At 41.6% G+C, this 72,089-nt stretch overlaps 2 protein-coding genes across 6 annotated transcripts; one reads left to right on the plus strand and one right to left on the minus strand.

Annotated features, from left to right (window-relative positions):
* Positions 1–20,634: 20,634 nt before the first annotated feature.
* ATP23 (ATP23 metallopeptidase and ATP synthase assembly factor homolog) lies at positions 20,635–26,464 on the minus strand (the record flags this gene model as incomplete). Its single annotated transcript, XM_081211835.1, has 6 exons — positions 20,635–21,100; positions 21,531–21,614; positions 22,633–22,770; positions 23,970–24,051; positions 24,158–24,203; positions 26,248–26,464. 6 exons carry the CDS (start codon positions 26,462–26,464, stop codon positions 20,897–20,899), a joined length of 771 nt encoding a protein of 256 aa, XP_081067961.1. The 3' UTR covers positions 20,635–20,896.
* A 199-nt stretch (positions 26,465–26,663) lies between these two features.
* On the plus strand, positions 26,664–45,590 carry RPAP3 (RNA polymerase II associated protein 3). Of its 5 annotated transcripts, none has more exons than XM_081211575.1 (17): positions 26,664–26,908; positions 28,856–29,008; positions 29,567–29,707; positions 31,531–31,653; positions 32,392–32,519; positions 33,003–33,124; positions 34,037–34,107; positions 34,195–34,320; positions 34,780–34,907; positions 35,967–36,088; positions 36,880–36,950; positions 37,067–37,183; positions 37,629–37,855; positions 39,991–40,195; positions 42,033–42,130; positions 43,603–43,703; positions 44,996–45,590. In XM_081211575.1, exons 1-17 carry the CDS (start codon positions 26,672–26,674, stop codon positions 45,079–45,081), a joined length of 2,256 nt encoding a protein of 751 aa, XP_081067701.1. In that variant the 5' UTR covers positions 26,664–26,671; the 3' UTR covers positions 45,082–45,590. The 5 variants fall into 5 exon arrangements, with proteins under 5 accessions (XP_081067701.1, XP_081067702.1, XP_081067704.1 ...); XM_081211576.1 differs by having other exon boundaries at positions 26,790–26,908; positions 28,801–29,008; XM_081211578.1 differs by having other exon boundaries at positions 26,846–26,940.
* Positions 45,591–72,089: the final 26,499 nt, after the last annotated feature.

Raw genomic sequence — 72,089 nt, forward strand, 5'->3', positions numbered from 1 at the left:
AATTATGCATGGAAGCTTAAGAAAATGCCATTTGCTACAAAAGTGCTTTATATTATTAAAGCCTTGTAGAATTATTACCGTACATCGTTTTATTATGTAGCTCATTTTAAATGGGGCAGAATATTTTAATGGCCTAAGAAAAGTAATAGTTTCTAGCTTAAAACTGGAGATACATCTGTAATTTTTCCCCATTAAATATGCATGCATGATTTTCAGGCCCATTTAACTAATGTGTGTTGGAAAGTCTTTATAATAGTAAACGCAACAAACCTCAGTCAAGATAGAAATATATAAAGTGTGATTAATGGCAGCTCCGGGTTTTTTCTTTCTCTTTTCCTATTCTGCCGAAAATTTGAATTTTGAAGTATGAATCACTTTAGGTAGGTAGGCTCAATATTACCATGCAGTTTTAACAAAGCTGCATCCATTAGAGACTAGGTACAGAATTGAAAATTATGCTGGAGAATTAAACTGTCAAAACATCATAAAATACTCACAATGTATTTACCAAAAGCGGAAAAAAGAAGAACGTAACAGCTCTTTGAATTGCCTGGAAAAGCAATCAGAAATTGGATATCAGCTGCTACGAAGCTGCATTTTAATGTATGCCTTTCTCAAGTTGAAGGGATGGATTTGAGAAGCCATGTTCCCAAAAGGAAAAAGTTTTCGTCCTTTAAGAACCAGCAACACAAAATTCCTCAGGGTGCAGTCCAGCCCCATCCGCACTGTACATTCAAAGCAGTATCACACCACTTTAAACAGGCATGGCTTCCCCCATTGAATCATGGGAACTGCAGTTTGTTCTTAGGAGAGCCCTATTCCCTTCCCAGAGCCACAATTCTCAGTGTGGTTTAACAATCAATCTATTTTCCCAGGGAACTCTGAGAGCTACAGTTTTCCCTACCAAAACAGGTGTTCTGCTGTCACTACATAATCACTCCAAATGGTCCAGATGGGTTGCATATTCAGAAGCTGGGTTGCTTGAGACTCTCTTGAATTCTGCATACAATGAATCTGCATGTATATGCCACTCATTTTAGGCTATATGAAGTGGTCCCTGATTCTTTTCTTTCTTTCTTTCTTTCTTGAAAAAAAAGGTTGACATAAATCTGTTCACATTAGAAGAGCACAGTTCATAGTAGAACAGGGATCCCTTTTGATTTTTGAATGGCTTGACAGCTTGTTATCACGTTTAAACAGTTGATATTTAAATTTTATTTCAGGAGTTCTGACATGTTGCCATTTTATTGTGCTGTTAGTAATCTGATCTTTATTTGTTGTTTATTTATTTATTGTTTTGTCTGCCACCCCACAAGAACTATGATAACTTTAGACTGGAAATAAATAATGAACTTAAAGGGATAAACTCAGGACAAACCTTTTCTTACACTGTGGAAAAATCATTTGTTTTATTTATGTTTTTCAAATTGGTAGTGCTTTGGAAATATTTGCTGGCTGAAATTTGTTAGGACAATCGTGAAAATAAAAAGGGCCATCACTTTGGCTGCAATCCTTAGAGGCACATGCTTTAAACCAGGAGTAGCCAACATGGAACTGTCCAAATGTTTCGGACTCTAACTTCTTTCAGACCCAGCCAGCATGGCCGATGGCCTGGGATGATGGGAATTGTGGCGTACAAGTCCACCATCTTGACTACCCCTTCCTTAAACAGTCATTGTTATTTTCTTACTAAAGTCTCCAAGTTACGGTACTTAGGGCACAAACATTTGTTTTATTATTTATTTAGGAGTCTTTTGTACCCCACCTATTAACCAAAGTTCTTGAGGTGCTTACCATGTGTTAAAAATACTGAAAAACAAGCAACAGTATTACCACAGGGCAAGGACTATATAGGTTTATCTCCAATTTTTCCAGTGTCTTAGCAACAACTTTGCAGCTGAATCTTCCCACCTAGAACTGAAGTTGAAGAGGTATTAGTTCTGGGCTGGGGAGCTGGATCCAGCCATTTTATCTTAAAATCCACTACCATAGGCCATGTTTGACAGGTGGGCAGTCACTTGACATCACACGTATGTCAAGTGATCAATTTCCAAAGCCCAGCTACATCTTGCATACCCTGGTTCACACCAGATATGTCTTTATCTGCCGCACACCTGACATTATATATGACATCATAAATATGGCATCTACATCACTATGTTAGTCCCTCACAGCCCAGGAATTCCTTACTTTCCTTAACCTGATTGCAGCAAGTCCTGTTTTTCTGTGTAACTATAAGCTAGATGTTATATTAAAAATATTCTGTCTGACACAACATGGAGCCAAGTCACATAGCTTTGGGTAGCTACTTTTTCCTCCAAGAGAGATGACTGGAGAATCGATGGCCTCAAGAGGTACTAAGGTGTTGAGGAAGGATTCTATGCCTGAAATACATTGGGCTTTAGCAGCTTCTTTCAACAAACTGTCTCTTAGCACCTAATGAGGCAAACTCCTCTATCGTTTCCTCAACTCAGTAGCTCTGTGCCACATTTTTATTCTTACACCATTCAACAGCCTACAGTAGCTTCCTGTTTGTGGTGCATGGGTCGTCTGCCATGTTCGTCATACAGCTGCCTTCACCAATAGAGCATAGCAGCCATTATCAATCCAGCACTCATCATCAATCCCAAAAGAAAGGATAGGGGTTGTTTTTGGCAGGGACACAGCAAATAACTACAATGGATCCCATTTTTTCAGCCAGCCAAGAACGGGTTAAAAAGAAGCAACTTTTCTAACGGCGGTTTCCAAATAATATTTGAGAGAATTGGGTTTTAAAAATAACAGTTCAGTTAAATTGTCATGGGAAAGTCGAGCCTCTGAAAAAGTACATTGATCAAATAATGCAACATTTCTTCCAGACAAACTTTATGACTTATTGCAATAGCAATAAATGTGTAGCAGAGTCTGTAGGAAGGATGGCTGAATGACATTGCAAGTTGGCATAGCTGGTTCTGGTGGAACAGCAAGTGTGCTGAAGAGGCCGGTTCAAAGACTGGCAGCAGTGTTATTACTGTCCGAAATGGCACTGTGACAATGCACAGAACTGTTACCTTACACAGAAATAGGAGGACAGCTGAAATGTCAGGAAAGTGACAAGGCTAAAAACAGGAAACAGCTCTCTTACACGTGCCATCATAAATGCCTTTTGGTTGCTAGACACATAGAGACAAGCCCTACATCAGGCTTCCTCAAACTTGGCCCTCCAGATGTTTTGAGACTACAATTCCCATCATCCCTGACTATTGGTCCTGCCAGCTAGGGATCATGGGAGTTGTAGGCCAAAAAACATCTGGAGGGCCAAGTTTGAGGAAACCTGTCCTACATGTCCAAATCACAGCATATTAAGATGATAAAAGCAACAGGCAGAAAAGAAAGACAGCATTGCTGGAGCTACAACAACACTCCAAACTCCTGGGCAGCCAAACGGACAGATGACAGGCCCATGTAGTCCCTGGATTACAGTCAAACATGTCAGGGGGCAGGCCCCTCTTCCTTTTTATTATCTGACTCAAGGCTTCTCTTCCTTGGTAGGTACTTTCTGCATTGAGCCACCTCAAGCTTCAGAAACAGATTTCCTGGCACTGCCTGCACCAAAATTTGCAGCTAACATGCACAGGTATCAAGAAATGCCTGAAAATGGTCACCCTGTACAGTGCGCCAGGTTGAGTTTGCTGTAAAGAAAAGCATTTCCAAAAGTTAGACGCCTCTCAACTCCACTAACCAATGACTATCTTGAAAACAGCCAAGGCACATATCCAATGGAGTCGTCCCCTTTCAAAAATGACTTCTACTTGCACAACAGAACTTCCCCTCCATCTCCATTCCCCTTGCTCCCCACTCCCTCCGCAAATCTGTTCTGGAGGGTTGTGGGGAAATCCAGAATGGATTTGGAAGCAGATATCCTTGCACAGATGAGATGACTTTGTTAGATACAATACGTTTCTTGAAAATGAAGAACATGAGTTGCATTGAGACAGTGGTACAGTTAGGTCATGTTAGAGTTTGGATCTAATGGACTTATGTGTGTATCTCATAACTATAATTATTGCCCTTTGAAGGCATCTATTGGCCAGTTCAAATTCAAATTCTTGGTGGGCTATCCCCCCATCCCCCGCAGCTGGCTAGGTCCAAGGACAACAAGCAGCAGCAAAGTATATGGGGGTCTGATCTCCCCTCGCACTGGACCACAATCGTCGCCCACCCAAAGAGGGTAAGCAATCTTTATGATGATACACTGACCAAAAGAGAGCCCAGAAAGAATATGCTGCTGGTGTTTTTGAGTCTACCAAGCACAATTTTCCTCTTTTTCTCTCTTCCTTAGATGCCTGGAACTAAAATAAATAGAGCATTTAAAATTCAAAAATAATATTTAAGTATCTGTTTTTATTGATAAATATTCAAATTAGGTTGGTGCTGGTAATTCAAAGTAGCTTCACAAAACTTGGCTCAATAAAGCTCAGAATAATTCATAACTCATGACTTAATAATTTGCAATTATGTCTTCATGGGGAAATCCCAGTGGCTTGAGCACAAAGCACAAAGGTTGGAGTGACACACCACAAATCTGAGCTTTGAATATTCAGTTACTTTGACAATTCATGGTCCACTGTGGCTTTTCAAATAATCTGGCACAATAATTTGCACAATGTTCCACTTCCCCCAACAATTTGTAATGAATGTCAACATTTGGTACTCACCATTCTGCAATAATAACTAGGGGAGGGTGGGGGAGAATCCGATCCTCTTTGTATGGGCAGGTTCTGCTGCAGTGAGATAGATGAAGTGGTGTAATGTTGAAGAAAGCCTACTTGACGTTCTTCTAATGTTGATTCCATTTGAGGTGAGAGGCAAATGGGAAAGAGTCCTCATCAGCTAACCCTGATAAAAGAAGAAGAAGAAGAAGAAGAAGAAGAAGAAGAAGAAGAAGAAGAAGAAGAAGAAGAAGAAGAAGAAGAAGAAGAAGAAGAAGAAGCAGCAGCAGCAGCAGCAGCAGCAGCTGACAGTTATTGAGCAGTATCAGTTCTGGAATACATGTCTACAAGTCTGTGTGGGACTCTGGTATATATTTCGGCTAGTTGTTGCAAGACTCCAGTGTTTTGGAACAGAAGGGAAGTAACAGATAGAGCTTTCTCCATTAACACATCTCAATGCTCAGTAAGGTTGTTTGAAAGGCACTAGAATACTGGGAGCCAGATGACAGCCATAATAATAATAATAATAATAATAATAATAATAATAATAATAATAGGGACGCGGGTGGCACTGTGGGTTAAACCACAGAGCTTAGGACTTGCTGATCAGAAGGTTGGCGGTTCGAATCCCCATGATGGGGTGAGCTCCCGTTGCTCGGTCCCTGCTCCTGCCAACCTAGCAGTTCGAAAGCACATCAAAGTGCAAGCAGATAAATAGGGACCGCTCTGGCGGGAAGGTAAACGGTGTTTCTGTGTGCTGCTATGGTTCGCCAGAAGCGGCTTAGTCATGCTGGCCACTTGACCTGGAAGCTGTACCGGCTCCCTTGGCCAATAAAGCGAGATGAGCACGCAACCCCAGAGTCGGTCACAGCTGGACCTAATGGTCAGGGGTCCCTTTACCTTTACCAATAATAATAATAATAATAATAATAATAATAATAATAATACATCCATCTGGCTGGGTTTCCCCAGCCACTCTGGGCAGCTTCCAGCACATATAAAAACATTATGAAATGTCAAACATTTTTTTAAAAAACTTCCCAACACAGGGCTGCCTTCAGATGTCTTCTAAAAGTTGCGTAGTTCTTTATCTCCTTGACATCGGATGGGAGGGCGCCCCACAGGGAGGGCTTACATAGGAACAGCAAAGGAAAAAATCTAGCAATGCACACATGGTTCTGCCCTATGGACACATAAATCTTTGGATTGTGGCTTTTATCTGTTTGTGAATCCACAAATTCCCATTTTACAGCTGGGGAACAGAGACTGAAAAACAGTGTTGTAGGCCATGCTTTTTTCAGCAGGAACTCCCTGGAATTCAGTTCCGGCACCTCTCAAGTAGACGCCATTGCCATTATAAGAGAACAAGGGAGGTGTTCCTGGTGAGTTCCAGCACCTCTTTTTCTAGCACTGGTTGTAGGCAGTATATCAGTTGCCCAAAACTATGGGAGAGAGGAGTGCTGTTCTGCTCAAATTCTGCTTGTAGGCTTCCTATTGGCATCTGGTTGGCCACTGTGAAGAAAAGGTGCTAAGCTAGGATGGACCTATTGGTCTGTTCCAGTAGGCTCTTCCTGTGTTCTTACAGCCATCATGTGAGGTGACACAAAATTTCCTTTTGCTTTCCAACAGATAATTCAGGCATTATTTTAGTCGTTTGTGCATGGCCACTGCTCTAGTAATGAAATGAAGTCATGTGTGTATGTCTGCATTTAGCATGTTTTGTTTTTGTTTTAACAATAACAGCCATAAGATGGAGGAGGATGATCAGTACCAGGACTGTGATGCCCTAGGAAAGGTAGGTTAATTTTTTATGCCTGCTTTGCAGGGATTATTTTCACTGGAGCCACAGCATAGGAGGAAAGTGTTCCAATGTGCGATGGATGGTCCTAGACATGATCATCCACACTTCAAAAACATACATCTAACATACTAAATAGTATGAAGGAGCATCTTCACCCCCATCATTCAGCCTGGACACTGAGGTCCAGCTCCGAGGGCCTTCTGGCGGTTCCCTCACTGCGAGAAGTGAGGTTACAGGGAACCAGGCAGAGGGCCTTCTTAGTAGTGGTGCCCGCCCTGTGGAACGCCCACCCCTCAGATGTCAAGGAAATAAACAACTATCTGACTTTTAGAAGACATCTGAAGGCAGCCCTGTTTAGGGGAAAAATAATGTTTAATGCTTTATCGTGTTTTTAATATTCTGTTGGGAGCCGCCCAGTGTGGCTTGGGAAACCCAGCCAGATGGGCGGCGTATAAATAAATTAGCCTGAGGAGTCTGGGGGTGGGGACTGGCTGAAACTATCTCTCTATCACAGGCATCTCCAAACTCGGCCCTTCATCTGTTTCAGGACTACAACTCCCATCATTTCTGACCACTGGTCCTGTTAGCTAGGGATGATGGGAGTTGTAGTCCCAAGACAGCTGGAGGGCCGAGTTTGGGGGTGCCTGCATTAAGGGTACGGAACATAACTGCAGAGCCATGGATTGAATGCACAGAAAAGTGTTTCCCATAGTGCTACTGCAATTGAGGTGGTAATCCTATACACAATTATCTGGGGATAATAGTCCTTGTACTCAAGGAAGCTTACTTCTGAGTAGACATCTATAGGATTGCACTGCACATAGCTACATATTTGAGAGATAAACCTGGGAAGGAACCCGAAAATATGAAGCCATCTCACATTTGCAATGCATGACAGGGCAAAATGCACCGTAATGGAAGTCAGGTGTTTAAACTAATTTCTAATTTAGCCACAAAAGAAGCAATGATAAATGTTAGTCTCCTGATCAAGTTTTTGCATGTGACACTACAGGATCCGTCAGTATGAAAGGGTTTGCCATACTTTGCAGAAAAGGTTAACTCTTCAAACAGTGTTGTACCAACATAAATGTTAATGAGTTTGTGTGTGGCAGCAGGTAAGCAAGAGATGGCAAAAGGAAGCTATTGTGATAGGCAGATAATTACAATGGAAGTCATGTCTTGGGTAATGAGTAGGATTCACATCACATATCTTTCCAGTCACAGTACAATTTCTCCAGCTCTGTTTATGGTAATCTATGGGATTATTTGACAGCAAGGTGACATTTTGACTTTGGAACAAATTTCTTTCATAGACAGTGCAATTACTCACTGGTATTGTGACATTCAATTAGGCACAGAACTGCTATGCAATTTAGATATTATTATATATATATTTTAAATGGGGAGAATATATAAATATTGGGTCTATTTTTCATTAACACACAGGGTCATTCGCTTCTTAATATTCTGTCCTTCTTATGCAAAGAGCCATGATCTACCTAATGCAATCGTGCCAATATGCAAGAGAAATTAAAATCCTTGCAATTTTTTTAACCAGCTGAACTGTGGTAGGTAGTGCCCCCCAAAAGGTAAGAAAATAGTAGAGTGTGCTTCAAAGTCTTAGCCATGCTGAGAGTTAATTTCATAGTTCAGAAGTAGGATTTCTCTGTGCTTCTAAACTATGCTAAGGATTAATAAATTATGTACGAAATTTCAAAGACCGCACAAAAGGAACACACACGACCTGAAAATTGGCAGGCCTGGCTGATGGCTCTGACCACACTGGTATATTTTAGCTGGGGAGCTGACATAGACATGCCTGAAAGGATTTGACCTGACAGGCACAAATCTTTTAAGTGGCACAGCAGGTCCGTGTCACTTGTTCTTGTGAGTGAGTGAATGAGAGAGGCATTCCATTACAGGAGACCCTTAACAAGGCCAGTTCCTCTAGAGCAACGGTAAGTGCAATTTAGAGCAGCCTTTAGAGATGCAGCTCCATACATCACCCAGCTTACACTTTGCATAGGCTCTCTGCAGACAGTCCATTTTTGTCCCAAGATTTAGCAGACAAAATGAGTTGGTGCCATATTCCAAATGGAAATTGCTACCAGTCGCCACAGATGGCAGTGAAGAAAGATGCTGCCTCGATACCATTCCAACATTGGCACGCTGCATCTCAACTCTGTTGGCATGATACGAAAGATGGTGTCTGTCAGGAGCGAGCCGGCGCTAAATCACAACATTCAAGTTGGAGTCAACTCTTAATTAGCAAGAAGAAGAAGAAGAAGAAGAAGAAGAAGAAGAAGAAGAAGAAGAGGAAGAAGAAGAAGAAGAAGAGGAGGAGGAGGAGGAGGAGTTTGGATTTGATATCCTGCCTTTCACTCCCCTTCAGGCGTGTCAAAGCGGCTAACATTCTCCTTTCCCTTCCTCCCCCACAACAAACACTCTGTGAGGTGAGTGGGGCTGAGAGACTTCAAAGAAGTGTGGCTGGCCCAAGGTCACCCAGCAGCTGCATGTGGAGGAGCAGAGACGCGAACCCGGTTCCCCAGATTACGAGACTACCGCTCTTAACCACTACACCACACTGGCTCTCAAGAACACGATCTGCACAGACGCCGTGGAGTGTCGGCCCTAATGAGGACAGCAGCTCACCCCCAGGAGATCTTGCCCCATGGATCAGTTGCTGAGACTCAAAGTCCCCGCTTCCCCATAGCTGTCTAAATTCCCTCCTCTCCAGAACTTTTTCTAAGCAGTTGGAGACTGCGCCTGTGTGAAGCCAACCCTCTGCCCTTTTCAGGCCTCTTCTAGTTCTGGGAGACAAGGCGAGAGATGGGAGGAGAGACCTGTGCCTCTGCACCAGCCTGATTCATCTCTGCCTCTTGGCCTCCCTCCTCTCCTGCTTCAGCTTCTGCCTCTGATTCTGGACTTCTCTCCACCACAGACTCTCCCAGCTCACTAAGCCCTGTCACCTCTTCAGCTTCCAACACCTCCTCTGCCGCTATGCTGTCTTTTGCTTGTGCCAGTGAAGCCTCTGACGTCAATTGGATGAGGGGCTACCATGGCACGGAACATTCCTACCTAAATGGAACAAAGTTGTGAGAAGTTTTGTTTGCATTTTTTGCAAGAGAAGCAAAAAGTGGCAGCTTAGAACGGTATCCAGAGACCCAAAAGACAATAGCAGCTGAATTGTAAGCCATGTGAGTAAAGGATCCTCCAATCATTCCAGGGTTAAGGAAACCTGCCCAGTAGCTCCTGGAACTGGAAAGAATCGAGAAGCTTATGCTCATGTCTAGCTCTCTAGATGGAGCTGCCGGCTCAAAGATTTTCAGTGCATTACTAAAACAAGGCTGGCCAGCCCATGAGACTTGGGGTGGCAGTTACTTCGGTTGATAAATTGGGAACAGCTGGCAGGGGCAGCAGTTCCATGCACCCAAGGAGTGTGCCTCCTGAGCTTGTTGCCTGCCTCTACCTCCTCCTAATCCTCCACTGCCTGCCAGCCAGCATGATGTAGTGGTTAAGAGCAGTGGAATCATAATCTGGTGAACCGGGTTTGCTTCCCCGCTCCTCCACATGCAGCTGCTGGGTGACCTTGGGCCAGTCACACTTCTCTGAAGTCTTTCAGCCTCACCTCACAGAGTGTTTGTTGTAGGGGAGGAAGGGAAAGGAGATTGTTAGCTGCTTTGAGACTCCTTAAGGGGAGTGAAAGGCGGGATATCAAGTCCAAACTACTACTACTACTACTACTACTACTCTTCTTCTTCTTCTTCTTCTTCTTCTTCTTCTTCTTCTTCTTCTTCTTCTTCCTCCTCCTCCTCCTCCTCCTCCTCCTCCTCCTCCTCCTCCTCCTCCTCCTCCTTTCCAGCCATGGTTTATTTCCCCCAACACCTTCAGCATGCTGGAGCTTCTCTATGCCATGTCCAGTCGCTTCAAGTGGTGTGGGTGGGTGGGTGCCATTTTCTCTTTTGCCTCAGGCAGTAAAATGTCTTAGGATTATATTTATTCATATGTGAGCCCCACTTTACTGATTAATAAGTTTTCTGAGGATTCCAGCGTTTGTCTTTTTCTCCAAGAGAGCAAAATTTCTGAGTAACTTCTTAAACTGCCTATCATTCATTGTAACAAATCCAATATTGGAATAAGTAAACAATTCTGTGGGATACAAATCACAATGAAAATAAAATTACAGGTGTGGAAATAAAAGTCGCACACTTATAAAAATAAATCCAGACTTATTACCTAATCATTGTATTTTTTTAATAAAAAAAAATCAGCAGGCATCCACCTGCAAAGATTTGTCCACAGAAATATGTCCAAAGTTCCAGATAAATACTTCTCCCTTAAAAATATTTATGCATGTTGTATATAATAAATAATCTGTATAAAAAAGATGGCAAAGCTTATTAATCATTTCCATATTATTCCTTCCATTGGCTCTTGATATAAATGACTAGACCGAAATCAGCTTCTGGAAAGTTGGCGTGGGTAACTTATTTATAGTCATGGTGTGGAAAAAGACAATTTTCTATCAGTATCCCATTATTTCCACTTCTGTTCAGTAATTTGTGACCTGAATGAATAAAGCCTAAGGCTTTAATAGGATGAGGATGCTGAAAAGATTTATGAAGGCTGGTTGAGAATATATCACGATTTTTCCTCCTGAGTACCAAGCTACAGTGATAATTATCTTACATTTATTTAGTAGCTTTCACACCAAGGGATCTCAAAATACTTTACAAATATAGCAAATCATATACAGAAATCTTTCCATCCAGTGCTAGAGGTCTGCTACAACCTTTGTTGCGAAACAATATTTAACAATCCCATACAAAATTGTGCACCTCTTCACAACTGGGAGTGAAAAACCATGACATTTTCCAAGGAGAAGGAAGCGGGAGCTCAGCTACAAAAAGCCCGTACATTATTTCCTATATAACATAACTCAAAGAGCACTCAAAGCTTTCTTTGGGGGGGGGGGCACTCTTATTTTTCATGAAATGAAGAAAATCGCTTGTGGAATAATTTTCTCTCAAATCATGTGGTACGGGTGGCTACTCCTTTAATGGCTGAGGGCTACATTCGTTGTTGGCGAACTCTGCTGGGGCTGCATGGTGTTTATAGAGGGTGAATCCTATACAGTGTGGCATATGCTGCTTGCCCTCTGCCTGTCTCAATGATAAGCTTATCCCTTATAGGATAGAACAATGCCCCAGGTTCCAACCTCCCTAGATGGTCCAAAAAGATCCCATGGTGGACAGGGTGCCAACTTGAATAAAATACTGCCCTGCCCCCACATAATCGACCACATGACGCAGCGCACACACACCATTTGAATGGGAATGCCCGTCAACTGGGGGAGGGCTCAAATATTTTATTGTGAGGGTGCCCGCAGCCCCTATGAGTTGGCTCCTATGATGGTGGATGGTATCAGAAGCTGCTGAGAGATCAGCAGAACCAGGAAACTGCTTTCACCTTTGTTTCTAGCTCTCCGGAGATCATCCAGCAGTGTGACCAAGGCAGTTTTGTGTCCCATGATGGGACACAGAAGAAATGTGTGCAACCTCATGGGTTTTTGCTTGTTTGTGTTGTGTAATCTCCTTGTAGTTGCAGGACATTGTTTTCAGCCAGAACTCACCGGAACTCAGTTCTGGCACCTCTCAGGTGGATGCCATTGCCATTATAGGAGAACAAGGGAGGCTTTCATGGTGAGTTACGGCACCTTTTTTCTAGGGGGGGGGGAATAGCAATGTTTGGATAGTGTGAGTTCGTTTGCCATGGCCTCAAACACATGAAATGTATTGCAGGCATCACCAAAGTGTGAGAAAAGACCATCATACAATTCATGACAGTGCACAATTTAGTGCCAGCCTCCTATAGAGCTTTATTTACAGTATCAAGTCTCTTGGTGTATTTCATTCCCATCAGCACTTGTCTTAGATTGACCAAACTTTTAAATCTCTCTCAAAGTGGCTAGCAGTTCCCTCCACAAAGTATATTCTTATCTTCTCGCCTACCCACACCATATGGTGGAAACTGCAGCTTGGCAGACTCGAGCAGCAGAAGCAGTCTCGGGTATATATGTTAACTTATGGGAGTTATACAATTCACATACTTATTTATAAATGTATCTTAAAAGGGTAAAGGTAAAGGACCCCTGACAGTTAAGTCCAGTGGCAGACGACTCTGGGTTGTGGCACTCATCTTGCTTTACAGGCTGAGGGAACCGGCGTTTGTCCACAGAGTTTTTCCAGGTCAAGTGGCCAGCATGACTAAGCAGCTTCTGGCAAAACCAGAGCAGCGCATGGAAATGCCATTTACCTTCCCGCCGGAGCAGTACCTGTTTATCTACTTGCACTTTTGGCATGCTTTCAATCTGCTAGGTTGGCAGGAGCTGGGACCGAGCAACGGGAGCTTACCCCGTCGAGGAGATTCGAACCGCCGACCTTCTGATTGGCAAGCCCTAGAGGCTCAGTGATTTAGACCACAGCGCCACCCACGTCCAAATACATCTTAGGGGCCTACAATTTTCTGAGTGCCTGGAGCCTGCAAGGTGGCACAAGGCTTCCTGATTTGTGTTCCAGTAGCCCAAAAAGAAAGAAAGATATTGTACAGGTACCATACCAAAGCACATGCTTTTCTCAACATACAGCTGGAAAGATGTAATGCACCACTAATTGGGTTGGAAAAAGTTGGCTGTGAAGTGACCACAATATATTCAGTATCTCCCATACCAATTCAAAAAACTAATGCCAAGATGCAAACCAGAAGGGATTAAGAGCTGATCACACTTTATATGGACTTAGTCCCACTGAATTCAGTAAATGTGTTTTGGATCATGTAGCATGCCCCACTGATTTAAGTTTCAAAACTTTTCACAGGTGCTTACATTGTCTTCAAGAGTATTCAGCTTGAAAGGTATTGTGTTTATTTTCTCACAGCAACCCCAGAATGCAGCCGCTATAAATTCCCCATTTACAAATGGGGAACTGGGCTGGAGGATCACATCCAATATCAGGAGACCTATTTGATGCCAAAGTTTTCAGCCTGCATGACTTTCTCCAGCACAGCAGGTTCCTAATCAAAACATCCTCACTGCAACTGCAACAGCAGCCAGCCAAATGTATTCCGCTTGCATTCTCCAGATCATTATTATGAGGAAGTAAATATTTCATTTTTGAACTCTCTGGGAGCTGAACAATGCAGTGGAAGTGTGTTTAATTTCTAATCTATTTTAACATTAGAGTTATGTAAATTTGATTAAAATGCAGATTTAAATAAAAATGGAAATGCATGCTGAAGTCGCTTCAGGCTTGCTTTGTTTTCACCGCAGAGCTCTTTCCAATGGTGCCGCAGCTCCCTCTGCTGTACTGATGGCAGGAATTCAGATTGTTCCTGGGCTTTTCACCTGTTAGCAATGGTGGGGGAGAGAAGCCGTTTAATGTTATGTGTTAAAATAATGCAATGACTCTATGAGCTAAGAAGCACTACAAGAAGTTGCTGGTTGCTGTCCTCTTGCCTTTTCAAGTTAAAGCAAAAAGGCCATCGGCAAAATCAGGCTTCTTCTCTGTGACTGAAATAACAACAAGACACTTGAAATACCAAAACATCATCATTTTTAGGGGATCTGGGTTCCAATGTGTTTTCAGGACTCCTGCCTTCCCTAGAGCTGACAGGTCTGCATGGCTACGTTTCCCACTTTTAGCAAAGCCTGAGGAATTAAGAGCTTGTTGCCTTTTCTAAAGAAACTTCCTTGTATCCAAAGAACCTCTAGTGCAAGAATTGGGGACTTGTGGTTCTCCAAGCATTGCTGGACTACAACTCCCATCATCTCTGACCACTGGGCAGTCTGATGGGAGTCGTAGTCCATCAACAACTGGAGAGTCACAGATTTTGTATCCCTGCTCTAGCACAACCATGTTGCCACGAACACGAAAGGATCACTGTCTCCCCCAGTTCCTCCCTATCTGCCATGCTGAATCATGCCCTCTACCTCCCACGTCACATTTCCTTTGACCATCAGAAATGGCCTTTCAGGTAGGTGCAAGGATTGCAGCAGGAAGGAGGCAGAAATGTACCTTTCTGTAACTGGAGTTTGTCTAATAAAGCCACTTTCTGCACTCACAGCCAAATTCTACATCACCAAACCAACAATACAGCATGATTCTATATATAGATAAGCTGAATTGTTTTCGTCCTAACCTTTTCCATAATTTTTCTGTGTGAATCTATAATCCATTCATCCTCATGGTAAATTTCTGTATACACCTGTCAAACCATTTTTGCTTTTCAACTTTTTTCATAATTCTTCTAAGTGAGTCTGTAATTCATTCAGCCTAGCATGTCTGTTGATCTGGAATGATTTTTGATAGCACTTTCTTTTGCATTTTGGGTCTTAAAAGAATATTTCCTTCCTTCCTTCCTTCCTTCCTTCCTTCCTTCCATAATACTTCCAAGAGCCAGATATTTTCAACCACTAATTCTGATAAAGCCTCTAGAATGGATTAATTATGGCAATATTCTTTGACTTGCTTCCTTGATCCTTTACTTCAACCTTTAGGCTAAAATCACATAGCCACTTACTGAAGTGCAACCCCTCTGGAACTCAGTGGGACTTGGTTCTCGGCAAACAAGTATAAGATTGCACAGTCAACATTTTTAAACGCCTTGTGGGTATTTCCTTTGTCATTCTGCATTTCTGGCTTTCTGTTTTACATATTTACTTGCATTGGGTTCCTCACCTTCACTGGATTGAGTTTAAACTTTTTAAATTCACTTTTGACCCTTCATTGCCTTGGTCTCTGCTATCTTTTGTCCGTGCTTTCTTTTGATGCAGCAGTTGACTTTGTGGAATAAGAATGTGATCCTATGCCTGTTTATTCAAAAGCGAATCCCACTGTGTCGAGTGGGATTTTCCCCTATGTGTGTTTAAGACTGCATCTTTCTTGGAAGTAAGCCTCATGGAGCATAGCAGGGCTGATTTCTAAATAAACATGCATAGGACTGGGCTGCAGACAGTGCCCTTCTCGTGCACTGTTTCTCAGCATCATTTTGTTGACATAGGAAACTGCCTTACAACACAGACCCCTGTGAGAACAGGATGCTCGACTAGATGGGCCATTGGTCTGATCCAGCAGTACTTGTCTTATGGTCTCCTTATGTAGACTATTGGTCCATTTAGCTCAGGGCTGTCTCAACTGACTGGCATTAGGTGTCCAGGGTTTCAGACAGGGGCTGTGTCAGGCTTTGGGAAAGCAGCTTCCTCCCTCCCTTTGGCCGTGGATGAGCAGAACAAAGCAAAAATAGTCTCTTACCGTTTAAAGAGATTTTAATGGTCACAGCTAAAGAACAAGGAGTCCGTCTCGGAGTAAAGGTGCTCCCAGTTAAGGTTTCCACCCACTTCCCCCCTAGTCACTTCTGCGTCTTGCAATTGTATCTCGCAACCACCGTGCTTTTTGTGTAGCCACCTTATCTGCTCTATATGACCTTGGAGTGATAGGCTGGACACTTTCCAGCGCGAGAGAGTCTGTTAGCTCTCTCTCTTCCAGTTCTTCTACACCTTGCTGTTCAGCCCCCAGTTTTTCCCAACTTTTGTCTTCAGAACTATGCCCCTCTGCAAACCACTGTTCCAAATCTATACTGCTCCACTGCTCCTGGGCAGCTTCAGGTTCCTGGTCAGGAGCAGGGGCAGGCTCCCACCATTCCTCATTAGAGCAGTACTCCTCAGCCTGGTCTTTGACAGGTTGACTCTTTCCTCACTCTACCAAGAGATGCTGGAGACTGTGGAGCTCACTCAGTGAACTGTGGACCTGTTTATTATGCTTCGAATGCTCTTCCGCCATCAAACTAGCTGGTTTTCTTCCTGTCTTTAGGACATCTCCCTCTCATAATATTAGAGCTCAAGACCATCCAATGAAGCTGACGAAAGGGAAGCCTGTTTGCATATTAAAATCAGTGTGCAATTCCACAAACATAGTATCATCGTTATTAGCGACAAAGCTGTAACACAATTGAGGGGTAGATGAAGGGCAAGATATTAAGACGTGTGACTTTTTTGTGTCTTCTGAAAATGCAGTGTCATGCAAAACATAATCTAAACTGGGGCCCTGGAAAAGAAGCAAAGAGCAAAGGAATATTAACAAGCAAGATTATGCTATTGCAAGGCTAAGCTGAGCCCCAGGGAATTTAGACAATGCAGAAGGTCGGCTAGATTACATCAAAGGAGGGGACTTTTAGAATTTAGTGTGCAATTTTCTCCATAGGTGTATAAAGTATTTTTCTAACTGCTTTTGTTCCGATATTCAGTCACTTTGCAGCCAGCAGCTATGCAACAGTAGGTTGCTGATAAAATTACCTCTTGAAAACAAGATTAGAAATTCTCCACATGAAATATAGGAGGGAAAGATGTGAAGCAGCGCTTGGCTAGATAACTAAGGCTGCCGCAACCTTATGCACACTTTCCTGAGAGTAATATCCATTGAACGCAGTGGGACTTACTTTTGGGCAAAAATGCAGAGGCTTCATACCAAAAGATACATGATTCCTAAAAGGTACTATCGGCCCCCAAAATCTAAAGTGCTGATTCACATCACATTTTTAAAAGGCAAAGCCAACCTCAATTGACTCTTTAGAACCATTTTATTGCAGACTGTATCAATGAGTTTGGGACTTGATCCGTGCTCTGACACCCATCCCGACTGCGATTCTATCAAATTGCTATTTTTAGAAGAATTTGCTACATAAGCCATGACATGTCACCCCCCCCTGGTGTGCTCTCCTCAAAGTACACCCCCCCATACACACTCCAAAACAATAGCAATGCAGTTATCATAGATCTGTTCATTAGCTGGAATTCTTTTTCTCTAAATCAATAATAGCATTACGGTGAAGAAATTGAAGAAGTGCAGCAACATCAAGCAATTACATTCCACCTACCTAAATTACCCCTGTAATGATAATTGACACAGTTTCTTACACTCTGCTTCAGCATTAGACTTTTGTGAGCACAGATCAACAGTAACCTTCCTTCTGCACACAGAGTAGTTATTCGGTGTTGTGAACCAGTAAATCATGATGATCAGGGTAAATTTATGTGGCTGTTCAAGGGCCCTCAAAATCCTAATTTAAGCATAGTAAAATGCAAGATTTTTTTAACTAATTTTTTTTTTTAAACTAAGTGTTTTTTTAAGAAACTTGGGGGGGGGGTTACATTCAAGATCTGCATACCCTCCAACATTTCTCCCATGGAAATAGGGACGTCCTATTCTGCATCAGGAAGCTTTTCCTGTATTTGATCTCGCCACACACAAGGCATATACACATATGCATCTGTCCCCTTGAGACAGTTACAACCTCTCAGTCTAACCTATCTCATAGGATTGTTGCAAAGAAAAATGTTCAAGGGAAGGGATCATGTACAACACCTTCCACAGATAAATGGAATGAAATAAAATTTTAGCTGTAAGCTGCCTTGAGTCCCTGTCAGGGGAAAAGGCAGGATATAACAACAACAGAAACTCTGAGAATGATCAGGAACATACCAGAAAGTAAATTCTATTAAACTCAGTGGGACTTAGTTCTGGCTAAAGGATTGCTTAGGAAAGCAGTGTAAGGCTGCACAGTCTTTACCCAAGAGCCAGTGTGGTGTAGTGGTTAAGAGCAGTGGACTCGTAATCTGGTGAACCGGGTTCGCTTCCCCGCTCCTTCACATGCAGCTGCTGGGTGACCCTGGGCCAGTCACACTTCTCTGAAGTCTCTCAGCCCCACTCACCTCACAGAGTGTTTGTTGTGAGGGAGGAAGGGAAAAGGAGAATGTTAGCCGCTTTGAGATTCCTTAGGGTAGTGATAAAGCAGGTTATCAAATCCAAACTCCTCTTCTTCTTCTTCTTCTTCTTCTTCTTCTTCTTCTTCTTCTTCTTCTTCTTCTTCTTCTTCTCTACCCAGTTATCAGGGAGTAAGCTCCATTGAATGCACTGGGACTTCCTTTTCAGTAAACAGTGTAAGGCTCCATTTACAATAACGGAATAAACACTCCACACATTTCCTTAAAACTGGCTGGCTGCTGAAGCATTGCAATTAAAGAATTTAAAGTAGATTGGTAACATTTTCTTTCAAAATTATAGGAAGGGCTTTGTATGCCAGCTTCACCATTTCCTTAATTTGGTGCAGGAATTTTATTTTTTGCACCTACACACACATCCAACTTTTAATTGTTCTCTGACACACAGAGGGGAGGAAAAAGGAAAACGGGGACATTCTGGGATCAAATCAGAATCTGGGATGGCTTCTTAATTCTGGGACTGTCCCTGGAAAATAGGGACACTTGGAGGGTATGGATCTAACTACAATTTGTTAGGGAGTATGTTTGAGTACAGGTGGTCTATAGCTGGGAAGACCTTACTGCAAGGCACTGCCAACCTTATTATGGTGTTTGAATAGATGTAAAGCCTGCAAGGCAAAATACAGTTGTGGGTCCTTCATTATTGTGGAGCATAGAATATCCCCCACCCGAATAAAAAAGTGGGCATCTCTGGCCTAAGGGACTTGGTGGAATAGTAAAAATGAATGGATTTAGTTGAGTGATAAGAATCAAACAAGGACTAACAAGGTACACAAATGTTTAACTATCACTGGCAAAGCTGCTCTGATCCTAAGGTCTCGGGCTGGGAAAATGAGGAAGAGGTTGACATCCTAATTTGAAATGGCCTCAGGCCTCTTGTAGAATTTCAATATTGCACCCCCTGCAATGCTTCCATTTATTATACCCTGGGAATCCCTAGAAGCCAAACTCCTCTAATAATTATGTTTGAGGTCTTCTCCTGCAAATATAAATAGCCACGAGTAATGGCACTGTATGATTTTCTCAGAAGGATTCCATAAATTCTATAATCATTTCACACTGTATGCTCAGTGCAGGCTTCTTAGGGGTGCTAGACAATCTGTAATTTAGACTGCAATTTCTTCTCTGCTTAAACCTCTTAGCATACACTATGCTCAGTGATGACAATGTATAAATAAACAATCCTCCCATTGTAGTCGACCCTGCATTTAATATGGAATGACTATGGAGGGCTGCAAGCCCTTGCAGCTGAAAGGGGAAGCTTCAGTTTCTCTGCGAAACCTCTGGCACCATCTCAGGATATCTGTGCAAAGATTGCTGTGTACATCAGATGGACTTTCATGAGCATTCGCCTCCAAGCTGCAATATTAACTGGACTACAGCACAGGCTTTCGATAAGGTACTCTCTTGCAGCACAGCCCTCCAATCTGCAACAAGGATATTACCATAAACAACACTACACTTTAATGTATCCTGCTCTCTAAGACTAACCTGAAATGTGGGTAACATCGCAGGCTTGCTTTCCTCTAATCAATGAACCTGTAGGATTTGATTTTCTTGAACAACACTGCAGGGTGGAGCCTTACACTACGTGAGTATTCAATGTGAACACTCATAAATCATTCTTTTGTGGCATTTTCCAACCTAAGTAAGAACAAAGTTAGAAAAAGCAAGGCCACTTTCCTTTGCTGCTACCTTTCAGGTTTTTAGGCAAATATAGTGCCCATTCGCAGCTATATTAAAATTTTGACTTTCTCCATTAGTTTCTATGGGCAGCTCTCACTTCTGTCCCTGGGAACATTTTAGATATGAAACAGGAAATGACCACCCTGGCCAATTAGGCGATTCCATATGCCTCTCTCCTTCCCTCTCCAACCATGCCATCCCCTTCCCCTTCCCAGCGTTTCAGCTCTTCATCTCTCAATATTCCATACCACTTAATTTATTTAAGGGTTATTTGGTGCCCTTCTCCATGCTGCTTCTGAAAACCTAGGGTTCCCCTCCCCCACAAGACTGTTGGTACCTCCCCATATTTTGGCTATGTAATGGTGGGCGCTCTCCTCCGAACTTCCATATCGTGTAGGTGTGGGTGTGTTTATAGATGAAGATATAATTTCATGTCAAATGAACATTCTCCATCCTCATAGACCTGGTTTTGGAGGTTCCCCCACCATCCCAATGCACCCCCCCAACTTTTTACATTTCATTGTTTCCTAAAGCTTGCCGATACCTGACTTTTTGTGCTGCTTTGGCTACATAAGCAACAGCTGTCACCTATGAGCAGTAGAAATAGAGGGACTGCCAAAACATTAACGAAACAGCATTTATTAAACCAAGGATGAGAACCAAAGCATTTGCAAAATTAATTTCCAGTAGAATACTCACATAAACATTTATGTGTACATTGGGGGGGACGGGACTGCTAGACCAATTTGTACGCCAAACAAAACACAGAACAGGAATTCGACAACATGAATATTCTTTGTTGTCCATGAACTTCCAGTTATCTTCACAATTAATCTTTTGAAAATTGTCCCAAAAATGTTGTAGCTGGAAATAAACAGTTTTTGGCTATATATTTGCATAGTACCGGTCACGGTTTTGGAAATCTCTATGTGCATATTTTGCATCTGATCTGCTGTGAGGCACTCTGTCAAACGGCTCGTGATCATTGAAACACGATTCAAAGACTTCATCCACAGCTTTCTCGGCCACCTCTTTGCTGATATTCCGAACAGCCAAGATGGAGCGAACAGCTCTGTCTTTTACGCAGGTCTGAGGAAGGTAAGAAAACCAAGGTCAGGACACAGACTGTGAAGTCTAGACAAGTGATACACTTAGTAAAATTGATTATTCCCAATGATAAAACACAGAAAGTGTTTCGAAAGGTATTGCTAACTAAAACAAAACGAACAACTGTCCATCTCCCATATTCTCCACAAACCCAGGAAGGCACCAAGATGCTCAACTCAAAAGCCAATGTCACATTGTTTGTTGTGGATGTCTATTAGCAATGTCACTCCTTGAAGAATAGCCATAGAAGGTTGCACCAAATCTGACCACCAGCAGATTCTCATACTTTGTTATACCTAACAGAACTCCTGTAACTTGACTATCGGATATCTGAATTTCCAAATTAAACAGGACCTCATCTGCAAACGGAAGCCTGGCCCTCGTCTTCATTTACGGGTCACCATCAACTTACCTGCTGATGCTGCTTCAATCCAAATTTAAACCGGGTCATTTCATTGAGGAGGGAGCAATCACCACTAAGATTAGCAGCTCGAATCTATTTAGGGAAACACACCAAAAACACCAAAACTAAATAAAGTACTCGGAGAACTGCAACAATTCCTAACATGGCTCCCAACAGTTCTCTGGCTAAGATGGCACTAGCTATATGCCAGTCAAGACAACAGGCCATAAGAACCTATGTGACACAAAGTAAGACTTTGAAAAAGTACCGTTTGTTTACTTATAATATTTCTGACCTTGTGACATGTCTGGTTTCCTTTTTCTCCTGTTCCCTGCTACTTCACACTGAGTAAAGTTTTAAAGGCAGGCTGGTTGTTTGAATTTTCTCATTCACAGTTATTAAAGCTGCAACAACTAAAATAGGAATACTGACAAAGGCTTTTCAGTCATGTCAGATACTGATCGTTGATTAGAATCTTACATTTATATTGCTTTATTATGTTTTAGCATTGTACACTAGTTAATTCTAATTTTAAATGGCTCATAAATCCTCCTTTTTAGAGTGTTAGTGGGAGTAAATTCTTACTAGCACATACACAAAAACCCACTGGGTCAATCAATATTTCTGAAATAGTGAAATCACAGAACTGTTATACAGACATACCTCGGAAGTTGAATGGAACCCGTTCCGGAAGTCCGTTCGACTTCTAAAACGATTAGAAACCAAGGCGCGGCTTCCAATTGGCTGCAGGAAGCTCCTGCAGCCAATCAGAACCTGCGGAACCTGCGTGAGATGTCCGGATTCCAAAGAAAGTTCACAAACCAGAACACTCACTTCCAGGTTTGCGGCATTCGGGAGCCAAAACGTTTGACTCGCAAGGCGTTTCTGAGATATGACTGTAATGACCCTGTGATCCACTACGTACTTCTATGGAATTTCTAGATGTGACCAGCATGAACAATCCCCATCTTGCCGCTTTTGACAAAAACAAACTTGGAATGAAGGGGAGGGGGGAAGCCAAGGAAAAAACTAAGAAGAATTGCACTGATAAGTGTATGTTTTGCTTAGATGTTAAATATGTTCTTAGCAGCACTATTAATTTACAACTTACCTCCGAGCAAGCTAAATGCCTGATATTATTGAACCAGTCCACATGTGCACGGCAGTGATCAAAAGCATGGATAAGCTCATGTGCAACCACTCTGTTCATATGAGACTGGTGATGAATATTGTTTTGGCACAGAACAATCTACAAAGGAAATAAGGGGGACATTCAGAAGATAATTTAATCTACAAGTCACGGGCTTTATCCTATTTTAAAGCAAGCCTCAAAAAAATACTGAAATTGACAAGTGCAGAACTTTGTGGATAGCCATCCTCTGGTATTTCTATGGTGGTCGATGGGAAGAGAGTCAAATCTCCTTTCTCACTTCCCTCCCCAAATATCTTTACTATTATATAATGCAAACGGGGAAGGGATGGTGCAGATTCATCCACACTTATCACGCTGCTGTATCAAGGCATGTCAAGAAAGGGAGGAGTATAATATAGCTTCTTTTTTCCACCTTTGCTTATAGCAAGAATGGGAAACATGCAGCCTGTGGGCCTTATTCGGCCCAACGCATATCTCAAATTGGCCTCTGAAGCTTTTTCTCAAGCCACTTGCCCTACAACTGATTTCATATATGACATCAAGTAAGAACACAGCTACAAAGGAACAATTAGGAGCTGAAAATGAGCTTTCATTTGCTACTTTGCAGGTGGGAAGTCACTGAAAGCATTGATTACATGACCAGCACTAACAGCAAGCACCAGATGGACACCAGAGTTCCCCAACAAGAACTTTCCCATGCAGCCAAGAGGGCTCGCTATCAGTGCTTATCAGCAAGCCCCTTTGAAGGTGTGCTTTCACTGACAGTGCACCTTCCCAGGGGCTCACTGCTCACTCCTGCTTCATGCATTTGAAGACTCATCATGAGCCCACGCAAATGCATTTTGAGGCCGTTCAAGCCACTAATCAGCTGTCAAGATTAAGTCCCAACTGTGGGCCAACAGTCTTCCCTTTTTGTAGAAGGCCTGTAGTTTACCAGGTGAGTCTGCTGCCTAGAACAAAAGAAGCCCTTCCACTCAAACAGGAATAACTTCTCTGGGAGCAGTGAGTGGGCCTGTGGATTTGTATTTCCAATTAAGAAGAGGCCTGACTGATTAAATACTATTTAATTAAATACTCCACTTGAACTGAACCCTTCTGGCTTGTGCAATCATTTTATTAAATTACTATAATACTATGGGGGAGAGGGGAGTAAGCATTGATTCCGAGAACTATGAACTCAAAATGTTCAACAATAAACATCTCATAACTTTCTGCAACTATTTTGTTTTGCTAACATGTCAAAGCATCAAGTTATCTGATGTTTCCAATGCTGCAACAGATTGCTGCGTACCTACCTGTGATGTTGAAGAATCGAATCCTCCACTGACACACCCATCACACTCTTCACATGAGAAGTGTCGATCTTTGAAAACAGTGCTAAAAGGCCCAAATACAGGTCAGCTTTTTAGTATTAAAGTCACCTTCAAGTAGGAACACAAATGCAGTAAACATGCAACAAGCTTGGGTCAAAAAAAATTCTTACCAGCCAGTATTCTTCATAGCATCAAGTAGCAGTTTAGCATATGGACCTAGACCAAGCAATGCAGTCATTTATTCTTAAGCACAAAACTTGGGCAGACAAAATGAGCTACTGGTCACATGCTTTAGACCACAAAGGGCAGCCTGTAGCCCACATGTGGGCCTTTCAGGTCTTCAGTGCGGACCATGTGGGTGCCCAGCTTTGTAAGATCAGAACTACAGCTGGGTGCATGTCAAAAGCTTTAGAATAAGGGCAATGGGAAACAGACAATATGAATGGACTTTCCGCACCCTACAGCAACAAGACTGTTATTGGTGAACTGGGGGGGGGGGACAATGTGGCTCCCTTTAACGACTGGATTGAAGATATGAACAAACTTGCTACACATGAACAAGCTGTATACAAACGTAGACTTGCCATGGACAAATTTGACGGTATTTGGAATAATTTTATTTTTTAAAAAATAGCGTATTAGATTGTCTAGTTAACTGCAATGAAAAGGTTCCCCCCTCCTTTTTTTGTAATGCACACAATATATATTTTTCTGCTTTGTTTTCTACATGGATTCTATTTCTTGTTTCTTCTTTTTTGTGTCTTACTCTGTGCACTTGTACTTTTGTATTTTCCAGTAAAGAATGATAGATAGATAGATGATACATAGATTTAGATGCGCGTGCACACACACATACACACACTTACTTGTACCTTGGTTGTCGAATGCCTTGGTACTCGTACATTTTGGCTCCAGAACACCACAAACCCGGAAGTGAGTATTCTAGTTTGCGACTGTTCTTTGGAACCCAAATGTCTGATGCTGCTTCCGCGGCTTCTGACTGAGTGCAGGAAGCTCCTGCAGCCAATTAGAAGCCGCACCTTGGTTTTCAGACATTTTTGGAAGTCGAATGGACTTCTGGAATGGATTTTGTTCGAGAACCAAGGTACGACTGTATGTGTGTGTGTGTGTGTGTGTGTGAAGAACACACACACACACACACACACTATTGGTTTACAGTAATAAACAGGGTAATAGGCTGTTTATTACTGCAAACCAGTTTCTGGACTTCTTGAAAAGAACAAGCTGTAAGGCTGCCAGTGGTTGATCCACAGGCAATGGTCTTCTTGCTACTACTTATGACATGGAAGGTGTCTGCCCTGGCAACAAAACAGGGTCCGATGCCGCACTTAGGCTGCCAACCTAACCCCGCTTACCTGGAAGTAAGCCCCCCTGCATTCCCTAGGGCTGAATAGGCATGGATAGGCTTGCACAGACCTCTCTTGGGAAAGAGACAGGGGCAAATCTGGGGAATTGTGGTTGTTCTATCAGCCAGCTCGCAGGTCTGCGACTGCTGTTGCCGAGTGCCAGGTCAGCTCAGAGTAAGACCTCTCTCATCCATGATCTGATTGTGGATTGCCAATCTCCCCTTCTTGGGCAAGATTCATGAGCGTGTGGTCACGGGCCAGTTCCAGACACCCCTGCAAGAAACTGATTTTCTAGATCCATTTCAATTGCGGTTTAGGCCCAGTTTGGGCATGGAAACTGCTTTGGCTGCCCGGTAAAGGTACCCCTAACCGTTAGGTCCAGTCGTGGCCGACCCTGGGGTTGCAGCGCTCATCTTGCTTTACTGGCTGAGGGAGCTTCTGGGTCATGTGGCCAGCATGACTAAGCCGCTTCTGGCGAACCAGAGCAGCGCACGGAAATGCCGTTTACCTTCCTGCCGGAGTGGTACCTATTTATCTACTTGCACTTTGACATGCTTTCAAACTGCTAGGTTGGCAGGAGCAGGGACCGAGCAACGGGAGCTCACCCCGTCGCGGGGATTCGAACTGCCGACCTTCTGATCGGCAAGTCCTAGGCTCTGTGGTTTAACCCACAGCGCCCTTGGCTGCCCTGTAGAGGCCCCTAAATTTTCGGTAAGAGCCTCGCCTACGGTCCACAACAGCATGGGTGCAAGTAATTGACGGGTGTTTAGGAGAGAGGCAGAGAGAGAGAGAGAGGTGGTTGGGATGGAGCCGCGAGTCCCTTGGGAGCGGAGGGCAAGTGGCTCGCTCGTCACGGCGCGGCCAGAGAGGGGACGCGGCCTCCAGGCACTTACTGCTTTCCAGGGCGATCTGCAGCATCACCTGGCACTTGTGGTTCCTGGTGAAGACGGTCTTATAGAGCATGGACTGCTGCTTTTTCCCGCCTCCGCGGCTCCTCTCGGGAAACAGGCCGTACCCGAAGTCGTCGTCCCGCTCTCCGCCGGAGCCGCGGCTCTCCGGATCCTGCGGCTGCTCCGGAGGAGGCATCTCGGAGGAGCCTCCTTCAGCCATTCAGGCGCGTCGGAAACAGCATGGCTCGGGAGGCCTCGCCGGCCACCGTAGGTCACTCACCGTAGTGATAGGGAAAAGCCTCTCGAGGTCGCTCCGCCCCGCCTCTTTGGTACCAACGAGATGTGGAGAAGGAAAGAGAGCACTGCCTCCGGCTGCTTCTTTTGAACCAATCACCGAGCGGAGCGAGGAGGCGGCGGGAAGGCGGAAATGAAGAGGGGAGGGGAATCAGACGGTATCCATGGCACTAGAGGCAGCAGGCAAACCAAACCGCGCAGGCGCCAGATAAGGCCGAGGGTCCTTTCTATGGTTACCACAGAAATACCTTTTTTTCCGCAAGGGGAGTTTTGCGTCACTGCTCTGTGGCGCGCGGGATTCTGGGAAAGGAGCGCGGCGCTCGGAGTGACGGCTGGGGAGCGCGAAAAGGCGGGACCAAACTCCGCGCAGGTGAGGAGGCTGTGGGCGCCGTCGATTGACAGGTGGGGCGGCTGCCTGAGGGAGGGAGTCTCGGGGCCGGCCGGCGGCGAGGTCTCTGGCCCGGGGAAGGCTCCCCTGTGGCAGTCTGAGGGCCGGGGCCTTCGAGAGGCCCCTTGAAACCGGGGGGGCGGACACAACAAACAAGATCGCGCCATTCTCACGTTCACTGTTCGGTTTGACTCTGAGGTAATTTCCCAGGGAGTTTTCTGTCAGACTCCCATCGTCTTACGCGTAGCTGTCGTATCGTTATAACGAACTTCGCCATGAATTTAGTGAGGGGAACATCGCCTCCAAGCCTGTCCCTGGGGGCCTAGCGCTGTTGCTGAAGACCGAACTGTTACGTGGTGCTGAACACGTGTCTCTGAACACGTGTCTCTATTCCTGTATACAGAAGGAGGGGTGGCCTGACCTCTGCAGTTTGAAAAAAGAAAGTAAAAGAATAGTTTGGTCCAAGGGCACTATTTAATTTACTTGTTGGGCGCTGTTTTGCCAGAGGAGCTCACCCAAAAGGAAAACCATGCATGCATTAAAGCCGGGGGTGTATACATTAAAACTTCCTGCCCACTCCAAAAGGCCATATAGGCCGTTAAAAGCTAAAGTTGCCTGCTTTAAAAACTGTGTTTTTGCCTGGCACCTAAAGATACATAGCAACGGCACCAGGTGAGCATCTGCAGAGAGAGCAGTTCCTTGCCACCCTGCAATGATTCATTTTGTTATTTATTTATTTATTTATTTATTGAAACATTTCTGCCTCACCCTTCATTGAAATGATACATCACTATAAACTCTGGCCAAAACAACTATGAGCAAAAAAAGTAAACAAATGGGACCTGTGGATATAGGGTATACTATAGGGCAGTATACAAATGATGATGGTGATTGTAATAATAATAATAATCGGGACAATAAAGTCACAGCAAGAGCAGCAATAATTATGGATCAAAATCTGGCCAGATGGTTGACTTCCCCCACCCTGAAAGAAAGGCTTGATAGCATAGGTGGGTTTTTAATTGGCACTGAAAAGTCATTGGTGTTGGTATTTTAAGGGGCTTTGGCAGTTTTCACCATTTGTAGCTTAGGAAAGAAGAAAAGTGTGTGGAGTACTCAAGGTGCAATGCAATAGAGGGGTGGGTTTAGTACAGGGGTCTGCAACCTTTAAGACAAAAAGAACCACTTGGACCCGTTTCCAAAGGAAAAAAAACTGGGAGCCGCAAAACTCGTCATTATAAAAATAACTTTTTTGTCACTTTTTTATTCTTTGTTTGACCCCTCAGAATTACTCCTCCTCATTGAAATAAACGTTAAATTAACAAGTTACCTTTTTTGTGTGTGTGTTCTTCACTCCCCTTCAAAACAGTGACCAGCGTACATGCCCCTTACAATGTAGTGGGCGGGCGGGAAGGTGACGGGACGGTGCGTGACTAACGCACGCACCGCCCCCATGCGACGTCACAGCCAGTACAGCGCCCGCCACAGTGGGGAGTGTCGGGGCGCACAATGCGCCTCCTCCCCTCGCTAGTATCCGCCCCGGAGCTGTGGCAAAGGTGTAAAAGAGCCACATGCGGCTCTGGAGCCACGGGTTACTGACCCCTGGTTTAGTACATCTCTGCCACATGATGGTTTTATTGTGAAAATAAGACCCCCCCTAACTTTGCATGTTAGTGGACTGGGCATATGTTTAATGGTCTAATTTGCTGTGGCTCTGTATAATTCAGTCTAGTTTCATTATTTTTTTAGGGGCTTTTAGAATGATAGTAGCCTGGTTTTCCCCACTAAATTTATCGTATCATCAGAAGACGTTGCTTGTTTCAGTACTTAAGGACATCAATACTTTTCTCTATTCTTTTTTTTCCTTCATCTAGTATCTGCAAATGTTTGTTAGTAGCCTGACATTTCCCAAAACCTTTTAATTACCAGATGACTTCACCAAATAAAGCAATAGAGTTACAGATGCAAATAAGACAAAATGCAGAAGAGTTGCAAGATTTTGTGAAAGAATTAGAAAATTGGGAAAAGGATATTAAAGAAAAGGATTGCAATTTACGGCAACAGAGTGGAGTTCCAGTCAAGGTAAATTAAGTTATCTGATACTAGGATTGACGGATGCTTACAAGTAGAAATATGTCCTTTTTAAATTTCAAGTGAAACTACAAATAAATCACTTGTATTACCGATGTAGTTTTTGCCATTTTGTGCTTAGCATGTTTGTTTGGCGGGAAGTCATATACTTAGGTTTCCTCTTTTACAAAGCAAAAGGAGACTCTTTGTAAACTCTGAAACATTTAGGTCATAACTTTCAACAAACTATGCATAGTGCCATTCTTTTCAAGATAGAATCATATGTAATATTGCAATTGTTTCCCCAGCTTAAGCAGCTCCCTTGCCATTCACAGCTACTTTCTCTGAGAGAAGAGATCCCTTTGTCAGCAGGGGAAGAATGGAACTACACAGAGCATAGAGATTGTTTAAGTGGGTCGCATACCTGGATGAGTCTTCCTTTAGTGCATTTGGGAATATACATCCTCATCAATGGCCAATAAATCTGCTTGTGTACTATGGGAACTAGAAAAGGGCAAATCAATTTATTAAGTTTTCTGATACTGAATAGCAACCTTTTCTGATATTTAGGATTTACCACCAATTCGAAATGAAGCTTATAAGAAAAGGAAGAAAAACAAAGTTAAAGCCATCTCTAAGAAAACTACTGAAGAAAATAAAAAGAATAAGATAAAATCTTACGATTATGAGGCATGGGGGAAGCTTGATGTGGTAAGCTGAATCTAGTTATTAAAATGCTAGGAAAAATACAGAGTTTTGTTTTGTGGGATTTAAGTATGTAACATTAAAGCATGCTATGAAATTTTAAAAATACAATTACAAATTCAAACATCTTTTTTTTATTAAATTTACACCTTTATCTTACTTAGGAAGAGCCCAGGGCAATGTAAAGCAACCATGTGAACAAAATAATGATAAAAGAACCATAAAACATATATACATTTTTTTAAAAAAACTTGTAGCAAATTATTTAAAACGGAAATACATGTGTTGCTCAATAGAACACCTCTTATTTGTAAAACTGGAAAGGCCAAGGCAAAGGTAACTGTTTTCATTTGGTATCTGAAGCCCAACAATGGGAAACATTGGAAAAATCATTCCAGATTCAGGGACCTACCATAGCGAATGCCCTTCTGCACATCTCTTCATCCTAAATATTGTTGGGGACCTCAAGCAGAGCCCCAAGATCTGTAATCCATCACTACTTTGAATCACATCTGGTATTATACAAGTGGCTAGTGCAGAGCTTTTAGGATAGGTGATCCCATCTTACTGCCTCAGTCAATAATCTGGCAGTAATATCTATCACTAGCTGTAGCTTCTGGACCCTTTTCAAGGGTAGCCCCATAGCGAGTGCATTGCAGTAATCCAAATGGGAGGTCACTAGAGCATGGGTTACCATGACTAGCCAGCACTGAAACAAAACTCAAATACCTCCAAAGGTTCAACTAAAGAATATTACAGTTTATTAGTGAAACGTATTGTCTGTATGTTTTATTAGAATGTAGTCTAATTCATGAGATAATTAAGATGGACGTAGATTAATTAACATTTCTGATCTGTGCTTATCCAATTAAAACGAATAGATGTTGCACAGGAGCACCGTTGTCCAGATTACATTCTTGTACCCTAGCCTAAGATTTTAGCTAAAGTAAATTTCACCAAAGGCAGATTTAGTCACAAGAAAATGTATTTCTTGGTTGTCTTAGAGCATTCTATATACTGTAGAAAAATGTTGTAGATTTCTAGTTGTAACATGTGACGCTACAGACTTCAGGAAGGGTGGGTGTGCCGGGGGTGGTGGTCTGCTTTCATGTAAAGCATTTATTTCACATTTAGTGAGCACATTGTGGAGAGGCTAAAGTAAGTTTTTAATATGGAGAAGTAATCCAAAATATGACATCACTCCTTTTCCCACACTCTGAAGTGGTACAGACCCAAATTCTACCACCTCATTCAGTGTATGTATAAACAGGCTGTCAATTATACAACAGTCAGTAGAACTAAATTAGCTTAAGTATTCAGGCTTAATTTGAAGGAATGGGTTTCTGTGCAGGGGCCCATAATCCACTTTTTCCCTTTTCCAAGGGAGCATTTCTAAAATGCTGTAACTTGAGCTCTTGAGCCAAAACCCAGCTGTATAAACAAGTGCTCAAAGCTCTCTCCCTTATCAGTCCATGAAGGCCGGTAATGACAGATGACCTTGTCCACTCCAAAGTGGAATTTCAAAAAAATACTTCCCAGAAATTCATTTCTAACATTCCTTCTGAAATGGCATTGGGCAGAAAAAATTTACTTTCAGAAGCAGTTACTCCATTTTGTGATATTACTTTAGCTCTGATAACGGAAATCTTTATTTAAAAAGTGAAAAGACAGTTTGCTTTAGCTTGTTGGATAGGAGTTGGGTGAAATACGTGGATGAATGTTAGTGATATAACTAATATTTAATAAGACATTCACTGTTTTTTACTACTTTGTTTATTCACCCTTTAATTTTTTAATTTGTAATTTTCTTCAAATGTGTGTCATTTCAGGATAAGATACTTGAAGAACTTGATAAGGAAGATAGCACCCATGATTCAGTGTCTCTAGAATCAGATTCTGAAGAAGATGGAATACACATAGACACAGAAAAGGCTCTTGCTGAGAAAGAAAAGGTTATTTTGGTCTTTCAGAATGAGGGACATTTTTGTTTTCTCCTAACACCCTTTAGGATGTACCTTCAGATTAAACCTTGAAACCAAGAGATTAACTCCAGACATTTTTGGATATTTTACCGTGACTCATTCCTTATCTAATTATTTTAAGACATGTTATGGGCTGCATGGTGATTTGATCTCCTTTTGTTATGTTGATGATCTTCTTGAGATAGGCAGTTCGGAATTGTGGTATTTACTTACTTTAAATCATGTTCCATTTTCTGTAAAAACAACAAGAAGGAAACCCAACCTGGTAAAAGCTATAGATGTTTTGGAAAATTGGTGACAGTCACACTCTTCCGTCCTGCTCAACTCTTATCTCCCAGTGCAGGTTGTGTGATCGAAAGTGAGGTCTGAAAACTGCTAGAATTTGTGGTTACGGAAGTCATTTATAAACAGAAGTGTGAATTGGGGCTAGAGAGATGTGCCCTCTTCCCAAAATTTTATTATATTATTTATTTGCATTTATATTCATTTCCTCATTTTATCTTCAAAATAAGCCATGGTGTAGGATGCACGTGAGTCTTGCTGAGCTCTTTTTCAAGGGTTCCATCTGAATTTGGTTGAACGTGGGCCACAAAATCCTGAAAGCTGGCAAACACAATTCCCAAGATACAAGAAAAGTAACATTGGGTGGGGGGGAGGAATCAGTTTGAAGTATATTCACATCACTGATCACTATATTTTGTTTAACAGGGTAATAATTATTTTAAGCAAGGAAATTATGATGCTGCAATTGAATGTTACACAAAAGGAATGAATGCAGATCCTTACAATCCTGTTTTGCCCACAAACAGATCATCTGCTTTTTTCCGACTGAAAAAGTAAGGTTTGTTTTGGATACTTTGGTATTTCAGGATTTCCTTAAGCATTCAGCTCTCCCTCTCTTCTTTTTCAGTAGCCTTGTTTTGGCTTTAAACCTGTCAATGCTCAACCATTTCAGTTTGCCATTTGACAGATTAATTAACAAAGAACATGGGAAATTAGTGCCTTATCAGAAGCTGGCTGATGCTCAGCATCCTGAAAGTGCAGAGGCAAACATTTCTGAAGTAGTCCCATTTTATGAGCATTGACTCCTTGAAGGGGGGTGGTAGGAAACATCGGAGTCGCATGCTGTGGCTGCCCTGTCATACAGTGGGGGACAGAATACACTGAAGGGTATAATATAGCTGACAGTCTTCCCCAATTCAGCACCAGTGCAACTTTAGAAGTGTTCATACCCACATTTCTGTGAATTGCATGGGTTTCTGTTTGCATGCTTTTAAGGAATATGCATTTGGGATGACAAACCTACAATATTGTTGCAGGTATTCTGTGGCTGAATCTGATTGTAACTTAGCACTTGCCCTAAACAAAAATTATACAAAGGCTTATGCCAGAAGAGGAGCCGCTCGCTTTGCTTTGCAAAATTTTGACGGTGCTAAAGAAGGTATGTTGGATTTTCTGTTTCTGTATGTTTAATACTCATTCATTTTGGCTGTCAAAGACATTGCTCAGCCACAACTCATTTCATCCCAGGCCATTAACCATGCTTGCTGGGGCTGATGGGAGTTGTAGTTCAACAACATATGCAGGGCCAAAGGTTCCCCACATGCCTGCTCTAGATAAATAACTTTTTGATTTATGGATTGACCTACCAATATACCAATTTCAGCATTAATTCTTCAATTTGCCTTGTCTCTGAAGCATGAATGGAAGAGTTCAGCCAATTAATTAATGTATACAGCATTCTGAGAAACTTCTCAATTGAACAAGATTCTGGGAAACACCCATATATTATTAATTTTAAGTAAAATATGCTGTATCTCAAATGTCACTGGACATTATTGGTTTGTATAATCTTGGAAGAAACTTCTTATATTTGTTCCCCTTCTTTAGTAAGTGTCTGTAAGAAAAATTACATTGGAGAAATGACTTTTTTTAAAAAAGGTCATTTTGCAGATATAACAATATTGTCTTAGATTCATGTTTGCTGATGTTGAAAATCGCCCAGGTTGAAATGTAATTACAAACTGTTGGAGACTAACAGTATTCTGAAATGTGATGAGATCTGTTTTCCATCTTCCCTCAAAATGAAGTCTAGAGACTGTGATACCTATTGATGAACTATAAATGTGTTTCATGTTATCTTCTAGTTTATGTAGTTGGGTAATAATGCTATTAAACTTTTGGGAGGTTACTTTGAGAACTATTTACTTGTTTTGCTTTTTAAGTGAGGTATGTCAGTGCATTTCCTATACAGGAAGCACTGCTGATACGATTAGCAAGCCGTAACTTACATTTTTCCTAAAGGTTCGTGCTTTTCACCCTATTAATGTATATTTTCATGTCCTGCTGTCAGATTACGAAAAGGTTTTGGAGTTGGATTCAGACAACTTTGAAGCAAAAACTGAACTTAGGAAAATCGAACAGGTAAATAATTTAAATTTGCCCAATGAACATGATTTTATTTTTTGCTATGTAGTATAAATGTTTTGCATGTCTTATGTCTTATATTAGGCTCTCCTGTCGAAAGAAGGCTTCCAAACTGAAGAATCAGATGTCTTTACCAACACTGAAATAACAGAACAGAAACAAACTGAGGAGGAGCAGCTAAAGCAAAAGGCTATGGCAGAAAAAGATTTGGTAAATAGAACATATAATGTTCAAGATAGTTGTGGGAGTTGTGGTGGAATTTTATAGTGGTTCAGAATTCATTGCATTGTGGAGGCCTTTTTGCACAGTTCAGCACCATGCAGAACTGGAACCCACGTCTGTGACAAATGGAATAAGTGTCTAGTGTTTAGTTAGTTGTGTGGTTTTTTTAAAGCGACCAAGTGTTAAAACACTAGATTTACATTATTCTGATGTAGCTCCAGCCCTGGCCCAGCTGCTATATGATTGTATTGTGTTGTCATATGCCAGACATTCTGAAATCTGCATTGCTGTCTGAAAAAGCATACCCTATCACTACTTCTATTCTCTTCTTTCACATGCAGGAGTGTGTGAGATATTGAATAAAGTCTTAATTTTTGAAGTGTTGCTCACTTGTATGAAGATGCAATTGTTGATGTTTACACTGTTTCTCTTCCCCAAATATCACAGGGAAATGGCTATTTCAAAGAAGGGAAATATGAAATAGCAATAGAATGCTACACACGTGGAATAGCAGCAGATGGCACCAATGCGCTTCTTCCAGCCAACAGAGCTATGGCCTACCTGAAAATTCAAAAGTGTGTGCTCTTGAACTTGCAATTCCGCATGATCTGTGTATTTTCTTAGCATTTAAATCAATTCTGTCTTTTGAAATCTTTTTTAAAATACATATTCATAAGCACAGCTTTTTACTAATTGCACTCTCATCATATCTATTAAAAAACAATCTTAATTAATTTTCATATAACATAAACAGTACAACACAACATTTTGTTCCCACAAGAACATTTTGTTCCCATAGTGGAGATTATGTCATAGCTTGGGTTGGTCTAATGCTGTTTTGCACTTCACCGAACTGATTTGAAAATGTTTTTTTGAGTGAAATTAAAACTTGTGTACATAAGCAAGTGGCTAATGTAAGCACTACTTTCATATATTACAAGAATGACTTAATGGAGGAATTCAGAGCTACGATCTCCTCACCCATTCTCATTGCATTTTATTCATCAAGTTTTAATATTCAACCAGTGAAGTAGAATAAAGTATTCCTTTAGAGCAGAGCTTTCCAAACTGTGTCACAACACATTAGTGTGTCAGCTGCAGTGTGTAGGTGTGTCACGTGAACGCTCCCCTCACTCCTCCCGGGGCTGGAAAGAGGTTAGTTTAACCTCCAGTTTGCTAGAAAAATTGGATTACTCTGTCATGAAATGATGCATGTCTAAAATTGTGTCATCAACATGAAAAGTTTGGAAAGCTCTGCTCAGGTTCAGATTGGTACTGTAGCTGTTACGTTGTCAAGACCAGAGAGCAACTCTGCTATAAGTTTGTAACATATTCAACTAAATGTTTTTGAACTTTCCAAATAACGGTCACATAAAGTTTAAATTTAGGCAACATAATTGGTTTTTAATCCAAGCACTTCTTTAATGTAATCACATTGCGAAAGGTCTGTTCAGCTCTAGAGATAGAATTACACAGCTTCTAGTAGCATATAATTCTCATATTTGCTCACATGTGACATAGATATGCAAACTTTGGTCAGAATTTGTTGGAGTGACTGTAGACTCTAAGAAACAATATCTGATGGGATCTGCACTACTAAGTAATTCTTTTAAATGTTTTCTCTTGATGATAAGATATGAAGAGGCAGAGGAAGATTGTACTCAAGCTGTATTACTAGATTCCTCCTACTCAAAAGCTTATGCCAGAAGAGGGACAGCGAGAGCTGCACTGGGAAAGCTAAAAGAAGCTATGCAAGGTGGGATTTTTAATGGATGTGTGATTGTTGTTATCTTTTGATGAAGTTTTTGCTCAATCATAATTTCTCAGTGCAACAGCCCCAGTCCACCAACAACAATCTAGTATGATAGCAGCAAAACCTGGGCAAAAAGTAACTGGGGTTTTTTAACACCTAGATTTTCTGAGCTGCTATGTTTGCCTGATATAGTTGGGCCACTGTAAAGGGGAACATGGATGTGCTCCTACCCACTTAACCTTTGCCCAGGGAATAGCACTGAAACTTAATTTTATTTCCATAAGGAGACTCTCGCATTGAAGGAGATGTGGCAGAATCTGGACCCTGTCTAAATTGCTAATTGAGAATCTAATCAATTTGCTATTTGAAATTGGGCCTTGCATCCTGCTTCATTGGAGTCACGGCTGGTACTGCTGCTTCAAAAGAAGTAAAGCTATTTTGCACTGAAAGAGAGAATGAAAATTGCTTAGTTCCCATTTCCTTGCTATTGCTCTGAGTGCAAAATATCATTCACAGTAGCTTACATTTTAATAAATAATGTTACTGTTACTGTTATTGCATTTCAGTAGTTCATTAATAATTAGATACTTGAGCATGCCGTAGTCATGGAAATCACGTTTATTATAGTGGGGAAAGTCTTCTTTGGGAGACCAGTTGGATTCAGTGGGACTTCCAAATGGTTAACGTTTGATAATGGATCATGTCTTAACAATTGCAGATAAATACGTGTAAATTAAGTGTTAAAACCAATTATCATTACATTAAATTGGTGTTTCTTGATGTAACTTCATCAGATTTTGAAACTGTTTTGAAGCTGGAACCTGGAAATAAGCAAGCAGTAAATGAAATAATGAAACTTAAGAATGTAAGTGTGTTGTACTTCAGTATCTCCCTAGTTACTTCCTTAAATTACTTTGAGTATTTTTCTGAGTTATAAATCATTCCGATTTTCATGGATGGTTATTTACTAATCTTTTAAAGGAATCAATTGCAAAAGGGCTGTGGACAGGCACGGAATGTCCTGGACTATCACAAAAGGAAACAGAAGTACAAAATCTAGTGAAACCTATTGATAAACCGTTGCATCTTAGATCAAAAGTAAGTATAAATGATGAGGGTATCAGGTGTTTTTACCCTGAGGATGGGGTTAGTGTGAGCAGGGCAAACTTGTGCAGGCTTGAAGTGTTGTAAAGAAGAGGATCAGTTTGTTCAGGAAGGGAAGTTACAGGCAGGATGTTTGCTGGTATGAAATCAAGAGAAATTTCCACAAAGGGTAGAGGTGGTCTTGTAAATACTGCCATACACATTTGGGGCGAGATCAATTGATAGGAGGCAAATTCCGTTGCTGTGTGTGTGTACTAAAAGGGTGAGTGTGTCTTTCTGTGATTGCCTACAAAAGTTTTATGCCACAAACAACTTCTTAGTATCGGGATTTTCATATTTGCTATGGCAGGCACAGGTAAGCTTTGAGAATGCACCCAGTTGTTCACAGGTATGTTAAAACCGCTGTAACTAACTCCCTGCATGGTTCTGTTCGGTTTAGAAACCCTTGAGAAGAATAATCATTGAAGAAGTGGATGGTGAGATTCTGACCGCAAATTTGGTGGCTACCCCAAATCCGCAACCTAAACAGTCTGTTTCTGCAAGTGTAGAAGCAACACATACCTCAGCATCTGCACAGAATCCAAGCAAAGATTGTTTTTCTTCAGCTGATACTCCCAAAGCAAAGCTGTTGAAAATAGAAGAAATCGGAGATTCTGTAACCATAGAGTAAGTACTGGTTTTAGTATTAAATATGAACTAGTGGTTTGTTTTGCTCCAAACAAACATGTTCACAATAAACTATTAACTATTAGCCTACTATGAGTTGTGAATTGACCCATATTGTAATGGGGGTCGGAGGCCTTATGAACGGAATAAACAAATGGGAACTTTGGTAATGATTTTTATCAGCTCTTTTAGTTACATAAAGGTTAGGATAATTTTAGCTCAAGACAGTTGATGCTAAAAACCATGGTGGCTTAACAGTGTGCATGTCCTTTTGAATGAATCTTAAAAGTAAAACTACAAGGCTGTTTTTTCAGGTCTAATACATGTTATGTAAGTACACAAATAGAAGAGTTTATAGCTTTCCCCTCATATATTTTAGGAGTTGTTGAGCTTATATTAGGATTGAAGTTGTTGAGGTTTTTTTTAGGATTTTACCCCAGGAAATAAACTGCATGGGCCGGATTAGACCCCCAAAATGGACTTTGGACATGCCTGCTATATATAGTATACAGTAAACATTTTATTCCTGTAGCAAAGTTCCAACCCTTGAATATATGCCAAATGGAATGACAGATAAATTACAGGAGAGCAAATGGCTACACTGTAATCAGTGTTGAGAGGGTTTGTACAATTGACATTTTTTTTCCCTTTCACATTATGAAATTTTATAGGGAAAGGCTTTACTTTTCTAGTTGTGAAAATCCCTTTTGGTGTTTAAAATATTCAGAGCACTATGGGCTTAAAGAATTGTTGTTTCTTACCACTTTTTTCCTCAACAAATTAAATGTACCGTTAAATATTTGGTGCATTAGCATTTGGTATTAAGTAAATCTCTAGTTCTGAACTTTTATATTCATAACCAACTTTGTTGCACGATTGTTGAAGCATTTTTACCCTTTAAACATTGCAAGTAAATCTAAAATGTATGTCAGATCAAGTGTAAATAGTACTGTTGATGTATATAGTCTTAATCATGTATTCCAATATTGTTGCTATTGTTTGCAAGATTAGGCTTTGAAAATGTACGTTGCACAAGATTGTGCAGTTTTCTACGCAATCTACTTAGTGGGGATTAGTGTTAGAACAGAATTCATTTTGACAACATCCAATGAAGTGTCACCAATAATGCACATATATCAATTATATGCAAGCTTTTTGCATGATTGAGATAGACTGAATCTTACATTATGTCTTTTCCTGACCTTGTCCTTTACTAGAACAGATTCTGATCTGTTAAAGGGAGTCTCTACCATCATTCTGGATTTTTTGTTTTCTTTTAACCTGGTGATGAACGGCCAGGTGCAGCTTCAAGGTGACATCCAGTTATGTTCTCCAGCTTGCACAATGGTAATGCACTTGCAGAGTGAACTTGAAATTTATCATCTTCTATCTGCAGTCCTCTATGTGCCCCCCCAAATATGCCCCAGAGGGTCCCCCAATATTCCAGATCCACTTTTCTTTTGGGGGGGCAGCAGAGGGCTGCTGTGGGAGGAGACAAAGTTCATTGTGGAAGTGCACACCTGCCTGGACTATGTAAAAATTACATACGTTGAATCAGGAATTGCTATAATGTTTCCATTTCATTTCAGTCAGACTTTCTTGGGACTCCTGCGCAAACTCAGAGAGATCAATCACTACTGTACAGAGTCCTGTACTCTAAATCAGGGAGTCATAAATGGGTTGGGACCAAGTATCAGAATCAGTGCCTTCTCCATAGCTTGGACTCTCAGATCAACAGCTGAGAGAGGCCCTTCCTACTCTTCCCTCTTTGTCAAAGTTGAAAAAAATGACAACCAGAGAGAGGGCCTTCTCAGTTTTGACACACCGTTTTTGACATACCTTCTGTAAGGAGGCTCACTTGGTGCTGATGTTCTCTTTTAGGTGTCAGGTGCAAGAAAATCTTTCTGTTCACTGGCATTTAAGTTTTAGGAATTCTGAATGTTTTGCTGATAGTTCTGTTTTGTCTGCCAATTGTTGTTAACATGTGTCTTATTGATGGGACTCTTTAATTGTGTGAATCACTCTGGAACCAATTTTGAAGATTGGTTTGAATAAATATAACCGTGTTTTGTAAAACCTGTCTCCAAATAGAGGCTAGGTAATCATCCACTTCATGTCTGCCTTAAATGTTTTAGACCTGTCAGCAAAAGCACCGTGAAAGAGAAACCATCATCTCCGTCTCAGTCTTGTGCTATGAAAAAACAAACTAAGACAGAAAAACAAACACTTCTCCCCGCATTTACATTCCCTGTGCCTCCAGTTCCTGTGAATTCTTTTCAGCTGGAATCAGATTTCAGAAAATTAAAAGGTTACCCAGATAAATTATACGCATACTTGAAGGTAAGCTTCTTCATAGCTAAGTATGGTTTCTACCAAGTTGTGTAACTTTACAGTGCAGTCTTTCTTAATACCTTTCTTTAGGATAAAGCAATTACCAACTTGTGATTTATTTAGTTTATTTCATTACATATTTGTTGTTGTTGTCCATGAATAGTACCTTTAGGGAAAGTTTTTTCTGATTGAAGCTTCAGGGATGTGTTGAGCAGCCTCACTGTTTCAGTCAGTTCATGCAAAGAGGTTGCAGCTGTCTCCAAAGCCAATTCCATCGTGTCCAGTGTGGGGCGTCCCATACAGGGTTTTTTGGGGTAATAGCAGGAGGAGAGGGGAGCTCCAGTGCTGGCTGTGCAGCCTCAAGTTTATTTAAGGATTTGGAGTGGCCTTCCTCTCTTTCACCAGCAGCCCTAAAACCATCATAGGTGCTTCATTTGAGTGCTGACACTCCACTTGGCTTCAGGACTCAACCTTCCACTGTAGTATTAGAACCAAGTGTGTTCCTTTTTCCTGTGAGTCTCTGTAGCCCTTGTGCTAAGCTAAAGAGAAGGCAGTTCTTTAAAATGGATCTGGGTAGAATTGAGTTGGACACCCATTTTCCACTTAGCGATCTTGGACTGAAAGGAAGCAGGAAGTCAGCTGCCTCCTTTTGTTCAACCAAACTCAGCCCCTGCTGCTCTCTTCTGCCGATATTTGCTGGCAATGTGCATGCCTGGATAATCAATCTGTCTCTCTCTCTCTCTCTCTGTGTGTGTGTGTGTCTGTATCTGTATCTGTATAATCAGAGGTACTTTTGGAGGGGAAAGACAGGATTTCTTATGTAACTTCGGGAAATTCTCTCCATCTGTAGGATTGCATGCATCAGTTATACTGAAAGTGCTTATTAAACTGCATATACTTATAGAGCTATCTGTGGTATAGGAGTCTTAAAACCCTTAACCTTCAGAGAACTCTTTCCACATCAGCAAGACAGTAGAAGATCCTCTGACCATATGTTGATTACCTTGAATCCTGCTCTTCCTCCAAGGACCTTAGGTTCTTTTCTCCCCACCCCCTGATTTTCATTATAACCCTTTGAAGTAGGTAAAGCTGAGAGAGAACATCTGGTCCAAGGTGCTTGCTGCTGCGCTAAGCAGCAGACTGTGAATCCTAGGTCTCCCCTTTCACAGTCTCTGTACGCTGTCACAGGATCTTACAGCATGTTCTAGGCCACACATTCCATTCATACTGGTCCTGGGAGCCTCACTGTCACTTCGTATGAACTGAGAGACCTTGAGAACAAATCCAACATTCCCTGATGCTGCCCAGTATGGGGAGAGGGGCAGTCAGTATTGAAAGGAGCAAGCTGTACATCAAGGAGGCGTGTTCCACCATTACTATCACTCTCATTGGAGAACCATGATAAACTCCCAAGGAAATCCATTGTTCCCTAGAACAGTTTTAAAACTGCTGGTATAATAAAACGTTTTAATTGATTTGATTCCTTTCCAGTCAAGCTTTTGTTTCTATATATTTTTTTCATTTTTTTTAATAATAATATTATTTAGTTTTCCAACAAATTGAACACAACACTACAAAAACCAAAAAAGAAAAAACATACAATAATACAATACAAAAACAAAAACAAAACAAAACAAAACTGCAAAACACTAACATACAACTAACAAAACAAAACAAAAACCATTTATAACACAGTCCATTTTCAATATCTTATCTTTCTTTCACTAATTTCCACGACCTCCTCACACCTCACAAGCTTTTGTTTCTATAGGCACTGTGCAAGAACATGAATTCTGATAGTGTGTAATGCCTGCTTTGTTTTTCTTTTTCTTTTGTTTTCTCAAAGCAAATTGATCCTTCACTTTATCCTAATCTGTTCCAAAAATCCTTGGATCCAGATGTATTTAGCCAAATTTTGAAAATTCTACAGGATTTTTATACTGGGTAAGTTTTTCAGTTCATGGATTTTTAGATGGTAAATTGAACAGCTGGACTCATTTCCTGGCTGAAAAGCAATTTTCCTGTTTTCCAGAGCATATTTCTGGCTGCTTGTTGTTCTGCCCGATACTAGCAATATGCCAGTACTTGGAATTAGTGTCGCTTGAATAATCTGTAAGAGAAATGATATTTTACAAAGCAATTTTGGGGAAAGTAAGAAAAAAATCAGCAGCAAAGTGTTGCTTAGAGCTGGAACACTTCAATGCTTACCTGTCAGAATATTTGGATGAAAATCCAGAGTTGACTCACAATACAATGGTCAATAAATATATGGGCATCTTAACAATTGTTCTTTCACTTGTTCTGACATCATACCATGCCTCTGAAGAGTGGTGCAAAGTCTAACATGAGACTCTCCCGTCTATCCATCCATGTAACTTGAGTGCAGAGGAAACATCTCATTGTTGACTTTGGAGGCACAGCGCAATGCCAAAAAGTCAGCACCTTCTGCCCAGATTCTAGGTTAATGGGAAATGCAGTGTCTGGCTTTGCACTATGCTCTTAAGACACTCAGAATGTCTCTGAAGCATAGTGTGAAGATCAAAACTAGATTATACAAATCCTCTGTATGTGCCAGAGATAATGACTGTACCAAGTCTAGTTAAGATTTGTGGAACTTTGTCACCATGCTTGCTCATTTTTTCTTAGCTGCTTATGCATAAAACACGTGGTTCGTTTCAAGTGAAATCAATATTCTAGAATATCTTGACCTTTTAACGGTGATGCCAAGAACTGAGCTTTGAGTCATATAGAACCAAAGCATGTCCCCTACCACTGAGCAGTACGAACTTAGTCGTTTTGATGTGCTTATGAGAAAGCACAGCATGTGTATTACTATTAGTATTATTAGTAAGACCCTGTATTAATGCTGCACACACAGAAAGGGGGAGTTGAAGGAGTGCTGGCAAGATAAGATCAAGTTCCTCAGAAACAAGGAAATTTGGATTAGATGACTATCAATTTAATGTAATGTTGGTAGGAGGCAAGTACACAAAATACATCCATTATCATGAAAACAGTCTGGAATGATGTTCAGCATGGGAAACTTTTCTTATGTGAAAATGATTGCTGCTATGCTACTTTGAACAAAATGAAATACCACAGTTGCACCTTAAACGAGAGCAGTTTCAGGATATTTTCTACAAAATATTCTTATTTTGGATGCCCATAGGAACATAAGGTCATCAAGTTGCTTTTCTGGATATGTCAAAATTATCAGATTATTGGCAATCATATCTGATTTGTAGCTTGTTGTAGTGTTTGCTTATATAAATTGTTTTTAATACTTGACTAATTTTATCCATGCATTCTGTTTTTCACTTTTTACTTGAGTTTGATAATGCCATATACATGTCATGAAATTATCCAATCAAAAGAAGTTGTTTATAGGTGTATGTTAATGTTTCCCTCTCACACAGGAAAGAAGAACCTTCACTCATCTTAGAAATTCTGCAGAAGCTGTCTGAATCAAAAAGATTTGATATGGCAGTAATGTTTATGTCTGATTCAGAGAAAAAAGGTAAATAAAATGAAACCATGGGTCACTAATAGAATCTAGTAGTTGGTAGGTTTAGAGATGGGCGTGCTAATTGCACAGTTTGGTTGCTGCAACAAAATCCTGAAAGTGTTGTTTCGCTTTTTTTGAGAGAGAGAGAGAGATTCTATCCAGCATCATTGTTTGAGAAAATAATTTTCATCACCTGCTCCCCCCACCCCAGCAAAACCTAAAACCAAAATTAGGTAGCTTGGGCTTCTGGTGCTGCTGTTGGGTTAGTATAAAATGGAAATGGAAAGTGACTGGATTTCTCCCTCTCTCTGAGGAATCTTAAAGCTCCTGCTAATATTTAGCAACCCAATATAAATAAAATATTGCAAATTGGGTCCCAAAGAACAATGTTGCAGTTCTTTCTTTTGGAGCTTAAAAAACAATTGTTGCATCAGAGGCAGGAGTTCCTGCTCCAACCTGTGTCTTACTTCATGTGCAAAATTTATTTTCTCTTAAGTTTAGAACATTTTAGAAGTGCAACCAGTCTTTATGCAAGTCTGTGGAATACAAGTGCTGATTTGGTCTCAGAGGTGGTCAGAGTGAGACAATTGGAAGTAGTTTTAGCTTTTTCTGCAATCTAAAAGATATGAGGGGGCAGTATTAGGTATTAGAAATCCAAATCAGTCACCTCTCACCTGCAGTATTAACAGTGAATTCTGCTGCAGGGCCCCCATAGCAGTAAACTACATGATTGTTATAGTCTACTCTCTCAACCCACTTGGCAACATGGCCAATACAAGCAGTGGTTTACAGTCGTACCTTCAAAAACTAAATTGCGGCTTCCGATTGGCTGGAAGCTCCTGCAGCCAATCAGAAGCCGCGGAAGCCCTGTCAGACATTCGGGTTCCAAAAGAACGTTCGCAAACCAGAACAGTCACTTCCAGGTTTGCAGCATTCGGAAGACAAAACGTCCGAGTTCCAGGGTGTTTGTGATCCAAGGTACAACTGTATACTGTAGCATTGTTTGTTTGCTACTCTTAGCTTTCGCCCAGCTTGCAGTAATACCTGTGGACAACACTGTAAACTACTCAGAGGAACATATTAAAAAGTCACAAAGCAGCACAGAACCTGATTTTCTCCTCTCTGCACCTCTGCCTTTGTTAGCCTGCCCTGCAGCTGATAAAGAACATTTTGAAGCCTCCCATACTGTGAAAGCCCTTCGCTTCTCTTCACCAGCCACTTGCCAGGCAGTCTCATGCAGAGAATATATATATATGAGCTGATTAAAAGGCTTAAGAAATGCACTAATCTCTCTTTTCTTATAGCTGCACATTCGTTATTTGGTCATTTGGAGCAGTCAGGATTGAAAGAGTCTTCCGTTAAACTGCTCAAGACAAGATACGGTATTTAAGGCAAATACCTTTTTGTGTCCACATAGAAGTACAGCTGATTCTGCACTGTTTTGGGAAGACACTTGCCTTCGGATGATCAGTGAGACTCCCATCTAGGAGGATTCAAAGTACCTTCCACTTGCGCATGAGGATTGTTTGGTCCCCCCATGCCACATCACATGTTTCTTTGGAAAGTCTCCGCACTTTCAATAGTAGTTTCCTGGATAGCGAAGAGAGAGGAAAGGCTGGTTTTACATTTACCGCTCCATGCACTGCGCTTTGGAGCCAAGCCTGTGAAAAAGAAGCATTTATGTGGAAAAGGTAAATGTGTGTCTTCCGGTCCAGCAGGGTACCTCATAAGATTTAGCACGACTGAACCTATTTTAAACTCCTTTTGATCATATTGTAGAATCAAGGCTGACAATGAGCTGTTAAAATATTTTATAAATTTTGCGTTGTATGTATTCATTTGCTGTTTTAAAATATTTGTGTATTTCTGTTCTTATCAATAAACAGACATTTAATTCCAGGATTCTGAAACTGTTGTGTATGATTACAGATTTCAATGTTGATACCTCTTGTCAGATTTTTCAGGTGCAGATGGGTGAAAATCTGATTATTTACAACCACTTGCCACCTTGCCTCTCTCCCCATTTCAGTTACTAACAATGAACATTTTTCTCCTAAGGATTCATCAATCATTGTTTTGGCTTTGTCAGTCTCTTCTTTCTGAGACTATATGTATATCACATGAGTTAATCACCCTTTTACCTCTTCAAACACCCACCCTTACTAAGAGTTTAAAACTGGTTATTTTGCATTTCACTGGTGTTAATTACTGGAATCAAATGAAGGATGTATATTTCTGTATATTCTTCAATAACATTAGGTGTATTCGTGGTGCTAGATAGTTGTCAATTAAACATTTTGACAATAGCATTATATAAACACACTATTTTTTCTTGACACATTTGTTTTATGACATCTGCTCATTTAAAAAATAATTACCAAGGTCTTGCTACATTGATTTCTAACCTATCCACTTGAATCAGGTTCAAATCTAAAAATAAAGCACATTACATATTGTAGCCTGAATGAATTGTAACAAAGTTCAAAGCCTTTTAAAAACACATTTGGCCATCTAAAGTCAGCCAGAAAGAGCAGGTTCTGGAAAAAAAAGCCCTGCTACTCAGGCTGAGAGTCCATTTACTTCAGCATCCTCATCATTTCCCCCACATCTCCAGGTGTGCATCTAGGAGACCAACATTTGGGGCATTAAGACAGTAGATCTTTCCTGCTGTTTAAATGCACAGTGGGCAATTTCTGTGCCCATTAATGGCTTGCATTGCCCCTAACATATGCATTATTCTTCAGAAAACAACTGGATGGAATTGGTCCCTGTGGAAATAAATGTTTGGCTTCCTGGTTATTCAAAATTCTAAACCTCCAGCAGTTAACCAAGTAAATAGCGACAGCCCATTAAAAAGAAATCACAGCGAATGCAGGTTTTATAGGTAGAACAAATGAATTTGTTTTCATTGCCACTTTGTAGACATTGCACGCTGTACCTTATCCTCTAGAACAGGAATTTTCAGACTATTCAGCATGTGTATCAAATGCTACAATGAGCATCAGTTAAACTAATGCTGAAAAATGAGCACTTAAGACCAAATTATGGGATTTTTTCAATAAAACTATCTCTTCAATTGAGCAAAAGAGGCTTGATATTCAAAATCACAGCTGTTCGTTTCATTTAAATGTTGGCTGGCTGTAAATATGAATTCATATTTGAAAATGCCACTCCTATAATTTAGTAAATGCTTAAGTAGACAACCTATCCCTGGAATAGAGAACAGGACATTACTCATCCCTTGGTTCATAGGGACACTAGTTCTATTTGAACTGTTCCAAGAAATGTCATGAGAGACCCAAATTCTGATTTGCTTGGACTGTATTGTTTTCTTTGGTGACAAGCAATAATGAGAGTTTGGTTTGACTGTCTTCCAAAACCATTGTGAGTTATCCAGTAAAAACAGCAAGAATGTTTGTTATTAATCTCAATTGCCTTGGCATATTATAATCTTGAGGTCTGGTTTTTAAAGACAATTTATGCTTGTTATCTTCTGCAGAACCCCATCATTGAATTGATCTTGAATGTAACAAAACAAAACAAAAAGAAACACCAACTCTGTTCTTTCTTGATGAGAACAAAGACTCATACTACCTCTGACCATGGAAGCAGAGCAGAGCCATCATGACTAGTTTGGGAACTACTGGTTAGAACTCTGAGTCTAAAAATACCTTAGTTCACTACTGACACTCTTCTCTCCCACCTCCAGTTTATTCATTAAACATGTACCCTTTCTTACCCCACAAAATGCCAAATGTAGTTGTGATCTTCACAAACAGACTTGTGCATGCACACACATCAGACACGGGCAATATCAGCACAGAGAAGCAGCTTCTACCTGAATTGATGTGTGTGAATGCTGATGTTGTGTAATTCAAAGTGTTATGAACTTCACACATGTTCCCACAGCATCCGTTATGATGAGCGATGAACGGAACAATTCATAAAAAATGTAGGTTGTGCCATAGATTAATCAAATATAGGTAAAGGGACCCCTGACCATTAGGTCCAGTCGTGGCCGACTCTGGGGTTGCGGCGCTCATCTCGCTTTATTGGCCAAGGGAGCCGGCGTACAGCTTCCAGGTCATGTGGCCAGCATGACTAAGCCGTTCCTGGCGAACCAGAGCAGTGCATGGAAACGCCGTTTACCTTCCTGCCTGAGTGGTACCTATTTATCTACTTCCACTTTGACGTGCTTTCGAACTGCTAGGTTGGCAGGAGCTGGGACCAAGCAAAGGGAGCTCACCCCGTCGCAGGGATTTGAACCGCCGACCTGATCAACAACCCCTAGGCTCTGTGGTTTAACCCACAGCACCACCCACATCCCAATCAAATATACCTGCTGTCTTATTTTTAGTCTCTTTCCTAAAAATCCATAATGAGCTTTCCTCTGCTCTCTCATAGCATACTGCAAACTGAAATACCAGTTAATGGGGAGCGAGCATCTTCAATATAACTTTTTTAAATGAAACATGGTTTTTTTCCCTCGGTGATTGAAGCAAATTTATCCACGCTCACTGCTATGCCTTAAAAAAACACACCTGTCCAATTCAAAATCACAGTCTCTTCTCTAACTGCTGCTGGTCTTCTAAAAGGCCCAATTTAAAGGTACAATGAAGTTTCAGGATTTTAAAAGTTGCTATAAGCTCCTTTCACCTGCTTTACCTCTTAGAACTCAGCAGGGCAGCTCTCTCTGTGGCTGGTGTCCTAGATTGATAAACTGAGGGTAGTACCCTATTCAAACTATGTAATTTCTATTTTTACTGCAGTGTTTGGCAGTTTTTAGCCCTAGCCAGCTTGCAACTCTAGTTGAGAGAGTTGTGTGGAAAGAGAAAAGCACAGAGAAGTGAAGAGCAGGGGGGAAATGGGCATTTAGAATCTTTTTAAAGAAGATGCCCCCCTCCCGCCTGATCTTCGCTTATGTACGCAGGGGCCTGGAACGTAACCTCCATATCAGTGGGGGTACACCTGTATTGTGCGCTTGCTTAAAGACACACAAGCATATCTGATCATTCCATTGCTACCCTACGGCCTCCCTTTCAGTCTCCTTCCCAGTCCTCTCTGCAGCCCACTGCCATGTGAGGTTTTAATCCCAGTCAAACTGACAGCTTCTCTTTGCCTGTCTAAGCATGTAATTACTCAACTTCAGCAAGAAGCTGGGTGACAAACTGCTTCAGTTCCCCAACCAAGGGGATATTCTGAGCTATGGATTCATAGCTCAATATGTCGTTCTGCTTGTGCAAATCTCCCCCGCCTTATGATGTGTGTATTCTTTTGGGGCAATGCATGGCTGGTCACCCTAACATTTTGACCTGGGCTCCAATCTTCAGTCCAATTTGAAATATATCTGCAATTGGTCCTGGGGCATCACAGAGACTGCCTGGAGCTCTCTGATCCATGACAGTGACCAAGACCTAGAGGCTGACTGAGGTGCTCTTGTACTGTTTAGTACCAAGAACAAAAGCGGTAATAGGTATAGTTCCCAACACGGGTTTATATCCAGTGCTCTCGTTCCACTTGCACAATGTCAGTTTGCATTTCTTAGTGCAGAAAGAATTGATCTGATGTGTGGAGATCTTCCCTATTTCTGATTAATACAAGAGGATTCCAGAAGCTACTAGAAGCTTCTCTGTGTGAGAGAAGCAGGCAGAAGGGTCATGAATGTTTGGGTTATACCTTCAGGGAAGCTGGTTTGAACTAGTTCTCTTGTCTCTTTCAATTAAGGTCATGCTGACTATAATAATAAGCCAGAAGGAACCTGAGTTTTACTTTCTGTCTCTCTTCTGGTGTGGTGTTCTGTACACACCATGCTTAGTGTTGAATTTTAGTCTTATTCAGTGCTTTTTTCGGGGGGGTGCAGGGGTACACATACCCCTAAACCAGTGGTGTCCAAACTTTTTTCAAAGAGGGCCAGATTTGATGAAGTGAAGGGCTGACCAAAGTTGTTAACCTTTTCTTAGGATTGAAGTTGTTGAGGTTTTTTTTTTGGATTTTATCCCAGGAAATAAACTGCCACAGGGGCCGGATTAAACCAACCGGAGGGCCGGATTAGGCCCTTGTAACAGACTTTGGACATGCCTGCCCTAAACATTTTGTGAATCTAGGTTTAGCCTCATTGAGGAGCAGTATTTCAGTATGAGTAGGAAAATGAGAAAGAAAAAAAACAAGAAAGAAAAAACAAGAAAAAAAGCACTGGTCTTATTCTGAGTTAAGAGTATAAGTTTTTGTAAATGCTGCAACTAGATTTTTTTATGGACTGTGCCAATCCTGAATGTTTTTGAATTTGTGACCACTAACCTCATTTGCCTTCAACACAAGTAAACCTCTGCTGGATGAAGTATTATTGCCTCTGGTCTGTTTTTGGGAACATGTTTAAGGTCTTCCTCCACATGTACAACACACTTCGACTTTGGCAATGCTACGTCCATTTCCTCCCTGATTCAGCACCCTACGCACCCTCAAAATCTTCTTCAGAGAGATTGGGGGATCCTCTGGAACAGATTTGGGAGGGTCACAGGGAGAGGAGAGCAACCTCATAGCACACACAGCAATGGATGCAACTCTGTCATACCAGCTCAGTCACAAGCATGATACAATATACCGTATTTTTCGCTCCATAAGACGCACTTTTTTCCTTCTAAAAAGTAAGGGGAAATGTCTGTGCATCTTATGGAGCGAATGCCTATGGATGGCGGGGGGATCTGCTGCAGTTGCGAGCAGAGGATGCATGGTTCCCCTTCCTTCCCTCCTCCGTGGCTCGCTTTGAAGCAGCAAAGCGGGAGAGGAGCCGCTTACATGGGTGTAAGCGGCTCCTGTCCGGTTGGCTGCTTTAAAGCGAGCATGCTCTCTTTCCCTCCCTCCTCCCCGCTCAGCTTGCTGAAAAGATCCTTCTCCGCACACCCCACGCCTGCTCCTTGTCCCTTCTGTGTTTTTCCTTCCCTCCTCACTTAAAACGTGGTTACAAAGCACGGATCCACACGGATCTTCAGGATTTTTGCACTGGGTCACCCCAAATTCACCATCAGATCACATATCATGTTCATGGCTACAGCCTGCACCAAAAAAATCACACACCCATTGTTGCCTGGGGCCGCAATGGTGCAAAAACGTGGTTACAAAGCACGGAGCCACATGGATCCTCAGGATTTTTGCATTGGGCTACCCCAAACTCACTGTCAAATCACATGTCTGTGGCCACAGCATGAACCACAAACATCATACATCAACTGTTTTGTTCAGATTTTTTTTTCTTGTTTTCCTCTAAAAACTAGGTGTGTCTTATGGTCAGGCGCATCTCATGGAGCGAAAAATACGGTAGATGCTAAAACTACTCCACCCCAGACTTACTCACAGGGAGTCAGTTATTTGTATAGGGAATCCAATAATAATGATTTTCTTCATGGGAATGAGTATTAAGTGGCTTTACAAATATGGAGCAAAATTGCTTTCAATTTGGGAGCATTCAAATTTCTTCAGGGTGGTTGGAAGTTTCTTTTTCTGGCTTCCAAGCAGCTTATAAGTAAAAAAAAAAAAATTCATTGCACAGCTAACCATTCTTAGAGCCTTCTGTTATTCTGTTATTCTGAGTAACTAAATTGGTGGGCTGTATTTCTCCACATGTTCTGACACTTCTCTTAGCAATTTTTTTTTGTAATTCTGCTGCTGCTGAAAGATAAAGGGGGGAAACTTAGTGAAATGGATATTCTGTGTAGAGCTGAAGTAATTATTACATGCTTGTGGAAACACAAGTTGGTGCCACAGTTCTTCTGAAGCAATTAGGAAGTGTGGTGACACTGTTTCAATGGTACTGTCACTTTGGGACTTTTAACTACAAGGTATATTACAAAAGTACTATTTGGAAGATGAAAAGGCCAATTTAGATTCAGCACTGGAAAAATATCACAGGCAAAAAAGAAAAAATGGGGGGCAGGGGAGTCAAGATCTATAATATACCTATCTTTGGGAAGATCATTCTTTCCTGATGAGAACTTGGGGAGGTTTGCAGGCTAAGGTTTGAGGTCATAGACCATTTTAAAAGCCATTAAAAACAGACAGACAAAAGAATCCCTGAATGCATGTGTGGTTTCTCACAGACTCTTGAATTCATCATCATTATCCTTTTCTCTGAGCCAAACCCTGGGATGCAGGGACCAGAGGAGAGAATGGTGAGTCACAGCCACGAGGCCTCAAAATACTAGGTAAATAGTAAAATTATTATTATTCTGGGAAGCTTTTAATGCTTGATGCTTTACAATGTTTTTATATGTGTTTGAAGCTGCCCAAACGGGCAAGGTATAAATAATAAAAATTATTATTATTATTATTATTATTATTATTATTATTATTATTATTATTTAATTATTATTATTATTCTGCTCCCTCCCCCAAGAAACCTTAAACTTCCTGGGAAAGCGACATCATTTTTACTGTCTCTTTTGCAAGGAGTGTGAGAATTGGGGGAGGGATTTGAGGGGCTGACATATGTGCTTCCATTTACCTTATTAATGCAAAGGGGTGCCCGAGGACTTTTTTCTCTTTGAATCAGGTTTAAAACACCCTATTTGTGCTCAGTGCAGCATGTGGTTCTTTGAAGAAAGGACTTCAGGTACATGTCTTTCTACAGTTTGAAATTCTAAACCCTCTGTTTTTCTTATCTGTGCTTCACCCCTTCTGCCTCTCAAATGATTGAAATAAAGACAATTGGAATTAATTCCCATGATTAATTTCAACCCCTTGATTACAATGGGTTTCCACTGAGTAAAGGTTAGTTGACCGCAGCGCTAGGTCTTTAAATGAATAATTGCCTACTGGTCACCCAGTAAAAAGGGAGAGGTCACTGACCTAACGGAAGATAGGGGGATGTATTTTCTGAAGTGTGGAACAATGAGTGGTCAATGCTAAATCATTTCCATCTAGAAGTATTTTAAATCTGTTTCTCTTTAATGTCCCACAAGATTTGGCCAGTGTTTTTTTTTTTTTTTTTTGGGGCAATAAGGTTACTGGAATGGAAAAGGGACTCCATCTTCAAATATCCCTCTCAGAGGTTTATGGTAATTATCAAAACTCTGAATGAGTCACACACATTGTGAACATTATGAAATCCAATTATGATTAAAGTCCCCTTTTCTATCCAGTTAAATATACAGCAATTTGAATTTTTGTGGGATTTTTTTAAAAAATTAAGACAAAGTAGATCTTTTTTCTAAAATGGCTTCCTGACCTGTTCCCCATGAACATCTCACCATTATTACCCCACACTCAGCAGTCCTTATCCCATTTATCCTCATTAAAAAAGGTCTTTGAGATAAGTCGATATCATTCCTGTTCTGAGAAAGGGCTGAAAGTGAGAATTCCTTGTCCACGGTAGAAATAAAGTCCTAGCCTTGTCTGACATTTCGTCCTCTGGGCCCTGTATTCTGCCTTCCTTATTTATTGTCCTTCCATAGTTCGACTCAGTCAACGACCGCTGAGTGGGTTTAAAAACAGACCAAGGCGACTTGAAAATTGGCATTGTAGCATCTTATCAGATACCCCACCGCTTCAAAAATGTCAGGCTGCTAGAATGACAACTGTGACATGCCAGTAAGCCGCTGTTCTAAATCTGACAAGCAGGCATTGTTATAAGTTGCCTGTAGTTACCGAGAGGGAGAATAGCCATTTGTCAATCGTTATATTTTATCTGGGTATTTTTCTTTTCTCTTGCATTCGTAAACAGTCCTCGAATCTCTGCCGAAAGGTGGAATATATTATAGATATTAAATAAAGAAATAACGGCAACCATAAGACCTTCTGATCTTATGCCTTCTGCAAGGAAAGCGAACATCTGAAATGTGAAGCAAAAGCAGGTTGCTGCAAATTATATACTGAATCAATCAATTATTTTTATTGTGCTTGTGACATTCCTTGAATTAAGCGATCTTTTTTTTATATATTATTCCCACCAATAAAGCTGGTCCGCTCTTTCCTAGTTTAATGACTCAACAAATAAACAAAGAATAGGTACAGCAGTCTGGAAGCGTTATTATTCTTTGATGGGGGCAGGGAGAAATGTTGGTGTGGTGTCAGGCAGATACCCCTTTGTTTTCATTAAATTATATCTTGTAAGATATATCTTGTAAGATTTACTCCAATCTTTTGCTCCAGTGTTGGGTTTTCTTCTCCCTTACCCCCCTATCATATATAATTTCAATTGCTGTGGGCAATATTGTTTGGATTTTCTTCCAGTTTAATTCTAAAATCAAGATGCTTCCTTTTTCTCGCTTTGCTTGGCTTTAGCAACAACCACAGTGAGTGATGGAAACTGATAAACCATTTACCTGAAATTCGGTTTATAACTGAAGTAAGCAAAGAATCATCACCAGGGTTAGTTTTTGTGTACCTGATATTCCACATGAGTAGAGCCACAAGGCAATGGAGGCTTAGCGCCAGAGTTTTTGTGAAGTTGTGGGTGGCCATATCATACAACACAGCGATTCTTCAAACAGCTCTTGTTTATTCACAGGCCACAACAGAACTGGGCTGAAGGGTTCAGCCAACCTGCTTATATAGAGCTCCACTACAAAAGCAACAGTAACAACTTTCTGTAACTATCCAACCACTGAACGTCACTTTCAATTCCTTATTTGCATATGTGGACCTGAGTGAAAACTATCTATAGTATCCCCCTGCTGGCCCAGGGTAAGAACTTCAGTACATAACAGTTTTCCTTCTCCCAGGTTGAAGAGCCCCATCTTCTCCCCACTTCCCTCTGCAGCACATGCAGAAACTGCCTTCTTAACTTTTGGACCCACTATCAGATAAGGCTTTATCCCAGCAACAACATATAGCCATTTTGCCTACTTGGTAAATGAAATAAATCTCCAAAGCAAAGTACTTCTTTGAGCAAAGGTTATCCTTTCCATGCAACAAATGAGCATCAACTAATTCATGTATTTCTTATGCTATAAGCCCATTATCTAGAATGGCCCCAGAAGTTATAGGAGCTGGCTGAAAGGTGCAGAGTCTACTCTCCAACTGGAGTTAATTTTAACATGTTTTAAGGCAGTGTTTTGTTGTTCTGGGCCTTTGCTCCTCTCGCTAATTCTTTGTACGTGCTGCTCCTTTAATTCCACTTCTAGCACATACACCAATACTTTCAGATGTGTTCATTATGCCAATTAATTAGACTTGGAAGCAGTAATAGGTTTTTAAATGAGTACACACACGCACAAACCAAGTGGATTTTCCTAGGCTCACCTCCATAAAAATATGCAAAGAGCTGTTCTGTTTAAGAAGGCATGTAGTTGATGGTGTGTTAGCCAAGGTATTTGGGTGTCCCCTAGTTTGTCACATATTTCTTGTGTTAGTATGGGTTTGTTGTTTTTGTAGAAGTCTTTTAGACAGTGTAGGCCTTTAGCTTTCCAGGTTTTTATCTGGAGGTTTTGTGCTGCGTGTTGGAATAGTGGGTGATAGGCCAGGGGGGTTAGTGAGGATGGGGATAATTTGCCTACTTTTCCCTTCCATGCTTTAAGCATGGACTGTGTGAACTTGTTCAGTGTTGTGGGGATTTTCTTTAGTTTGTTTTGGAGAAATGGGTATGCTGTTGTGGGGATTTTTACCTATACTATTCAGTACACATGACTACGATTATGATTAGCTGAATGTCAGAAGGAAGCATCACAGAAAAGTCAAAAAATGATAAAGCCAAAACTTTCTTACTCCTCTGATTCCGTGTTAGTAAAATAGCAATTTATTACTTTACTCTCTTATGAGGGGAAGGGAGTCTGCAGCCCTCCAGGTGTTCCAGTCAACCTTCTATGTAAAGAACACACCAGCAAATACAAGCTTTAGACAGCTCTAAACAATTCAGCATGTGCTGATTCACTATCTGCATGCTTTTGAGGTGGAACGTACAACCCTTAGCCAGCTGCTCATATTTATCTAGACAAAGCAAATAACCTCTGTTACTGGCATCTGTGCGTTCAGGAACAAAACAACCTACAATGGACCCTCAGTGCAGCCTTTTTGGAAGAAAACAAATGCAAACAATTTGTAATCATTATTTAATAATGATATAGGCCTGTAATTTTTTTACCAATATTACATCTGAATCTTGTTTCAGTATCAAAGTCATGTAGGCCTCTTTCCATGTTTCTGGAACTTCACCTGTTTTTAAGACCTCATTCACTCATAACCTCAGTGTTCAACATGTTTCCCCCCACATTGTGTTACAAGGGTGGGGAACCTCCTGTCCATGGTCCACATTTAACCCACAAGGCCATTATGGCCATGTCCCACCCACCTACCCTACACACTTGTAGATGTACAGTGGTGCCCCGCAAGACGAATGCCTTGCAAGACGAAAAACTCGCTAGACGAAAGGGTTTTGCGGTTTTTGAGCTGCTTCGCAAGACGAATTTCCCTATGGGCTTGCTTCGCAAGACGAAAACGTCTTGCAAGTTTGTTTCCTTTTTCTTAACACCGTTAATACAGTTGCAACTTGACTTCGAGGAGCAACTCATAGAACGCGGTGTGGTAGCCTTTTTTGAGGTTTTTGAAGACTTTGGTGATTTTTGAAGCTTTTCCAAAACTTTTCCGACACCGTGCTTCGCAAGACGAAAAATTCGCTAGACAAAAAAACTCGCGGAACGAATTAATTTCGTCTTGCGAGGCACCACTGTATGTCAGATGTCAGGCAGGTAAGACAGGTGAAAGGTGTGTGTTGCAGTATCACCTATCAGCTGATCAACTGCACCTGTAGAACCATCTGTGAAGGGCTTTGCAAGACCCAGAACACTTTGAAAGGTGCTTGTGGACTGCTTTTTTTTGTTGTTGTTGTTTGAAGAAGTTTTCCAGTCAGCCTTCTGTGTACAGAACACATCTGCAAATACAAGCTTTAGTCAGCTCTAAAGAATTCAGTGTTGTGCTGATTCACTATCTGTATGCTTTTGAGGTGGAACGTCCAACCTTTATTTGCCTCAGGTGATTGACAGGTGGGCAGCCCCACCCACCTGTCGGATTTGGCCTGTGGGGAGAACAGTATCTGGCGCTCGCCAACCAGATCCAATTTCCTACCCCCTCCCTATCAAGTTCTAAGTTTTGACTTTAATATCTGATATTGTATACCTTCCACTCAGTGTTTGAAATTCCCATTGTTCTAAGAGACCCTCTTAGAATATTAGGGAGGTGGGCAGGGGAAGGACTGGTTCATGTGAAAAATGAACATAATATTTTATCTGCTGTTCGTTCATTTTCAGCTTTGTATTCTTGTTATAAGTGTGCCTAGACACTCCAGTGTTGCGCCCATAACCTAGGTTTAAGGTGCCATTTAGCTCCTAGCTTTTATATCTCAGTTTCTAACACTGCTTCCACTGCAGAGCTGTTTTTCAGGGGGAACTCACAGGAACTCAGTCCCGGCCCCTGTCAGGTGGATGCTATTGCTATTCTAAGAGAATGATGGAGGTGTTCACAGTAAGTTCTGGCACCTCTTTTTCTAGAAAAATAGCACTGTTTTTCAGACGGAAGAGAGGAATCCATTTCTGTTATCTATGTCATTGACCGACTGAAGATAGCACAATAAGGGTTGTAAGGAAAAATAGATTGAACTGAAAGGGTTTGTGTGCTTGAATTTTCGTAAACTCTTAAGAGCAGTTCTGTCTTGTGGAATTTCCTTCCTGACTGGTTCTGAAGGTAAGGCTGGACTTGCATCTCTTAAACCCGGTGTAAAATATTCTGCCACATGGTATAGAGCTATAATCTATTTAGCGATGCTCTGTGGGTGATATGCATTGTTAATCAGACCCTGAGTAGACTTAATTTGATTAATGTCTTTTCTGACTATAATTTTGAATTATAGTGTTATGCAACTATCATGTGTCTAGGTCAGATACATATAATGTATCAAAACAGTAGTTATTACAGTGGAACCTTGGTTCTCAAATGCCTTGCTGCTTGAACATTTTGGCCAATCGGAAGTCGCGCTTTGGTTTTCAAACATCTTGGTTGTGAGTTGAGGACCCTCCACCCGCATAGGATTATAATAAGACACACAGACACATTATTTTAGGTTAATGGGCAAAATTAGGTCACAACTTTTATTGGTTACAGCATGTGAGTAGTATTGGCGTAGGCATTGGATGAAACAGCAATACAAGACTCCACCTCGCACGGCCGGGAGTCACATCAGCACTGCCGTGGCTGTTTAAACGCCTTTAGCCCCACCCACAAGCCGGCCCTATTGGTCGGCTGGGAGGCTTGGCCTCGACAACAGAAGCAATCAGGAGAAGGGAGCCGAATACGCCTCCCTGCCCCCACAGGAGGCTGCTCCCGCTCACAACCCCTCCCCTCTGGGAGGAGGAGAGGCCATGTCAAACAGACTTCCAGAACTGATTACGTTCAAGAACCAAGGTACCACTGTATATATAATCCAGGTCCAACACTTAATTTGGGGTGAAATGCTCATAAAAACAAAGGGATATAATATGAGCCCGAACTGGCTGTGTTTACCCTGGTTCTCCCAAAAACAAATGGTATATTCAATTAGGGTTGCCATACACCTGGAATTCCTCAGACATAGATGGCATTCGGCCCTCTGTAACAGCGTCTTTCCACTTTTTGAAATATGGCAACCCTAGTATTCTGCAGATTAACTACCTTAATATATAGAAATGCAGGTCAAAGTGAAATCATGTTGCCCACTAATAACAGAAATTATATGAATGAATATGGAAATAATAATAAAAAATTCCATGGGGAAGTTTTGGCATTGGGGGAAAATGTATTAAAGCTGAAATTCTATGTGCACAGTTCCTGAAGTAAATGGAATTTACGGTACTTCTAAGTAAATATGCAAAAGATTGTGCTGCAGATTATAGAGGAATAGTTTCAGAGTACAAAAGAAGTTTAAGGATGTCTGCTTTAAAGCTTGTTCCTCACTTCTATTATGAGTGAAGAAATTGTCCAATTGATTTTCAGCTGAACTGGAGTTTCAGGCACCTGAGTTGAACCAAGAAGGAATTAGAAGTTCAATAAAATGTCTATTATGTAAAAGGAACTACAAGCTTCTGAACCAGCAAAGCTCCCAATCTCCAAAATATTGATTTCCAATGCTTTTAATAGGTTGATTCTTTATATATAAATATGTTGAGAGGTATGCGAAAACCATGAAAACATGACAACTTTGCTCAAGGACTAGTTAGTTAGTGGAATGAAATAGCAGGTTTATTTTTGTTTCAAGCAAAATTGGCGGAAGAGAAGAAGTGACCTTTCAAAATACACTTGTGTGGAAGTCGATCTGTGTCTAGTTGTAGGCTGAACACCTACTAAAACACGATGTTGCCAAAGTAAATAATTTCCAGAACAGCTTTGGGAGCCTTCTGTGTGTTTCAAAAGCGTTGCTCATGTGGACAACGTATGAGGGGATGCTATTTTTAGGTACATGCTACACCTTTCCATTTTGCCTCCTAACCAGTTCTCTGAGTGTCAAATGAAATATATGACATATCGAAGTCTACTTTTGTTTAAAACTTTCACCCTTGGAAGGAGAGAGAGAGAGAGAGAGAGAGAGAGAGAGAGAGAGAGAGAGAGAGAGAGATGCATTTCTTGTAAGCAAGTTGGGCATGGCATTCATTGTGACACTTCCTTTGCGGTTGTAGCACACTGTTTGTGGTTCATTATATGAAGCAGTCTCTCAAACTGGGTCATAGCAAAGCTGTATACAGTACACCCTTGCAGCACTTTTTCTTTTAACAGAGACAAAGGAGAACAGCATTAATAACAAATGCCCTGACAGAATAACCACCACAAAAATGGGTGCTTTTAAGCACGGATCGGATGGCCATTGGCCATTGATGCTTTACTTGAGATTCCAGCATTGCAGGTGGTTGGACTAGACGACCCTCAGGGTCCCTTCGAACTCTACAATTCTATGATTCTGTGTTTGGCGGGGGGAAATACGGCGCAAGGAATGGAAGCAAAACATTCACGTGAAAGGAAAGAAGTCTGCGTGCATGTTTCTCGGTTGACACTACAGCTCAGTTCACCATTAAGTGCTTTCTCACATCTGAATCCACAATTCAGCACACATGATCTGCATTTAGGCAAATTCATTCTGTCCCGCAGTGGACTATTGGGCTCCCCATCTCATGAACCCAAACATACTGTGGGTCATTCTGAATCTGTCATTGCCATTAGAGGCCCAAGGGCCTAGGAGTGCCATGTGGTTCATAGTCAAACTTGACTCACAACAAAAGCACCCTTAGGAAATACAATGGTCCTTAGGTTTGTTTCCTATTAATAGTTCATAGCTGTCAATGTTTCCCCTTTTTTAAGGGAAATTCCCTTATTCCGAATAGGATTCCTCACAAGAAAAGGGAAAAGTTGACAGGTATGGAATGGCTATGCCTTTGTGTTACACAGGCAATTTGCTTCCTCTACAGCGGTCAATGGAATCATGTATTTTCTCTTTGGGCTAATGTTTTCCCACTGCTGAGAGTGCTGCACTGGTTTCTTCTGAGTCAGGTTCAAGGTATTTGTGTTAATTTGCAAAGCCCTGAACAACTTGGGTTGGAAGAGGCTTCATCTGCACCATTCTAAGAGTGTTAAAGTTATAGAGCAGCTGCATTCAGGCTTGAAGTCTAGCCATCGTCAAAGCACAATTTCCTGACCATATTGCATGTATGCTAAGTAGCTTTCCTAAGAACTCCCTAAGGAAAACAACCTGCTAAACAAGGAAAAGAAGAAGTCAAGCTGAAACGGGAAATGTGCATTCTGATGATTTGCAATGTGTATGTTCACAGAATAGGAAAGAGTCATTAAAAAAGACTGAAACAACGACATGGCATCTACCGCAATACAGTTCTCTGGCAAGTAAAGGTAAAGGGACCCCTGACCACTAGGTCCAGTCATGGCCGACCCTGGGGTCGCAGCGCTCATCTCGCTTCATTGGCCGAGGGAGCCGGCATACAGCTTCTGGGTCATGTGGCCAGCATGACTAAGCCACTTCTGGCAAACCAGAGCACGGAAACGCCGTTTACCTTCCCGCCGGAGCGGTACCTATTTATCTACTTGTACTTTGATGTGCTTTCGAACTGCTAGGTTGGCAGGAGCTGGGACCAAGCAAAGGGAGCTCACCCCGTCGCGGGGATTTGAACCGCCGACCTTCTGATCGGCAAGTCCTAGGCTCTGTGGCTTAACCCACAGCGCCACCCACGTATTTGTGCAAATGGCATAAATAAATGCTTTATGCTAGGGGAAATATAAATACTGGGGTGCAGTGGGCTTTGTAAAAATGTGTATATTAGGGAAAAAATCCATCCAGAAATGTGTATATAATGAGAAAATTGTGCTAAAATCATGATGAAATTCTATAGGGACTTAAAAGAGCAAATCACAAACTGATGTGGAAATGTGGAGAAATGAAGACTAGCAAAATGAGAAACTGAGAGAAACTAAAATTGACAGATTTCTCTGTCATTACCCAGCTGCCTCTTATAAATAAACCTCGTTACTTCTGAGTAAACATGTATAAAACTGTATTGTTGAGCAGCAATTAAAGGAAGGTTTGCGCATCTCTAGCCATGTATATCAGCTAGTATCTAAAAATGAAACAATCCTCTGTAGTCTGGACTACTAGGATCTTGGTTTCCTCTTGCTAGCTTCCAAGTGAATACTTGACATTTCATTTTAATTGGAGATTTGGTTCATCATTGTGTTTCTGCCCAACATTGTACCTCTTCTATTAGAGTAGCTCCTGGAGACAGAATGTCATGAAAGAAGCATTCACTGTGTAAAGCTTTAGCCTTATTCATGGACACATTCCTTGTATCAATGAATTTATATAGTTTTTCTGGAAAAAACAATCTGAGGACTTTCTTCAGGTAAGTAATTCTAAATCAGATATTTAAATCTTAGAGGATTTTGGGGGTGGCGGTGGGAAGATGCCCTAGCATACATTTCCAGTGCTCTACGAAATTAAAAATTCTAGTATTTTACGTACGTACCCTGAATTGTAAATCAGAGCTTCAGGTGCAAGATATCTGCAGGCGTACAAATATTGCAGTGCATTCGTTAGTATACTTGTGTGCAAGTCTAAGCAGTGAGAGCAGATATATAAACAGTGGGCGGGCAGCCTCATTTACTGAATCACTTCAGCATTCTGTACTAAATACATCAAATGATCTCTAAATAAAGGCAGCTTAATTATGTGTAGCTAATATTCTTTTGGATTAGAAACTCATTTAAGGAAACAACAACACATAATCCATTTTGAGTTTTAATGCAGAATCACGGAGAAGACACACAAAAACAATGATAAAACAAAGTCCCCAGAGGGAACTGAAATATTACATACTTTGATAGAAAAGCCAACTACAAGACAGTTTCATTAAAAACTATCCCACATGGTTGAAAGAAGCAAATGAACCAGTCGTAGAGACTAGATAAAAGTCCCCCACTCTGTTTGTTATTCACAAGGTTCAAACTCGCTGGTCACTGAAACAATTGTGGATCAGGAGTGCAGCTTAGGGACATTATTGGATCCAACACTAACATGGAGGTAGGTTGTTTGGGGTTTTTTAAAAAGGCTGGGTCTCTGCCATGGTCATAACTGACTCCCCTCTGCCAATCCCTATCACCACCACACACACAAAAACCACTCCTTCCTATTCACAACGAGAGGGAAGCTTCAAGTAGTCGCACTGGGAGCTTTCCTCCCATTGTGAAAAGGAAGCCTGCAGGGTAGGTCCAGTTCTGAGAGGGACTGCAAATGGAGACTGTGGGAAGTCAGTGGAGCAAAAGGTTCAGTCCTGCTGGGTGCTGGAGGGAATACCAGTGGCGTAGCGTGGGGGGTGCAGGGGGGGCCGGCCACACCGGCCGCAACATCTGGGGGTAAGGGGGCGCAAATCCACGGGTTAGGGGGCGCAAATCCATGGGTTAGGGGGCGCAAATTACTTGCCTTGCCCCGGGTGCTGACAACCCACGCTACGCCACTGGGGAATACCGTACTTTTCCGTCTATTAGTAACCCATGTGTATTAGGACCCCCCCCATTTTGGGGGACTCAATTTTAAGAAAATGTGGGGAGATGGTCCAAAGTGGTTGAGCCTCTCCCCCCCCCCCACAGCTGCAGGCAGGAAACACTCTCTAGATAGTTTCCTGCACACAGGTAGGGAGTGTTTCCCTCGCGCAGCAGCGTCGAGGGAAGTTGCGCTCCAGCCAGCCAGTGCCCCCAGATCACTCCCCACTCACTGTGGCATTGGGAGAAGCTGTGTACCGCCAGCCAGCACCCCCAGATTGCTCCCCCCATGCAGCAGCATCCCCCCCATGCCACTATCCGTGTATTGGACGATCCCAGTTTTTTGAGATGATTTTTGTGTCAAAAAAACTTCATCCAATACAAGGAAAAATACGGTACCTCTTCTGACCCCCGCAGGTCAACTTCAACAGACCTTGGTCACCTGATGTCAGATGACAGGCAGGTGGGTGGACCTGTCACCTGTCAAAGCTAGCTTGCAGGGGTGGGGGTAGAGAAAGATCTGGCCCACTGGGCCAAAAAAGGCCCCCCCCATCTCGTTTAGATGGTTTGATTTCAAACTCTGACTCTGCCCATTAGATTGAAGAGTTGCCGTTTTTAAAGACTTTGTGCTGCAGTTAAATGTGCTAATATTGCAAGCTGTACGCCAGCTCCCTCGGCCAATAAAACGAGATGAGTGCTGCAACCCCAGAGTTGGTCACGACTGAACCTAATGGTCAGGGGTCCCTTTACCTAACTCTACATTTGGTAGAGTAAATTTTTCTTGGTGTTCAATTTATCAAAATTAGCCCAAGTGTTTGATACGAATTGCAGTAATGAGCTGTAACTATTTGCACATGTGTTCAATGAAATTTGCAAACTTTGGCATACCTTGTTAACCTTATGAAACTGGTCTAGCAGTAGCTTTTGCATGAGCCTCCATCTTGTGCCGGATAAATATTTAGGAACTTCTGACTCAAGAGGCAAGACATTTTTTAGTACTGCCCATTTTTCTGAAGTGGTAGAAGTTCCATCCCAGTGATGACATTCTGATAGTCTTTTCTCAATCCGGAATGATATTTCTTCATTATTCTATGTGGTCCATAAACCTATGTCATTATTGTCTCTGAAATCACTAGTAGCATGAACATCTACAAAAGGAGAAAGCTGCATTCATAATGTTTCATTGACTGCAATCAAATACGCTCCACAATGCATTCCTATTGTTCATTTTAACATAAACATAAATGTGCCTTTTATTTTATGCAATGTAAATGTGCTTTTTTATTTTTATGTGAAGCAATCTGTTAGGTAAGGGAGAGAGGAAAAACTGCCATTTATTGCCTTTCTGTGAACAGAGATTACAAAATGAAGTGAGAAACCATCAGGAAATAAATCACTCTCTGGAGAAACTTGTTGATTAAATATATCTCACTTTGAGCAGCAGATGTGAAAAACAGAAAAGACTAATTATCAACACAATAGATACTAAGCAATTGTTTGACTTATTGATTATGAAGAAGCACTGCAATTAGTGGCAATTACATCTTCCTGATGTATTGCTTCTCCGGTGTATTAATAACCACCCAATTTCCCCCAAGAAAACAGCTAACGGCGGAAGGATGTTTTATTCAGACTGCAATTTGTTATATCCATGCCACTTCTAGGGAGAACAAAATGGATTAGTCAAAGAGTATCTGCTCTTTCATTTTAAGCAGTCTAGATAATCTGCATCTCCAGAAAGCCCTTGTTATCCTTGCAGTTTTCAATTTAAGATGCTTCAACTAATAGCACAGTGGACGAGTTTGTATCATGTAGGCTCCTTTCTGATGCTGAGCGTCAGGTAATGGGGAACTAGGAAGGGAGAAGCAATGCAGGGGTTATCTCTGAATGCAAGAATTTGGTAGTGGGACTCAGTTTGGCAAAGTGGAGAATGAGTAGAGATGGAAATGCTTTTAGAGAGGAAGAATCTGGGTGGAAATGCTCAACTCCTCCCTCTTGTTTGACCATGTTGCTTGCCCTTCCCCACTCAATACTCTGGTTTATAGGCATTTCAAAAGACCTGAGTTGGGCCATGTTGCCCTGACATCTAATTTGGATGAAGATACGGTAAATGCAGAACCTACTAGAAGGCATGCACAACTGGCTCCATACCCAAAGTTATAAACTAAAAAATGGGATCATCGTGTAGAAGCAGACATGACTGCTACAGACTTTGTAAAACTTCCTCAGTGTAGCCTCTGTCTATAAAAGGATTACTTAATATTCTAAACTGCGTTGGTGAGGGGGGTGGGGATTGATCTGTTGAAAAGTTACATCTTAACAATAAAAACAGCCCCTACAAGAAATTTGGTATGTGAACTATATCAAATCTCAAATATATTGTTGTTGTTGTTTAGTCGTGTCCGACTCTTCGTGACCCCATGGACCAGAGCACGCCAGGCACTCCTGTCTTCCACTGCCTCCCGCAGTTTGGTCAAACTCATGCTGGTAGCTTCGAGAACACTGTCCAACCATCTTGTCCTCTGTCATCCCCTTCTCTTTGTGCCCTCCATCTTTCCCAACATCAGGGTCTTTTCCAGGGAGTCTTCTCTTCTCATGAGGTGGCCAAAGTATTGGAGCCTCAGCTTTAGGATCTGTCCTTCCAGTGAGCACTCAGGGCTGATTTCCTTAAGAATGGATAGGTCTGATCTTCTTGCAGTCCATGGGACTCTCAAGAGTCTCCTCCAAATATATATTTCTGTTAAATAGTTTTCTGTAGAAAACCAAAGAACATTTCTTTTTCTAACAAATAAATACAAGAAACTAATATCAGCATTCTTCTATTATTTTTCATTATTGGAAACCATCTATTTCATTATTAATTAATTTAAACTGAGAGTAGACCAACTGAAATCAATCTGGTTTTGTTATTCATTTTTTAAATTACATTCACTCCCATTTGTTTATTTTTCTTTGTTATTCTTTCTTTCCCATTTTACTCTGAAAATCTTTAGTGATAGTGTTGATTTTCATGGTCATCTCCAATTCCCTCTCCCTCACTATGCCCTAGACATAGCATCTTTTCAGTATTAAAAATAGCAACCCTTCACATTTCCTCCAGGAATGCCCCCAAATAAAGCAAGGAATGGGATTGATCAATGAGGTAATGATCAATGAGGTAATGATAATGGCAGTTTGTACTCATTTGTAACTATGTTGTAACAACATTCCTTTAGTAGTGGCTGAAATAAACCAAATAGGGTCTATTTGGTTCATTTTTTATTAGTTATGAAATGAATTTAGAGTTGAACCATTGAAATCAATGGATATTACTAACTCGTCCATTGATTTCAGTGGTTCTTCTTTGAAATAGTTGGAAACAACCATACTGTCTACAAGAAGCCATCACAGAAACCATTTAAATATCTCATCATAAGATGGATTTCATACATTCTGTCTTCTTCATTGCTTGCTAGGCAGCTGGTTGCTAACTGATTTTAAATATGGGACTTGCCTTTAAAGAAACAGCCATTACTACCTCACAGTCTATTGTCTATCCACAGCTTTTTAAATTGCAGGAAGAGAACAAAAAGAACTGCTCTCCTCATATTTCACATTCTACAAATGTTCTAATAACATAGAGACATGCCTGGTATTAAAGGTCTTATTGTAGGGCTATGTGGCAACCATGAAGGTCTGGGGTTTATGCCAAAGACTACGGGTCTGCCCACTCATCGAGTAAATTTATTGCCTGGTGCACAGAAGAGTGCAAAATGATAGGTATTAAGTTGGCATCTAAATTGCTCTGGCATCTTGCATTAAAACCCAACTGGAAGTCTTCATTTTCTAAACACAGGGTGTATCTACTGAAATGAGTGAAACCCTCAGGAGTGTGTGAATAAAGTTATCGCTCTTCTGTTATTTGAATGAACAGTACCCCAATTACTCCCTCATGCATGTTTTAGTAGATATACTCTGTGCCTGAATTGCAATTTAAAAGCTGCAAAAGAGTTAGCAATTGAAGATTCAGAGCACCATAGTAACCACAATAGAAAAGTTCTTCTTCAATCATCAAAGCAAGCTGAAAAGTTCACTGCTGACTGATTTCTTAGGGGAAAATAATATATTTGACTATTCTTTTGGTAGCTTTCCTCGTGGTGGGCTTTTAATTCGAGGAAGCTACAAACATGCACACAGGCACCACACAAAGGTCAAAGACCTCTGGCTTGTAACTAGAATTTTCTGTTGGCCCTCACACAGCCTCTCTTACAAACACCCTTAAACATGCCCACATTTCATTGCATTTCAGGCCCAGTACTCACTTTTCATCTGCTATAAACAAAGGAGAAGTAGATGCATTGGTGGCTGATGTAGATGCCCTTTTCTCATTGATGGGGTGGCTGATAGAGGGCATACTTACACCGATTTGTGGTCCTGCCTCTTTTTCTTCTCTTTTAGACATGGCACTCATTTTGTGTTATTTTACACCCTCATGGCAGCCACTTTGTGACTGGCACTTAGGACACTTCCTCAAAATTCCAGATGTGCTCACTGGCCCAAAAAGGTTGGTGATGCCTGTTCAAGACCATAGCATATGATGAGGATTCACAACGGCAACATCTGCAGGTTTTCTGAGGACTAGAGTCCAGCTCTTGCCACGCAACAAGACCGAGTTGCTAAATGAACCAAGCAAAAACATTTAACTGGGAAACTGAAACTGTGCAATCATTTAATGAGGAGGAATATCTACCGTATTTTTCTTTTTTTATATATATAAATTTTTATTAGATTTTCACATTTTATAAAGACACACCACACACAAAAAAGACAAAAACATGTATAATTTCAAGACCTTACTTTCTTAACCTTGTTCCTCAACTTACCCCCACCCCCCTTCATACATCCCAATTCCCACAATTAAGTCAGCAAGTTGTTATTTCTCTCTTTATCATATTAGTATTACTTTTATGTCTCTTATGAAAAATTAAATTCTTTCCTAAGGTGGACCCAAGTTCCCTTCCATCGATTTCCCATTTTGCTTTAAATGTAGATCATACTAACTGAACCCAAAAGTCCTAGTCATTTTTAAGATTCTTTTTTCCCCTCCCCCCCCCATCCCCGGTTTCCGTCCCTTCCCAAGTAATTGTCCACAATAACAGTTCTTAGCCTGGATTCCTCACGTCCGAGGCCTTCAAATCTCTTTCAGTCCCTCTCTGCCGGTTTTGTTGGTAGTCCTTTATGTTGGTCCTCAGATCTCAAAAGAATTCTGTCCCAGTCAAACCAGGTTTCCTTCCCAGAAGAATGCTTGATAACAACTGCTGCAAAAGCTCCACCAGTCCTTCATAATCAGAGTGGAGGCCCCAATCATATTTCATTTTTCTTTTAAGTTCCTGTATTTCAGATACTCCAGGGGCCTCCTCCTTCTTCTTTCGCATCTTTTGCAGTTTTGTAATCCAAATGATCCAAGAGTCTTCTTCCTTGTATTCCACTAGTGTAGGCTTCTGGTTGGTACTTTCCATCTGTACTTTCTCCATTCCTTGTTTAGTCTCCTTCAATTGAGATATCTCCTCCAATTCAGCTGCAGATTCTTTCTCTTTCAAGTCCTTGGCACATTCAGCCGAACTGCTTATTCCAGAAGTCAAGGTCATAAGTTGTTTATTCATAGCCAAGCTCTGTTCTTGTAAAATTCCCACCAGGAAAAACATTCTTTCAATTTCAGCTAGTAATTTTCCATCTGCGGCCATTGTAATGTCTCAGAAATCCCCCTAGAGGGATTCTGGTAACTTAGTAATCTTTTTCCAACAGTCTTTCACCTCTTTGTTTGTTTCTTTGTTTCCAACAACTTTAATTCAATTGTAACACATTTAGTTCAGAGAGGTCTTAAATAACAATTTTTTTAACTTTAAACTGCTCGTTTGACAGCTTTGACAGCTGTCAAACTCCTTGTTCCTCTTCAGCAGACTCAAACACAGGACGCTCCCGGGTCTGGGGGGGGGGGGGTTTGCACAAAATAAAGCTTCTAAAATTCCACTCTCACACTCCAGCTCGGAACTTTTTTCTGTCAAATCGTGGAAGCTAGTATCTTTTAGCTCACACCAAAAAAGGTAGACTCTCCACCTTAGTTCTCCTGTTGTTGCTTTAGATCGTCTGCAGGAGGGGGGGGTGCGGACTTCCCTTTAACACATCCCCCGGTTGTGCCGAATTCAAAGATAGGTATTTTTAAGGTCCGAATTTCATTCTACTCACGGGTTTTTTCTTTCCAAGTCCAGATTTAGGGAAAAAAGTCAGCGCTCTCCGGCCATGGCACACGGCTTCGCTCCACTGGAGTAGCGGTCCACTCTCAGCACCGCGCCGCTCTCCGTACCCTCTCCAATGCCTTTAAAAAGGCTCTTCGTGGGTCGGGGGGCGTTTAAGGTACCCACCGAGTCACCAGGTCCGCAGGCATCCACGCCTGCGGTTTCTGAGGGTCTCCGCGTCGCCGTCGCGGCAAGACCCGTCCCCAGCAGAGCCGATTCCCTCCGGAGATCGGAGGGAATCCGCCATTAGTCGGATTGCGCTAACCCGGAAGTCCCATATCTACCGCATTTTTTGTCCCATAGGACGCTCCGTCCCATAGGAAGCACCTAGTTTTTTGGGGGGGAAATAAAGGGGGGGGAATTCCCTTTATTTCCCCCAAAAAGCCAGGTCGGGGAAACCGAAACAGGTTGAGGAACAGCGGGATGGCGGCGCTGCACCTCCCTGCTGTCCCCCAAGCTTGTGGGGCTGGCCGATGTCTGCCCGGCGTGCAGGGCGCTCTGCACCTCGCGCACCGGGTGGCAGGCTGCTATCCGCACCGTGGGGAGCCCTGCGGGGAACTCCTGCAGGGCTCCCCACACTGCGGATGTTTGCCCGGCGCGAGGGGTGCTCTGCTTCAGGGTGCCCCTCGCGCCGGGAAGCAGGCTGCTATCCGCAGCCTAGACAGCCCTGCAGGACCTCCCGAAGGGTTGCCTAGGCTGCGGATGCGTTCCCAAAGCACCTGGCGCTCTGCTTTCAGCATGCCCGGTGCTCCGGGAAGCAGGCTGCGGATGTCTTCCTGAAGCCTGGAGAGCAAGAGGGGTCGGCGCGTACAGACCCCTCTCGCTCTCCAAGCTTCAGCGAAAGCCTGCATTCGCCCCATAGGACGCACCCAGATTTCCCCTTCATTTTTGGAGGGGAAAAAGTGTGTCCTATAGGGCGAAAAATACGGTAAATTGACAAGATAGTGGTGACACCAGGCACTAAGTGATAGCTGGATCTGACCAAAGGCCTACCTAATTTCTTGTAGTAACCAATCAGTTGTCTTTGGGAAGTCCATAAGCAGAAGTCAAGTCATGCTTGCTAAGAAAAAACAAAACAAAATTCCAGCAACATAAAAGTGATTTTTTTCTCCAGAAGTGCCCAGGTATTAATACACCATGCACCAAAAGATGAAACTCAGGTACAAGTTTTTTTTGTGTGATAAAGGCTTTGTGCAATTCTGATTAGTGGCCTTCTTGGTTCAGTTTTCCATCTTGGTAGATGAATTGCTAGCAAATCAGAATCTAGTCTGAATAACGATAAGTTCAGAACAGTTTAGAAATCTATCATGGGGGAAAATTAAAGAGCAAAAAAATTACTGTCACTTCAGGATTTGAGGGTAAATCATGGCATTCCACCTTCTACAAGCCTGCAGCTCTTTAAATGTGGGAAAAGTCATAAGCACCACAATTAGTACTTCATACATCAGTAGGATTGCAGCAGTGGAAATGGAACAAATGAACTGGACTAAAATATCACCTAAGAGTGAAACAAGTATTAAAGTAAGATTGCTCATGAAATTGCACCACAATAAGCAGACCTAAAATTTCTGATCCCTTGCCATTTTCATTTTCTGCTATTGTTCAGAGTTCATTATTTTAAAAGCATATGCAGGCACTACATATGGTTCATTTTGTTAAGTATTTCACAGCACACCCTTCTCTATCATTTCATGCTGAGTAAAATCACATCATAGTCATAGTATTTCACTCGATCTAGCATGGTGCGTCACAAGAGGAATCTATAAAATAACCATACATCTGAAAGGGGTTTTTTGGACAGATTTAAAATGTGGATAAGTTATTTTAAAAACAATGTGGAAGTGACATTGCTGAACCCTATTATTTATTTGGATAGAAAAAAGTGTATACCACCATCTCCTTTAAAAAATCAAGGCAGCGTCAGGGACTGGCAGTAGGGCATTTTTTCCAGCTCAGTTCCAGCACCTCTCAGCTGGGCGCCATTGCCATTATAAGAGAACAAGGGAGGGTGAGTTCCGGGACCTCTTTTTCCAGAAAAACAGTGCTGACTGGCAAGATGCTGGCAAGTGTGCACTGGGGGAAGCAGGGCTGGAGTCTGACTCAGGAGAGGGAGGCAGTGAATTGCAGGGACCTGTACGAGCCAGGACGCAAGAATCAGAGGCAGGGGAAGCTTCAGAGCTGGAGGAAGAGGACAAAGAGGCAGGCCAGGCAAGTGAAGGGCTGAATGTTTTCCCACCCTCTCCTGCACCACTTTCTCCCAGAACCAAGAGAGAATTGAAATGGGAAGAGCAGAGGCCGATTCCATGCAGGCATAGTCTCTGGCTGTGTGTGTGTGTGCAGCCCATAGCAGGAAGCTGGTGGAGGGGGCTTGGCCCCCTGTTGCAGCAACTGCTCCATAGAGCGCAGACCTTGGAATAGCTGCTGAGATGCCAAACGGGTGTGTGTGATATTTCAGAGCCTTAGAAACTACTGTGTCAGCTTTGACAATAGACTACCATAAAAAAAAATCAAAATCATCATTAAAACGACTGGCTGATCTTAGGAAAATTTAAACTGAATAGGTCTGTTGGCAAAAGAAGGTCTTCAAGAGATGCTTAAATTAAGACTTAAACAATAACAGATCTTGAAATTAACACCTCTGCTGGAAAAATATTTCATAGCACAGGTCTGAGAACATTAAGTGTCCAACTTCTAGCTGAGACCCCTCAGACCTCTGTAGCATGGGAGACAATTTCTGCAACAGAAATTGCCAAGATTGTCTATTTGTTGTTGTTTAGTCGTTTAGCCATGTCCGACTCTTCGTGACCCCATGGACCAGAGCACGCCAGGCACTCCTGTCTTCCACTGCCGCCCGCAGTTTGGTCAAACTCATGTTTGTAGCTTCGAGAACACTGTCCAACCATCTCGTCCTCTGTCGTCCCCTTCTCCTTGTGCCCTCCATCTTTCCCAACATCAGGGTCTTTTCCAGGGAGTCTTCTCTTCTCATGAGGTGGCCAAAGTATTGGAGCCTCAGCTTCACGATAGAATCATAGAATCATAGAGTTGGAAGAGACAAGGGCCATCGAGTCCAACCCCCTGCCAAGCAGGAAACACCATCAGAGCACTCCTGACATATGGTTGTCAAGCCTCTGCT

The sequence above is a fragment of the Podarcis bocagei genome (genome assembly GCF_964188305.1).
Source record: "Podarcis bocagei genome assembly, chromosome: 10".
Lineage (NCBI taxonomy): Eukaryota > Metazoa > Chordata > Lepidosauria > Squamata > Lacertidae > Podarcis > Podarcis bocagei.

What these genes read in the sequence shown, in the direction of transcription:
- RPAP3 (XM_081211575.1), top strand. Translation starts at nt 26,672, where the DNA reads ATGAAGAGGGGAGGGGAATCAGACGGTATCCATGGCACTAGAGGCAGC. An exon ending in CTCTTGCTGAGAAAGAAAAG is followed by an intron (nt 31,654 to 32,391) that starts GTTATTTTGGTC and finishes TTTGTTTAACAG; the next exon opens with GGTAATAATTATTTTAAGCA. An exon ending in GCTAAAAGAAGCTATGCAAG is followed by an intron (nt 36,089 to 36,879) that starts GTGGGATTTTTA and finishes TAACTTCATCAG; the next exon opens with ATTTTGAAACTGTTTTGAAG.